Here is a 72,089-nt window from a genome sequence, read left to right as displayed (position 1 = left end):
TGGGAGCCCATTAGCTTTGCCTAGCTGAGGGTGAGTGTCAGTGAGTACAAAAATGCACTTCTTGCCAACCACTCTCCCGGCGCATTCAATCTCGGCCTCCAAACAGCCCAAGACAGGAATATCGAGCCCATTTGCTGCTGTGAGCTCGATCCAGTCTGCTGACCTCAGCTCTTGTGGCCCAAAGCACCTACGGAAATGGGACTCCATAATAGCAGTCACATTTGACCCCGTGTCCCAGAGGCAGGTGGTGTCCACTCCCCCTATCTTAAGGTGAACAGTGCGACACTTTCCGAGAGCACTCCTTTTGAGGCTCTCCTCCACCTCTGTCACAAGACACTCGGCTGCTTGGCACCCAATGGTCGGTGTGGTGGGGTGTTTCTTAGCCCCATCCTTGGAGTTTGGATTGCCAGGAAATACCACCTGGGTCGGGTGACTGGTGGTGGGCCAGTGTCGATTTGGGGAGGCATACCTATATAGAGTCACACAAACAGAGGTCTATATAAGTTAACACCTCAGACTTGTTCTCCGCAAATAATTCCTGCATTATTTTTGATTTGTGGGAGGGTTCAGGAAATCAGGGAATACCGTTTCCATGTAAAAGGGTGCATGAGTGCAACAATGCTTAGGTAGGTGGTATGTGTCAAAGTACTATCAACATGGATTGCAGGACCCAAAGTTTTCCAGTAGAACATTGACCACAGCACACTGCATTCTTTCTGAATGGTCACAAATTATGCTGAGACTATGCTGAGAGAGAGAAAACACAGTGGTGTTTGCAGTTATTTCAGCAGTGCCCAAGAACTGAAAATGAGACCCCCCTGTTGTTCTTACAGTATAAAGTGGATAATAAAAGTACAATAACACTAACAATCGTTTATTCAGGTGCATGGATTGTTTTCTCAAATGAAAATAGCCTAGCTACCAAACATAGCTTTTCTCCAGTAGTTAACTACTGATCCTGCTGATAGAAAGCTAAGGACATTAGCTTACAATTAGCTTAGAAAATGCACATTTAACCAGAAAAAGTATGACAGCGCCTTGAGTCTCTCATGTTGGCTAGTTCCGTTTACTGCAGAACTCAGTCATGTTTATGGAAAAGTAAACACTGTATCTCCTCCTCAGCATTACTACTCTATTGAGTCTATTCCCAAATAAAGATACGTAAGTGTCTGTGTGACAGTAGCTGACCGTGTCAAAGGTTTCAATCATGACATTATATTCAATTTTACAGAATCATGTTAGTAATTAAAAACAAACTTGTGAACAAAGTGACACCTTGGACCCCAATCATTGTGATAATAACTATTTAAATTGTTAGAAAGGATCTTTATAATAATTAAGAACAATTAATCGTTACAATAATAATTTATCAGCCTTTTGTTTTAGTTTGGCCGCTACCCTTTCTGCCAAGGAAAAAGGTGCACTATTAAGAGCAGGGTCAAAGCAGGGTCCTTGTATGGATCGTCACCTGAATGTCCCTTGTTGAAATAATCCCTTATGATTCCAAATTCCTCCAAATTTCTAAAGTTATGTCTTAAATATATACATAATCCCAAGCTGGTAGTAACACTGAGAATTGTGCCCAGCTGAAATTGTTGCTACTCATGTTTAAAGAATATTTCAGATATATTTTGTAAAGCAAAGGTGAACATATCTATGAGGGTTCTTAGATATGTGTTATACTCTGAAGGAAACTATGGTGGTCCTGCTGTCTGGACAATCTCAACAGTCACTGATAATGACTTATAATGTTTAAGGTTCTATCGTCGTCTTGTTGACTCAAGCTTTCTTCAGATTTGTGTGTGTGTGTGTGTGTTTTTAACCTCATATATGAAAAGCAGCAATGTAAAAATGACTCGCTTTAATATATCAGTGAAGCCCCCAACGTCATCTTCACTGTGTAAAGGGCAAGTCTCTCTCTCTTCTTCTCTCTCTGCATGTTAGTATGTGTAGATGTATGACAGTTTTGTAAGAGTGGATGCAGAAACAAGGAGAACCAGTGTGGAAACCTGTGGAAATCTTTTACAGATACTGGTATGTGAGTGTTTGTGTTGTGTTTGTGTCCTGGATAATTCTGAATAATTAAATGTCACTCACTTGTAGTGATGGTCTTTATAGAAGATTTCCCATATCAGTCTCACTTACACATACACAATAACAAGAAAACTGGAATACATGGTAAAGAAGTAGTGATTCTATGTGCAGATAGAGGAAGAGGGAGAAGAAGAAGGTCCAAGATCATCACTGTTAGAAGCTACCATTGTTGTTCCTACAATCTGCTCAGCTTTTTAGCATTGTTAAAATCTAATTGCAAAACACACACAAACACTTTTCAACCAGTCAGCATTCAGCCAAGCAGCAGATCTGCTTAGGTTGCAGAGTGTACTGTATTATTTCCATATTCATTCACTCTGAATGCCTAAACACATATGGAAATGGACAAAAACACAGCACCATATATTAGACCTCAGAGGGTTCAGAGGTTACAATTCTGACTGATGGTTGATTTGAACAATTGTAGAGCAGCATCTTAAATGGTATCCAGCTGTGCTGTGCTGGGTTGCTGCTCTGTGTTGACATGTCCTAGTACAAAACTCTCTCTCTCAGACACAGTAAGGAGAAAGAACAGCTGTGATGTGAAAATGATCGAGGCAAGAGAAAGAGAGGAGAGAAAATTATAATTTAATGTCAATAAACACACACACACAAACACAGACACACACAATTAACACTGTGCCTTCAAAGCCATCATGTTTTTATTACTGTGTGTGTGTTGAACCTGTGGATTGATATGTGGTCAAACAAAAGAGGAAGGCTTGTGGCTTGCGCTTGAATGGAGCTTAATTTACATGCTAATGTGCATGTGTGTGTATGTGTGTGTGAGTCCTGTAGATAATTATTTTAGTCTGGATCAATGTTGAAATGAGATGACACTGCTACCAAGTGATGTCACATACACACACATAGGCTTGTAAAGGACTGACATTTCTACCAAAACTTTATTGTGAAGCTGACCAGTCTTCTAGCTGTCAATCCACATGCTCTCTTGGTTTCACAAATAGTTTGTTATCTGGGTTGAGTTCTTTAAACCTGCTTTTTATATTTATGTATGTAATGTTAAAAATTAAATATGTAAACAATTCCATGAACCCAACAGGTGGAGGCAGAGGAGGACTGTCAATGGTGAAATCCCTACAAAGTTGGCACTCAGACCATCATCCTTCCAGTCCTTCTTGTACTTATTCAGTTCTGGAACCAGTTCTTGATCTGACATTCTGACTGGCAAATTTCCATGTGCTGTGGCTAACCTTAGTATTGGTTGAAGTGGAAGTCCTTTGCCAGCTCAACAAGCTTACAGCTTTGATGGAGTGCTGGAAATAAATTGATTCCAGTCTGTTTTATTTCAAAATCCCTACACCCATGCTGTTGTTTGGATAATGATGTGTTTCTCTCAGACTAACAGTGCAGCAGCTCTGCAGCTGAGAACACAATGTCAGCAACAGTGACAAAGAGCAGTGAGACTATTTAGGCAATCTTCTGTTTCTACAAAATGAAGAACCCATATATTCAACCAATGGTTTTAATCATTTAATGATACTTTAGTTAGATTACTCTCCTAGATATGATGTAGATGTTTTGTTAGCAGAAAGTTCCACAATAAGAAAATACATTGGTTTTGATATTTGAAGGTGTGCAGTGATGTGAAATAATAACTGCCCTAAAATGTCTTAAACCTAATTCAACAAGTATGTTTTGAAATTGTAAGGACTAGAAAATACAGACATTTGTGTTACCTGAAAATTCTACTTATATACAGTAACAAAGTATTCCTACTTCATTACTTCCCACCTCTGTATTAGATCCCATGTTAAATGAATCATCTATCAGTTACATTAGGATACAGTTAGCGTTTAGCATGGTAGCGTGGTAGTCAAATCAAGTTCAGTGAGTTTAATTTTGTGAGTGAAGACGTACAATTGTATGCTGGAACATCTGTAATAAAAGAGGCTTCAGTGGCGATTCTAGAGTTTGCCCAGGCTCTATGCCAAAATTCAGATAGAGCCCTTCCAATCAGTGTTCATCACATGTATTTAATGAATAATCTGAGACTAACAAGGACAACAACAGACCTATAAAAAGAACAGGTAAAACACTACCCCAGAAGTGGGAGAGGCCATATTTAATTTGATAACAATGCCCAAGACTAAGTGGCCTTTTTATGAGGTGTTAATACTGCTTATATGTTATTTTGACTTGCTAACGACACCAACAATACTCAGTCAGTCAGTCACATAATGGGAAGCAGAGCTTAACATACCAGGCTTCTCTGCTACTGAGTTAATATTAACTGTCAAAATAAAAAAGATTTTAAAAAAAAAAACAATAATGTGATGCTAGTAAAAGTTACATTGATGTTTGTCTCTCTCCCACATTTACTTTGCTAAACTAGTAACATTAACTATTAGTAGTTAATAATTGTTATCTGCTCCACTCATTACTGTCTTGCTTTTTTTCTTCTTTCTTCTTTTCACTCCCACTTCAATTTTCAGTTAAATTTTATTTATACAGCACCAAATCACAACAACAGTCACCTCAAGGTTCTTTATATTGTAAGGTAGACACTACAATAATACATAGAAATTGGTGGAGGATAGTAGTTTTCCCTGCACTTTCAAGTCGCACAATGATCACCTTGTGCTCTTGGTTACAAAAGAAGCTCCACAGTTTGGCAACTGTTGTGTAAATCCGTCCCTCTGTGGGCAGAGCGACTTTCTCCACTCTTTGGTCTGCATCGTGCAATCTGCGACTGGCTGCTTCTACCTAACACTAGCTCAAAGAGCTCTGGTCTACAAAGCACCTCAGCAACCTTTTCAATGTGAACTCCATCTAAAACATCTGAGCTATGAAGCTCAAACAATACCGTGATGATTTTTGTTGAGTGGATTTCATTGTTCCAATTACATTTGTTTAACTGGAATCATGCATTCCACTTTATATACTGTAAAAGTAAGTGGAGCCAGGTGGGACCATTTATATCAGGTCTCATGTATTGTCATTACAAACCTTTGCCAATTCACACTTTAGCACTTTTATTGTTTTGTGTTTAATGCTGCTCTGTTGCACATTTTAACTTGGATGTTTATGGCAAGGGATTCTCTTTTAGAGTCAGCTCAAAGTTTTTAGTACTTGTGTGTGATACAGTGTGATACAATTAATGCAAACAGGAACAGCAGTAAAATGACTGGTGCTGATGTCTCCCTGCATTATTCATTCTATGAAGGTTAAAACATGGCAGAACAGAAGCAGAAATAATGGTTTAACTGACAAATGAAGATTTAACTGGGAACTGCAGACGGAGAGAAATTCTAGGAGGAATGGCGCAGGATCAAGTGTTACCGTAGCAACTGAAAACCCATCACGGATTCCCATCAAAGCCCCACAATGCTCATTTACAGTCGGATCCCGTAAGGTCCTGACCCGGGCCAGCACTGCAACCATGGCAACTAGGCAGACACAGCAGATAGATAGATAGATAGATAGATAGATAGATAGATAGATAGATAGATAGATAGATAGATAGATAGATAGATAGATAGATAGACTATAACAGGTAGCAATAGCTTTATTTCAAATTCTGCAACAGTGAAAGGCAAAAGAATGCCATTTTTTCTGCAAATAGAATGCATATTTTTGCATAATTATACCAGTGTCAGTATTTTTCACTTTAAGGTTCAGCTTCCAGTTCTGACACAATCCAGATTGCCCCCTAGTGTTTTTGATTTGGTACTGCAGAAAGGAGCTGGAGTGGTTTGTGAGGTCTTAAGCCTCCTACTCATTGACAGCACTCACAAAAGTCAAAGAGGCTGTCTGCTTTTCACTATGACACTCTGTCACCATCACCACCACATACAACACATACTCTGACTCTGATTATCATGGTTACTCACTTCCAGCCTCATGCTCGTAGAAAGTACCTGTAGGCTAAAAACACCAGAATTTAAAGTGTAAAACTGATTTAGTTTGTATGCTCACACATAGAAATATATTATTATTATTATTATTATTAGATATTATTTTAGCATGCTGGTCACACAATCAAGCAAGCAAAAAAGAAAGAAATAAACAAACATCATGAACAACATTCACAGCCTTACCCTGGGGCCCGTTGCCAAGGCAACACAGTGATGGAGAGAGTGCAGGGCTGATGTCAGGGTCACCCAGAGTGTGAGGAGAGGGAGGAGGTGGGTGTGTGTGTGTGTGTGTGCGTGTGCGTGTGCGTGTGTGTGTGTGTGTGTGTGTGTGTGAGCATGAGCAGTCTTCTGAACAGGGGAGGTTTTCCTGAGCAGATCTGTCAGTACCTCTTTGGACTCTTGCCAAACACCATACCACATTGCAGATGAGAAAATACCACACACACACACACACACACACACACACACACACACACACACACACACACACATACACACTATAGGTTCAAAAACCTTGCACACTGCACTGCCACCCATTGACGAACTGCTGTAAAGGCAACTTTCTTTCTTCCTCTCTGTTAAGTCCTGCTGAGTACTGCTTGGACTGTATACTATTGGAACTACTTCTGTTATTATTACTGCGAAGGATACCAATGATAATACTGACAACCCTACTGATTCTATTGCCTGGTTTACATCCACTGATGACCCCATTATGTTGGTTATTGCTTGCAGTTATGTCAGTTTTGAAAATAAATAAATAAATACATGTTGGTAGATATTATGATAGCACAGAGCAAGATTTTCAATCAAAATTATATAAAGAGGTATAGCGTTCTGTTTAAATTTTTTGCGAAAGAGAGCTGCAAATTATGTTGCTTTGTTTCTCCAACTTGTTGTGTGTTTATTTACATTCATAGTACAGTTTGAGGGGCTGCATTCCATTTACCTTGATGTCAGAATAGCAAAGCTGGATAAGCAAGATTGAAGATGATAAGGTTATTAACTGTTACTAGGGTGAGACAGATAGTTGTGTGCAGAGTGATCTGTTCTTCATTAAAAACAGGATAACCTACAAACTAAATTTTAAGCTGTCTTGTGTCACCTAGTGAGGGTAACGAGTAAAGTTTTATGCAAGTCAAGTACAATAAATGGTGACTGGATTTAAACACTGCAATATTTAAGTTACAGTTGTATTACTTCAAAAATTCTCCTTAAAAATGATCATTTATGACTTAATAAAAACTTTAATTTAACAATAATATTTTATATTTTATTGTATTTTATGTATTTTATTACATATCAACCTTAATGTTTGAACTGCAGTAACATATATAAAATGTAATTTGTTTCCTTAATGTTTTGAGTTCTGCCACCTTTGACAGTTTACAGTGTGGAAAGGGTTACAGATCATTTATTAAAGTTGACTTATACAAAAGTTGAGCATTAATTTACAACAAAAGTGGGAAGTATAAATATGAATAGTGTTATTCAGACTTACAGGCTTAGTAGGAGATCTACAAAGAGCAGTTCTTTAATTACCAAAGTTTTTGGTATGAAATTTCAATAGCTAATGATAGTGCCTGTTTTTTCTATATACATTCTTCCTGCCTGCCAAATATCAACATGGTGCTAAAGTTACTGTGCAGCATTTCACTTTCATTTTTCGTCTTCTGCACTAAAACTGAATCCTTTTCCATATATACACCATGTGATACATTATTTGTAATAAAGAACACATCATATTCAGTGTTTTACATTCTGAGTGTAGAAAGTGAACCATTGTTTACTTTCACAGCAAGGGAAAAATTGTCCTAAAGCAAGAAGTCAGCTGCCATGCTTTGCTACATAAAGTGCTTTAGGTAAAAATGGTTTTATGGTTATAATAGATCAAAAGTGAAGTATTCAAGAAAAACTTGAACGCTTGCCTGCTTTAATTGCAATTAGATGGCCATATTTAAGGACATGCAGTCCCCCCGCAATGTTTCAACCTATCTACATAACACAAAATTGCCCAAAATGAGGCAATGCAACTATATCTTGGAGTTGTTTTGTGTTTGGAAGTTATTCCTGTCAAGCTTCTGCAGAATTTTCCTAACACATGCAAACACACACACACACACACACACACACACACACACACACACACACACACACACACACACACACACACACACACACACACACACACACACACACACAATAAAGAGAGATAAAGGGTGGACAGTTGAAGATATAGAGAGTCTGGTCTGGTTCTGTTTAAAGTATGATTACTAATATACACACACATAAAAAGACACACTAACAAAGGCACTTCCCACTAACAAAGCGGGGAGGTTTATGTAGGAGCCTTTTGAAAAGAAAAGCAAATGATCACACCCATTTTGCTTTCTTTCTGGGACATTTTTTATTCTCTCTTTCGCTCTCTTACTCTGTCTTTCATCAGTATGATAACAAGGCTGTAAGAGCTTGTTAACCTCACACACACACACCACATCTCAACCCAAAACCACAGTGGCTGAATGTGTGTCTTTGGCCCGCTCTCTTTCTGTCATCACCTGATTTAAAAATACTTAGGATGAAGTAATGTTTGCCTCCAACCATTTGTGTGTGTTTGTGTAAGAGGGAGCGGGAGAGAGGATTCCACATTAGACTATTTAACTTAGACTTACCAACCCTGCTGTGTGTGTATGTCTGTGTGTTGGTATGTGTGTGTGTGCATATGTATACATGTGTGCGTGTGTTTTCACTGGCTGCAGCTTACAATGTCAGAGTTTTGGCAACCTGGTACAAAATTTTGCTTCCTCAGCAACGCTGTAACCAGGAATATACAAACACTGCCTATACCCAAACAACATAACACTTGCTGGCACTGTTATTCTTATTGAAGTATAACAAGCATACATTTATTTTTGGCATTTATTAGAAAATAAAGGAGATACCAGCACCAGGAAGCTGATGGCTAGGCAACGCGACATCATCATTATATTATCATGGATCATGAACTTTTGTGGATAAAAATGGGATGTTAATATGGTCAAATTAAAATGTTAGGATGCATTTGTAAGGCTTTATAAGTGCTTTAAAAAGTACTTAAGTAAAAGTACTTATAGAAAAGGATAAATGCTAAAAATATGTCCTTTTAGCCAGCTGCTGAGTGGTGGCTGATAAAAAATGATGCAGTTAATATAGATAAGATCCTTTGGGGCCTAAAATGTATCTTCTTGTCAAACTTGATTGCTCAATTATTCATGCACCTGGAGTAAATGATCTTACATAGCACTTTTCTACTCCGATTGCTTCATTCACTTCATTCACCAGTGCTTTTCTCTGTATCTGAACACCTTGAGTAACATTTACACACTCACAATCAATGGATGCATCAGTTTCAGGAACTCAGGGTTCAGTATTTTAGCTAAGGATACTTTGACATGCAGGTTGAAGGGGTTGGGAAGTGAGATACCAGCCTCTTGATTGTAGATGACCCACTGAGACCCAAGTTGCCCTCCACAGTCAAGTTCATGGACTAAGAAACAAACACAAACAGACACAGAGATTTCTTGTATTATGGTATGACATACTCTTCATATATGTATAAGATGCTGTTAATTCTAATATAATCCTGTAGAGATGGGAATCAATAAGAACTGAACAATTCTGATTCCATATATTCCATATATCACTTATGATTCTTGATTCTCTTATCAGTTCTTATTGGGTTCTCAATGGCTCCTCTTTGGGAGTCACCACCATCTCTAAGCAGCATAGACATTACATTCTGCAAATTAATTGCATGCTGTGTGGTCAAATGTTTGTGGATGCCTGAGGACTTTCTCCTCTTTGTTCTGATCATTGTTAGGGTCCTTAATACTCATTAAATTACTCATTAAAAAGACCTGAAACAATACAAACCTATAGGCTACTGTCCCGCACACCAACACAAATCAATATCATAATGAGGAGATAATGAGGTCAATCAATGAATCAATCAATCAAATGCATCACAAATTTCACATAATTCATGTAAAACCTGTGATGATTAGTGTTGGTGTGTGTGGGACTGCAGCCTATAGGTTTATATTATATTACTGGTAAGACACGATGCGTTCCAGGTCATTTTATACAAAAAAAAATATAATTTATAATTTAGTATAATGCCTTACTTTATATATAACGACCCCAACACTGATCACAACAAAGATGGGAAAGACCTCCACCACCATGCAAGTAATTTGCAGAATGTAATGTAACAGGAGCCAATGAGAATCCAGTAAGAATCAATAAGAGAATCGATAAGGAATCAAATTGTAATATCGATAATGGAACTGAAATAAATTCTTAAACAGATTGTCTAACACAGTCTTTGTAACACTATGATATTTCTAGATGACATTGTGATCTGTAGTGAGAGTAGAGAGCACCTGTAGAGGTGGAGGGATGCTGTACGGAAAAGAGTAATGAAACCCAGTAGAAACAAAACAGAATACATGTGTGTGAATGAGAGGAGACAGGTGGGAAGCCAAAAATGCAAGGAGTACAAGTAGTGATGGATATATATAAATCTACATATCTCAGGTAGAGGAAAAGAGGAAGACCACCGAGAAGACTCATCGATGTATTGAAGGAGGACATGTAGAGGGTTGGTGTGACAGAAAAGGTTGAGGCAGATCATATGTTGTAGGGACCACTAAAGGGAGCAGAAGAAGATGTATATGCAACATAAATGTCACTTATTTTACATAGTATGTAGCACAAGTCAGTAATTTCACCCATGTTCTGTAATTTAAGTGAGAAACAGTACAAAGACTATTTAGTCCCCAGATACATAAAGGCAACACCATTCACCATTGAAATGACAAAAAATTTGCACTGAAATAAATCGTTCTGTATCTTGTGTCTGATCTTGGTAAGGTCAGAGGACCTCATCCACATCCACATCACCTGCAATGTTTCCCCAGCAGGCCAAGCAGCTGGGGGAAAGAAAACATCTGCAATGGTGGCTCCATCCCTGCATTCATCAGCCCTTCTCCAGAGTAGTGGCACATGGTTGTAGGGATTGTGTTTATATGCTTTCCAGCACCATGCTGAAAAGAATCCTTCTATTTAAGTTAGAAATGGGAAATATGATGGAGGGGACAGCACTACGAAATATGGGGTGTGGGCGAACGAGTCATGGAACACAGCAGCCTGGTGGAAACTTCACTCGATTAGAGTTGCACTCGATATCAGATCACGACATACCTGTTTCATCCTCAGCTGGTGTTTATGTAGTACAAGGTTGATTTTAGATTTTAGGCTAACACTGTCAAGGTTTTCAGAATGAATAGTGTTTAGTAAACTTGTAGCCTCTGCAGCCTTTCTGTTCTGTGAAAAGTAGGATGCACATTTTACTGTATAGCTGTGTCAATTTAAGACAAAACTTTATACATAATAGGGTATGTCCTGAAAACAAAGTTATGGTATGTACTGTAACTACTCTACAGAGTACTGTACAACTTTTCATATCCTTTTGATATTTTCATATTCTTTTGTCTAAATATTTAGATAACTTAGGCTACTGTGAAGCCATTCCAATTTGGCTGTACTCACCACCCAGTTTCAGTCATGGTAAGGCCAAGACTGATTACATCGTCCACCATGTATTCAGTCCACACAGTGACAGATACTCACTACACAAGATGTGTTTCCTTTTTAAAAATGGCTTGCTTTTGCCTTCCCCTTCCTGTTCCTTCACTTCCTCCTCCTCATCCTTGTCCTGGATGGCGTCCACTGCCTGCTGAGCATCCTCTTACACTAAGCATTCACTGCCCGCTAATCCTCCTCCTCTTGTTGTCTAACAATTCTATGAGTCTCTTAAGGCATCTATTATACTCTGGCACATGATTGAATTGTTCTTACAATTGAGTTTGAGCAAGTGCAACATCAGTGAAACTAATTGGTAATCAGTGAGTTGGTTTTTGAAGGCCAAGGTTTCTATACGCGAATAAAGTGTGCTAAATGATGCAATTTGTGCCTGTGTTTTGAAAAAAAAAAGTGGTCTAAAGTGGCATTTGAATGAGACCAATAGATAGATAGATAGATAGATAGATAGATAGATAGATAGATAGATAGATAGATAGATAGATAGATAGATAGATAGATAGATAGATAGATAGATAGATAGATAGATAGATAGATAGATAGATAGATAGATAGATAGATAGGAAACCAACAAAATTTGTTTGTCAGACTCATTTCCATATCATGCTTAATATGAGAGGCCACTGTCATGCTCTCAGTAGTTTTCCAGGCACTCTTTTATTGAAAGGCATCTGGTTATCCCACGGTGGACGTTAATGACTCATAGGCTTGAACTGGGTGGAGTACTGTTAACCACAAAGGCGAGCACATGTTTCTGTGTGATTGACAGATGAATGGAGGTATGAGTTTAGTTTGCCCCCTGCTTAATTTTCCCACTTCTTTTTATACATAACCCGTCATGTGCTCCATTTTCTGCATTTTCCCTCTCCTTATCCTCCATCCATTTATCTACTTCTTTCACGTATCCATCTGACTCTGAATTCTCAGATTTAAGCTAAATAAAATATTAGTTCTGTATGCGCTAATTTAGAGTCTGGGCTTGTGGAAATAAAAAGAAAAGACATATTACATAGCATTCACAGAAATTTGGAAGCTTGATTTCCAGCTTTTTGTCCCTTCCACACACACAGTAGAAATGCTAATGTTGACAGACTGTTAGAGTTATGTTAGAGATAATAGAGGCATTAATACTTCTCTAAATACTGCTCAACTCTCACTGTTCAAGCACAATGTGGCAAACCATACTGTTCATCTGATATTACTTCAGTGGCACTGTTTACACTGATGTATCAGGATAGGACAACTTTTCATGTAGCCTCTCCTGATATACAATTGGCTGAAACGTCACTATGAACCTTCCATGACCCTATTATGACTCTGCAGTGCCCTTGCCTTGATACCCTGGCCCCCTCCCCACTCCCCCTACTCCAAACACTCCTCTGGGAGTGATGATCTATTATAGCCATCACACATATTCATCTGCAGTTCCAAATGCAGCTCAAACGGGAGAAAAACCAAATGCTAATAAATTGTGTTCATTTCCTCTTTTTCATCATCTATATCCAATCTAGAGACTTTCCTACCCCGAGAATATCTAAACAGACAACCTATTTAAAGGACCTACTTGCATGTCGTTGTTTTTATATCTATAAGCTATGCTTTGTTTTAGATGGGACTTCTAGCAATTGTGCAAAAGTCCATGTGAAATGATGTCAGTTTTTGTATTACCCATACAATTAGTTTTAATATATTTCAGAGTGTTTATATTAATATTAACCAAGGTCTATTATACACATTTCCTCCTAATATGGACTTTTTGTTTTTTTCTGCTAAAAAATAGAGATGGCACGATACCACTTTTTTATGTCCGATACCGATACCGATATCATAAATTTGGATATCTGCCGATACCGATATGAATCCGATATAGTGTGTTTTTTAATCAATAAAACTATTTTTTTAATATCTTGCTGCATTTTGTATAAGTTCATACTCAAGTGTAAATAAACAACAACACTAAAGCTATTCTGTTATACCTGTATGCAAAAAATACACTGCGCCCAAAATACTTCATAGTTCAGCAATACTGATCAATCTAATAAACTTAAACCTACCTACTCCATCCTCCCTATTGTGGTATTTTGAAGAGTACTTAGCAGAAATATTAAGCAACCTAACTAACAGGGTTGCAAACTCCCAGCAAAAGAAAATGGGGAAACCCCCCACCTGATGATGCTTAATCGATGTAATCAACTTTAATTTGATGCAGGGTGAAAAAAATGCACAGAAATACATTATTTTTCAAGAATAATTAAAAAGATTCAACAGAATTGCAGACTGCACAGATGGTACTTTCCCAAAGGAAAAAGTACTATAGCTTACTAGGGTATATTAGACTTAACAGTTACAATATACAGTAATGGACTTCTATACATTTTACATCAGATTAAAACTTTGGGTGTAAGATTCAGATAATTATTTATTAAAAGCTAGATATTTTAAATGAGAATAAGAAAGAAAAGTATGTCTTTGTGCCCCCTTTTCCCTGTTAATGCCCTATCGGCCCCCCTGGCTAAACTTTGCTAGATCCGCCCCTGCACAGTTACCAGCCGTCAGCTATGTAGAAAAGGAACCTGGTGTAGAAAGTAATATTAAATAAATTCTAACAACAGCTTATCAAGGTTAAACGTGCTGCTGTTGTTCCGCCGCTGGTTTCCTCTTTCTGGTGCAAAGTGGGCCAAAAACAAAGAAGAGAGACAGACTCGCACAGAAAAGCCGATCAGCTGATCATTGATCAGAAGTAGCAGCAAGAAGGGGAGGGAGGGAGAAGAGGCAGTCGCTCCATATATCGGTTGTTAAGCTTAACATGGGAACGCTTTACAAACATTCAGAGATGAACTTACACACTTGCTTTACTTCTCTCTGGGATAACTTCCTCAGAGATGAAATGCCGGATTGCTAGCGAGGCTACAAATACACACAGCCACTCTATCACGTGAGGCATACTGCTCCGACGTGCTATGGTTATGAGCCGAGTTACGCCGTGTCGCAAGTTTTTTGAGGTGCTTTTTTGATATTTAATGGATCGATTACATTTTTGATTTCCCTCCGATATCCGATCCAGTAATTTAGGTCAGTATCGGACTGATACCGATACGTAATATCGGATCGGTCCATCTCTACTAAAAAACACATTTATATCTTGTTACAGGTTTCTATATGTCGAACTGAAGGAAGAAAGAATTTAGTTGCAAGGCTTCCTCTGATCTCTGACTTACACTATTTTGTTAGTCAAAAAGTTGATCCACAGTTTGGTTGATTAAAAATTTTTATAGGTTTATTTGTAAAGGATCAAACTCAGTTCAGGCTAATTTCCATCAGCAACCCCCTGGCAGTTCACAGTTTAACTATCCACACAGTGACAAATACTCATTATACAAAGTATACAAATAAGATATGGCATGTAATGCAAAATTATACAGGGCAGCGAGTAATTTGATCTTGAAGGGTAAATCTCAGATGACATGTTTGTTGACTGTAAAAAATAAAGTACATGCAGCTTGAAAGGCTGTGCAAATTGATACTGTAGGTACTCTGTAAGTATGATACTAAGTAAATTCAGATTAAACTGCTGCAAAAACAGCTCAAATAAATGGCTATTTCTTTGTCTTCTTCTTTATTTTGAGCAGTTCTAAATGATTACTTTTTTTAACATCATCATTAGGTTTTACCTTTACATATAATTTTTTGGCAATTTAAGTACGTAGATGATACCAGCCATATTTTGTTGCTGATAAAGGTTACACAAAAACAGAAATAACTGGAAAGCCACATTCATCGATGCTTGTTTGCATATTTAATTTCTTGAATTTTTGTTACAGAAGCTTTCCAAAACTGGTTTTCAGCTCTTGTCATCTATTATTATTTTGTTATCATTATTTATTATTATATACATTTATACAGATATAGCAATAGTATCTTTATTATGATTTTTTTACCACCACTATCTGAAATCAAATAATCTGATGTCATGATAGACTAAAACAATTCATTATCTGATGTGTCTTAGAGTAATGCACCTGTATTAATTTACATCTGTAGAACATATAAACATTTTAAGAGGTATTTCTGATAACAATGACCCATATTTTTGCCAAGAAAACAAAACTTGCAAAATGACTGGAGCATGTGATCTGAACTTGCTATGACCTGCTGACATTACCATGACCGTCTTTTGAACCCACTGTGACATGAATGTAACCCCATCTTGTCCCCACTGTGACCTTCTGATCATTTCATAGTGAGATGAAAAGCCTTATCAAAGGCTCCTTCTTGTAAGAGTTGCACTATTCCCACCCACTATAACCTGCAGTCCAATCAGACATTTGGCATCCCGTGTGACTGAATGCTCTTTGATCCAAGCCCATATCCTGCATTTCCTCCCTCTGGTCACTGCAGGAACTGCCTCCTCTGACTTGTGACCTCTGCCACACCTGGTCTATGAGCTCACAGCTTCCTTAGTCCTTTGATCATGTTCTGATGTTTCATGTGAACACACTCTCGCCTTCAGGCCAGGAAACTAGTCATCCAGGTGTCTATGAGACAGAGATACACATAACTACTGAAAGTGTATATGTCCACATGTGTCTGTTTTTTAAGTTGATCAGTGAGAAGGTAAGCATTGCAACGTTTCACTGACATTTTGGGATATTAACATAGGGAGCTAAGGTCATTGTTACTCACTCGTGATTGTGATTTGCCAGGAATTCAGACCAGACTAGAGCAACCAGTCTGCTAGTTGCACATGCAAATACATGTATGCACATGTAAGCTCCACCTGTCACCTCTCTTTAGTGTTAGAAAGGCACCAAAAAAATCGTCTCTCTCACACACAGACAATCCACACAAACCAAACACAGACACACACTCTCATAACAGCTAAAAGTGTGCATTTCCATGTATGTGCGCTGCTATTTTTAGGGGGTGTTTGTTCAGCTACAGGTACATAAATGTGGCACGTATGTGTGTATGTATTAGCCATCAGTGTGGTTTCTGTTAGACAGGATTAGCTGTTGCCATGACATTGCTACACATGGATGGATGTCTGTCATCATGACATCATCATGCAATGCTCCTCCCTTTGACACTCTAACGTAAGAAATCCAAATAAGCTGACCAATTGGATACCACCTTTTTTAAATTTAATTCAATTTATTTTATTTGTTTTACATTGTTTTCTTTTTTTATGTAATTATTCTTTTTCTTGGGTCTGTGTGTGTGTGGTGGTGGTGGTGGTGGGGGCTCCTCCTACTCCAGCCCCTCCGAGACCCTCTAGCTTATCCCAATACTGCCCCCTGGTGTCTCGTCTGTGTGAGAACACACTTCTCAACACTTTGGTTCTCTGTTCTCCTCTTTTCTCTCCATCACTCATTGTCTATTTAAATAAGGTTTCTTGTTACAATTACCTCATTTTTCCAGACCATGTTTCTGTCTTGGACCTTTTTTCTTTCTCTCCTTGTATTTTCTCTTCTTTCGACTTTTACCTTGTTATTATTTTTTTCGTTTCTTCTCCCCAACTCTCTCCACGTTAGTTCACTCATTTCCTCTGTTCTACTATCCTCACCTCTCAAAGGTCACAGGGAGGTTAGAGTTAGAAGGGTTTACTGTGTCTTCCTCTCAGCTAATGACTGATCACTTCCTATTTAGAACACAGACAAAAATGAATGGTGTGTGTGTGTGTGTGTGTGAGAGAGAGAGAGAGAGAGAGAGAGAGAGAGAGAGAGAGTAAGTGAGTGAGAGAGAGAGAGTGCAAGAACGATGTGTGTTTCCAGGAGCAGGCAGGTGTGTGTATGTATGAAAAAAAAGACAAGGCCAGAAAAGGCAAGAACATAAAAAAAGAAATCAAGTAAAACAGAGCAGAACAAAGTAGATTAGAAACATTTGTTAATATTTAGACAATAAAGGCAATAAAGAACCAAAAATAGCACAAAAAATCTATATCTAATAATTTGTGCATGTGTTTTTTCAAAGAACAGACAAAAATATAATTTTAAAAAAGTGGAAAATATTTCTTCCACTAGGAAAACAACTGAATAATATTAATATTATTATTTGTTTTTGAAATCAGTAGTTTGTTGTCAAGCTAAATCTTTATTAACCATGCTTATAGATTAAGTGAAAGTAAACATCCAGAGGCTGATAGATAAAGATGGTAATATCACAATTTTAAAAACTGTTATAAAATCTCTACTTTTCTGCAGGTATGAGAAAAAGTCTTGCGATGCATGGTTTTATTGCATGTCAGAAGCTATATAACAGGTCCTAAAATGGAGTCAAAATATTTCTTACTTTGTCTGTATGTGTCTCACATTGGATGTGATATTGCACATTCTGTTGAAAGGGGTTTCTGTTATTTTCTTCACACATCCTGCATTTTCACTGTACTGGAACTAGTCACATTAGTTATTGTGTTATTTAGATTATTTAGATTGTATTCCTTATGTTTTTCTTTCACATGACTTATTCTATTAATTTTCCCTCATTGTACTGAAACAATATTTCCAAAACTGAACGCGATGAGATAAGCTCCTATCTTCATCCCAGTGTGACTGGAAAAAATGTGGACAATATGTGTGACACGCATACATAAGGCAGGTGTATACACTCATATATGTGTGTGTGTGTGTGTGTGTGTGTGTGTGTGTGTGTGTGTGTGTGTGTGTATGTATGCGAGTGCTGTGTGGTGGTAAGAAAGCCCTGTTGCCCTCATGATGACCCAGTTGCCTGTTCAAGTTCAGTTCAGGAGTTCATAACCATAATGACCTGTGTGTGTGTGTGTGTGTGTGTGTGTGTGTGTGTGTGTGTGTGTGTGTGTGTGTGTGTGTGTTTATTGCCATAAAATGAAAGGAAGAAACAATTTTCCGATACTGACTTGAAAGGGAAACACACACACACACACACACACACACACACACAAACACATACAGAGTTTAGAGAAAGAGTGACACGTGATGTATTGTAATAGACACATGTAGGAATGATGCTGCAGCATTGGAGCCGGATTTTTTTATCAGCAAAATAAAAATAACAAGTCTTTATGCAGCTGAGGATCAAAATGAAAATACATAAATATCAGAAACACATTCAAGAAGTTGTATCCACTGAATTATTATGTAATTTAAAAAGAGTTCTTTAGTTTCAGTACACATAGGTGGTTATAGAATATTTTATAGCTATATAAAAACACAAATAATTTAAAAATGGAAACTAATTGTGCAACTAGCAGACTGGTTGCTCTAAACTAACAGATATTATTTATTTATCTAAATAAGTTTATGTACTATGAATATCACTAAGAAAATTGAGGATAGAATAGAAGAGTAATATTAGCTAGAAAATGTCATGCTATATTTTTACTGATTTTCAGTAATTATTCCAGGATATAAGGGGAATAATTCAATTTCTATTAATATTAAAATCGGTTAAAGAATGATAAAAGAGACTCTTCTAATTGTAGCATTAAATAAGTAAAACCAACTGCAGCACACTTGTTATATTAATGAAAATATTGATTAATGGTGTACGGAACAACATAAAGAAGAACATAAGCTTGATTAAAAATATAGTTAGAAAATAACAATGACAAATAAATGTTAATAAACCATTAAGTACTCTTAACAGTAAATATTTATAACTTGTTCAAATAGTAATACTTATTTTTATTTTTAGATTAGTTCTGATGGCTTAATTGTAATGAATTTTATGTGTATATAGACTAACTCACATTTTGGAATGAAAACCAGAATTATTTTATCAACCTTGAGGTAATAGTAATGTCATAGAAGGTTGGGGGGTTACCTCAGTAAGATGGAAGCTTTTAGGGATGGCAGCTGTAATAAAAAACGTGAATCTAAGTCAAGGTTAGCAAAAAGTTAGCCTTGCTTGTTATGGTAAAATTAATTAATTCATGACTGTTCTAAAAAATAATGTCATTTCTGGGGTTTTATTTACTGCATTCTTGGTTTAAGTATTTATACTATTGTATTTATAATATTCTTATGAACGAGTATTATGAGTATGATTCATTTCATTTTATGAGTCATTTCAGAGCTTTGGCTTTAGCTGCTTATTATTATTTAAAATGAAAGCTAGACAATACCAGAGTAGTTGACTGGACTTAAATACTAGCAATAAATAAGCTGTTTTAATGTTTGAGCTTGTGGATTTAATTAATAGGCTTAATTGGCTTAAATATGCAATAACAAAAGATAAAAAAAAATCCCAATTCTGCAATAACGCAGTACTGAATTTACAAATACTGCTCAGCTGATGTCTTACTGAGAGAGAGAGAGAGAGAGAGAGAGAGAGAGAGAGAGAGATGGTTAAATCCAGTCTTCAGTACAACAGTACAATGCCATAGCCTGAGCGGAGTGTGTATGTGTGTGTGCAGACAGAGTGCAGAAGAATGTGCACATGCTTGCAGAGACCTTGGTGGAGATTGGTTTTCATCTGCATGTTTTTTATGTGTGTATACAGTACACACTTTAACCACCCTGGAGGTTGCCAGTCTGGGGGCTTGTGTACTTTATTCTTATAATGAGACATGTACGTGTGTACGTGTGTGTGTGTGTATTGGTTCCATTCAGGCAGGTGACACTAAATTTGTTACCAAGTGATAGTAACAGATGGACCTCCTATTATGGTAATGTACACACAGACACACACATAGGCACAGTGAGCTGTATGGTAATGTGAACTCAGTTTCACCCGAAAATGCAGCATTTGACCCGACCGTGTACACTTCACTTCTCCTCCCTCTCTTTCATCTTCATCTTCGCCTTCTCCTCCTCTTCCTCCCCATGCCTTTGTTTCTCCTCAGATCCTGCATCCTGCATAAAATGACAAAAAATCTGATGACAAGACATCGTATTGCTTCATTTTCTTCATTTAGACTGAGAACAGAGAGAGTGGGAGCATGCTTGATATTTAAAACTGAAGACAAAGACTGAAACAGAAAGAAAGAATAAAGAGTCTCTGTCGCAGGTCAAGTTTGCCCTTTATCTTCATTGTCACAGGACCTAGTTGACAGTCATAGATGTCAATGCAGTTGCTCTCCACTGCATTATCTCTAGTAGTCTTTATTTAATATGTAAGTAAGCTTTTGTAAGTCATTTGATGGATATTTATCTTTAATACTGAACAGTGCCAATAAATTAAGGCAAATAACTTTTACTTTTATTTTTTCTTTATTAATTGTACCATGGTCATTAGTTTGTTCTTTTCTTAATCATGAAGACAGATTTCTACTTTTCATCCACTTTATTTTACATTGAAGAAAACAATGCTTAAGTCGAGCACTGTATTCCTCAGACTGAGGAATACAGTGTTAATTAAACGCTGGTATCAGATCCGTATCTGCAACTATCCAAAGACAAGGTACAGGTATTGTATCGGGACTGGAGAAAATTAAATGGATGTACCCCATGAATGGTCATTCTGTAAACTGCTAAGAGTTAGAATTAGGTTCACATCTTCCCCTTTATACAATATAAGAGATACAGCAGAAGATTTTTAAGACCAAATTCCATGTAACAGACTTTATTTTAAAGGTAACATTTTGTAGCTTCTGAAATTAAGCTTGTTTAGCTTGTGAGTAAAATTCCTCTCTACCCTAAGCAATTCACTGGTGACCTCGTGGATGTTTCAACATGAACAACTGGCAAACATTCATGTATGCAGAAATCCCTGGTTCCTATTAGAGAAAAACTGTTCCAGATTGATAAATGTCAGCGGACTGAATTGTAGTTCATAGTTAATAAAATAGCCAACCCCAAGTCCAGTATTCTCTGAAGTCTGGACTGTTTGGCCAAATTTTGCAGTGCACCATGCTGAATAAATACACTCACAGAAAAACAAAAAAGAATGAACACACTGATAGTCATGAAATACTGATTAGAAAGGAAGAAACACCATAAACTAGATTTACACTTGACACTACCAGAATCATGCTATAGGCGTGGGTTTTGATTTAATGTTTGGCATTTACATGGTGAAGCACCCAACATATATTATACATCATCATGCATGTATATAGATGGAGTTTAATTTCTCTACCATCACTGAATGGCCCTTCTTTGTTTACTTTCTTTCATGGTAGCTGTTTTCACACAGTTTTCAAAGAATCTGGTCATTTATAGCATGCAGGAGATTTTCCACATCGTGTTCTTATAGAGAGTGTTTAGTATCCACCAGGTTATTATCAACCTCTGTACTGAGGGGTAGAATTTCAGGTAAGTTAACCTCAAACCCCTATCTTTTGATTTTTCATGTATTTAGAAGGTTTTGACAGAAATATCAAAATTAATGTTACTTAAGCTGATTCATTTATATTTGAAGGTGTCATGAAAGGTTACATGAGACTAATACAATAAGGCCACACTAAAACTACAAAAAAATATCAGTCCAAACTATGAAACTACAGAAAGTACTTTCATAATGTATACTGGACATTTTTCCAGGTCCAAAATGTTAAATCTGATGTCATCCAAAGCCACTGAGACACAGTCCTACATGTGATTGTAGCTGATTTAAATTTGCCTGTTTATATTTGTCTGTTTATAAGACCCTTTGTCTCTCTCTTTGTCTCTCTTTGTCTCTATCTGTGTGTGTGTGTGTGTGTGTGTGTGTGTGTGTGTGTGTGTGTGTGTGTGTGTGTGTGTGTGTGTGTGTGTGTGTGTGTGTGTGTGTGTACTCTATTTGCTTACTAACATGCAAATTGGGAAATAGGTGGCGGATGCAAACAAACGTCTCTGCTGATTTGACTCCTCAGTACAAACAGCCACACTGCTGAAGAGAAACTTATTTGAATTGTGACAAGTTGTGCACCTGCTGGGGGCTCTAATAATAGTTTCTCTCCACATGAGGCACTAAATGTCAAAGTGTGGGAACATGAGGTGCTGACTCTTTTAAGATCTGTGTTAGAAAAGAAGCAAAAAGAAGCAAAAAGAAGCCTCAGTTTCTCCAAAGAACACTAACTGAATAAAATACTGATTTACATTCGTACATTTCCACAGATTTTCCCAACAGCTAGTCGCTTTCGATGGCCAAGCTGCTTTGCAGAAGCCGCAGTGGATCAAATCCACATGTTTGATCCTGTGTCATTATGACACCCACCTACAATTATGAAAAGATTTTTAAAATTAAGCTTAAGCTCAAAATTGAGGCAGGACCTGTCTGAAGTAAACAGAGAGGTAGGAAGCACTCCCAAAAATGCAAACACAGTTTGTGGGTGACAAAAAATACAAAGAACTTGTGATGATGAAAATCACAAATTATATTTAACTGACAATGTTTGACAATATGATTTATAACTTAAGCTTAAAAAATAAATAAGTTTTAAATATACTACTTTGCTACAAATCATAACAGGTCAAAACGCTTAGTTATTTCATTAAAGTAATAAAATCACCAGAACCAAAATAATAATAAAACAGATAGAGCTGGGTTTAAGGCTCATATAGCCACCAAAGTCCTGGTGCTGTATAAGTTTGATCATTTTATTAGATTAGATTGCACCAAAATTTTAGCCCTTGGCTAAATTTAGAAATGTTGCTTAATGTGGAAATTAATGATTAATGATTAAGATCATGGATGAGCAGTTTCACAGACCAATTTTCAACAGAGATGCAGTGACAAGAATGCTGATAAACAATGTCTTCATATTTTTTTATTTTCTTTCCGTTATTAGTTAAAATTAATAGATTAAAGATGACTGTTTTTCTGTTTTAATAAACTTTTGTTTTATTGTGAAAAGCAGATTATGAATATGTGTGCAGTTTAAATGTTTTAGTTGGTAATGAGAAATCAATTAAGAAAGTCTAAAAGTGTTTGAATGTATAGCACTATGTAAAATTCTTAAGCTGCATCTCATTTCTTTATGTTTTCATTGCAAAGTGCTAGACTTTCTTTTAACTTCTAAAAGTGGACACATTTTCAGAGGAATGGTTTTGTTTGTTGTTTGTTTATTGATAAAGTTGGTTAAGTCACTTAACAATGACTATAAATCATTTAACTACGAAAAAGGCACAGAACAGGGGCAGCACGGTGGTGAGCACTGTTACCTCACAGCAAGAAGGTCCGGAGATCAATTCCACAATCTTTCTGAGTGGAGTTTACACGTTCTCCCTGTGTTTGCGTGGGTTCTCTCCAGGTACTCTGGCTTCCTCCCAAAGTCATGCAGTTAGTGGGATTAGGTTAATTGGAAACTCTAAATTGCCCATAGGTGTGAATGGTTGTCTGTGTCTGTGTGTTAGCCCTCTGACAGACCGGCGACCTGTCCAGGGTGTACCCTGCCTCTCGCCCTAAGACAGCTGGGATAGGCTCCAACACCCCTGAAAAGGATAAGCAGAAGAGAATGGATGCAAAGGCAGAGAACATGTACATGTTGTACCAACATGTAACAATCAACCAAGAAAAGAACAAGATTGAAATTGTAGATTTAGGAACTTGGTTACCAGCAACCTATTGCAAAGCATATCATTTTTGCCAATTTATTAACTATAAAAACTGTAACGATAACCATCGGCGTAACTTTTTGCTGAACATTGGGGGGGGTCAAGATCTCTGTCTAAGTAAATAAATAAATCTGGGTAAATTCCCAGATGATTAAACATGCAACTATTTTGCTGGTAATACCTGAAATGAGTAAACAAAATCAACAGCCTATTTATGCAAGATAATTCATAATTTTTTGGGGGGGTTATATTGGTTGGGTCCGATTATTGGGGGGGTCATAAAATACGCCCCTGACGATAACACAGTTCATACCAAAATATTGACTTTGAAGCTCATTAGAATTATACAAATGTACTCTGTTTTTGCTTAATGTACTGAATTTCCCTGTATATTTGCATATTCTTCAATAGATGACCTATTTTTGATTCATAATTTTTCATTTTCCTAGCAGACTTTCGTAACTAATTGAAGTTGTGGACTAAACTACTCTTCTTTGACTACTTCTCATTGTCCAACAACAGACACTAAAGATGCTACTTTTTGAACCCTAAATTTTCTGAATAAATACATCTTATTAAAACTTTTATTTATAATTTATTCAAACTGCATATTTCTCTTTTTGGGTTGTTTTACCTCTGTACCATACAGTGAACCTCAAAAACAACAGTAGTTTGCATTTACAATTTATACTGAGCTAGCAGTCCGAAGCTCTGAGAATTTTGGTACACCTGTCTCTTGCTTTGAATAAGAGTGTATTTACAAGTGAACTGATGGACCGTGACATGCAAAACAAGACGTTTGAATTTCATCAGCATGTTAACATGGTGAGTGATTGCTAATGCCAGCTGATTTGATAGTAGTGATTTTAATGATACATGACACTTTAGTCAAAACGACATGGGGGATTTCATTCAACAACAGATAAACAAAAACAATGGAACACATGATATGTGTGTGTGTTTGGTATTGGGGGGGGGGGGGGTATAGTGACCAACAAAACAAAGAAGAGGAACTGAGAGAGAGGAGCACCAAGATCAGTCTGCTGACCTCTAGCTGACCTCTGTCCAATTGACCCTGTTTGTCACTGTGGTGATTGTTGCAGGGGTCATGCCGGTGTCAGTGAGACGTAATACTGTTGGAAATCTGTGCACATATTTCCTCACTCTCTCGTACACTTTCCTTTCTATTGTTTTAGCCTCTGAAAATGTTCACAAGCTGCAGCTTGTTACAATGTATGTGTGTGGTCTTGTGTGAGACTGGTAACAATGGACAAACTGTGAATACACAGATACCACACATCTTATCTTCTGATTTTTTGTTTCATTTTTTTCTTTATTAAGCTGTTTTTCAAACACAGATGTACACCAAAATTATTTTTTAATGCTTACACAACCGTGTTTTTTGCAGTGCTTGTTCCATTGTATCTTCTTAAATTATTTAAATCACTTAACAACAAATGTCAGCTAATGTATATGCATTTTCACAAAAAATGCCAATCAATTTTGACAAAGCTAAATATTGTCACAACCTTTTAAAACACACCTTTTTACATGTACTTGAATAGTGTTGAAAATAACATAAAGATCTGTGTGACCTCTAATTTCCTGCTTCTAAATTCAGATTAAACTGATGTTATTGTATTCTACTATAAAAATCTTAGAAACATGGTGTCTAACCAGATAATTATGCTGGACGGCATTACCTTGACCTCCAGTAACATTGTGAGGAATCTCGTTTTTGACCAGGATATGTCCCTCTACGAACATATTAGACAAATGTGTAACACTGCTTTCCTTGGTTTAGAAACACCATGTAACACAGTGATACTGAAAAACTAGTTCATGCATTTATTACTTCTAGGCTGGATTATTGTAAGTAATTATTATCAGGCTCTTCAAAAAGTTGAGAGCGTTCAGTTGAGGAGTACTGACAGGGAATGAAAAAGCATATTTCTCCCATATTGGCTCATCTTCATTGGCTCCCTGTTGAAGCCAAATCAAATTTAAAATTCATCTCTTTACATACAAGGTCTTGAATAATCGGGCCCCATCTAATCTTAAAAACCTCATAGTACAATAATCACCCCAATAGAGTACTTCTCTCTCAGACTGCAGGCTTACTTGTGGTTCCTGGGATAGTTAAAAGTAGAATAAAGGCATTTGATTTCATATCCCTCTCCCAGTTTGGAATCTGAAGACAGACACACTCTCTACAACTTCATTTTTCTTTTTCTTTTTCTTTTTTTTTTTTGATAAAGCATATACTTGTGGCTGAAAACTCCCATAGTTACATTATAATTGACCTAGCCTTCTGGGGCTTCCCATGATGCAGTGAGTGTTTCTTCTTCACTTACCTTTTTTTACTCACTTCATAGACAACTTTGCATTTAATTATTAGTTTTTAATTAATTATATTTATTAATTATTATTCATCTCTGGCTCTTTTCCAGAGTGTGTCTTTTATCCTGTCTTCATCCCCTCACTTCCAATCGGTGGTGGTAGATGGCCTGGTTCTGCCACAGGTTTCTTCCTACTAAAGGGGAGTTTTTCCTTCCCACTTTCGCCAAAGTAGGTAGTTTGTCTAATTTTGGGGGTTTTCTCTGTATTATTAGAGCATCTTTACCATACAACATAAAGCACCTTGAGACAGATGTTATTGTGATTTGGAGCTATAGAAAAACTAATGAACTGAATTGAAAAGTTGATCATTTTCAGCAGGATTAATCTCTTGTCTTATTTTCAACAATATTGCATTTGAGTTATATTTTTATATTTTTATATATATATTGTCATCATCTTCTGACAATGATTATGATTTAGATGGCAATGATAAGGAAAACTTTTGACCTGTGAAATGACCCTTTTAATGTGAGTGTGCATAGCGCCTGAAACATAAAGAGCATCGTCTAAACTACACAATATAACAGGAAGTAAAGTGAAAGAGCGACTAAAAATAAACTAACACAAACACAGCAAGAAAGAGACAGCAGGAGCACAGAAACAAAGAACAGAGCCTGAGAATCATTACAAAGACTGTGAAATGGTTTTGAATGTTTCCTCAGAAGTTTATTACTCCAGTCAATTATATACATGAGTTATGAGTAGTAAGTGATTTAATAATTACCAAAAACTTGATTTATATTCAAAAATCGATGTCTTTTTTTAAACCACTTATATAATATCTAGGGTCACAGGTGCGCTAAAGCCTATCCCAGCAGATCTAATGCTCAGTTCATTTTTGCATTTGCACCTACTGCAAATTTATAATCACCTGTTAACCTAACATGTGTGTGTGGAAGCCAGAGTAGCTGAGGAGAACCCACCTAGGCACAGCAAGAACATGCAAACTCCACGATGAAAGCCCCAGCCGACCAGTAGATCTTAAAACAAAATCTTTCTGCTGTAAGGACAAATGTGTGTATCAATCTAAGACAAACCTTACACTTTTTATGGTTCTGAACTAAACTTTGCTCAGGAAATTGTCGCATCGTAGGATCTTAAAGCAATAACACAACACTATTACCATCATAAACATCAATTAGTCCTCATAAATGGCAGTGAGCAACATCCTGCTGACACCTAACACAAGTTATTACCATCCAACGTACCCTGCTTGGCTAGGAGTGGTCGAACAGGAGACCTAATTGGATTTAATGGGCGATGGCCATGCAGACATTCAGCCACTCTCTGATGGACAGCAACATGTAAATACCAGGAGAAGCAAACTCCTGTGCTAACTACATCAATATATTGAAACACGCAAAATAAAATAAGACCATGGCAAGAACATGAATTTAAGCAGTCATAAGCTTTAATGTGACCCTTGATGTTTAATAACTTTTTTAAATAATTCTGAATGTGTGTTTTCACATGTGAGTGGTAAATTTAGGGAAGAAAAACAACAAATGAAAGAAATAACTACAATGAATCACACATAGAGAGGGGTGGAGTTGATATTAAACTCTCTCTCAGAATCTTTTCAATATTTTAGATGCCAAACCTACTTTTGTTTTTATGGAAAATGTAATTATATTATTGTGTATAGTATTATACACTAGGGAATGTGTGTATATGTGTGTCAGGGTTGGAGAAATACAGTCGAGTGAGTTACAAATAATACAACACAAATATTAACTGTAGGCCAAACTTAGTTATGCAAACAACACAAGTTTAAGGTCGTTTACCACAATCTAAAATATTAGACAATACAATTACATACTGTGCGCTGATTATGTTGCATTAAAGTACAGTATAGCTGTAATATTAACATATACCATGCTGTAAACTGGAATACGAAAATGATTTGAATGAACCAGAACACTCACACAGAGGGGGCTGTAAATTATATCGCCCTATGCACAGATGGTGTGTCTGTTTGTCTGCATGTGTGTGTTTGTATGCCCGTGTCTCCCTGATTTACAGCCTCTGACATGTTAGGAGGAGAAGGAAATTGAAGTCTAAAACCAGAAACCATCAATCCATATGCATACACGTGCACACACACACACAAACACACACATAAACATACAGACAAACACAGAGCAGCTGTTGCTCTAATTAGCTTTGCCCTGCTGAACACACTAATCACCATTACCTGGCTCTGTCTGCTAATTCAAAGATCAATTTAATTTTATGGATTCTTTATTGGAAATATAATTCACAGAATATACCACCTCTGTGCTCTGATTGACAGATTTTAGCACCTGTTAGTGGATTACAAATTTCCATGGATTCAATTATATATTTGTCAGTTTTGATTTGTCTCTAATTTTCAAGAGAGGGACTCTTAGTGTTTCATTAAAGTTTATATGAAATTTGATATGACAAACCTGTGAAGCTGGATTTGATAAAGTTTGGAATTTATGTTTTTTGTTTGTTTTTTGTTTTTGTTTTTTTCAGTACTGTATCAGTCCTAAAAATAATGGAGTCAGTCTTTTTAAAAAAGACTAAGGACTGAAATGAAATGGTATGAACTGGTACTGGTAATACTACCAATATAGTTAAGAATATGTAAAGCAGTTCTTGATCTATCAACCACAAATTCCACTTTGTGGGCCAACTGCTATAGACACCCATGGCATAATTCAACAAATTTGAACAACGGAAACTGCATTTCAGCGTTATAATTTTTATAAATATCATGCTTCAGCAGTGTAGAATTCTATATAAAGTTTGGAAATTGATTTTTTTTAATAACAAGAGCCTTCTTTTAAGGTCCACTTTGAAAGACAGCAAAATTTTTATGGACATATAATATATAATATAAATATAAACCAGCCCTTTATAATGCATCATGTACTGGACCAATTTCCAGGGCTGAAACATGATGATATTAAAGCTACAGTTCTTCTAAGGTTAGTAAATTTAAAAAAAAAACATACAACTTCAACAAAAACATATTGGCAGGGTCCTAGCAAGCAAGGTATACGTGGAGCACTATAACCAAGTGACTGGCATAGTATACAGGGAGATCAGTGACAAGTATGTTCTAGAACTCCCAACGTCAAAATGGAGATGCTCCCTAGGGTGGTTGAGAATAACCGAGCCAAGACCTTGTGGGACTTCCGGGTACAGACAGATATACTGGTGATGTTGACACAGTAGTGGTGGATGATCAGAGGAAGAAGGCCGTAGTGATAGATGTAGCTATATCAAGTGATAGAAATATCAAGAAGAAGGAATATGTGAACCTTACAAATATTCAGGGTTGAGAGAGGAGCTGGAGAAGATCCATATGGTGAACGCAACAGTGGCAATCAGAGCAGTTGTCTCTGTCCAGAAGAACTGTGCAGGACCCTTAATCTCCCAGGTCTATGCTAAAGGCCTCCAGTAAAGACCAGCTGCAGGTGAGTGGGGATGTCTAGATAAGCAGTTGTGCTGACATGGGTTTTTGTTTTGATAGCTACCTGATTGCATTACATATTGTTACATATTCCTTAAGACATTATTGATCATTTTCTTTTTCTATATATTTTAATATATTATTTTTCTGTTTATTTAATTTTTATTATTTTTTACGCAGCAACTTTTCAGACTTATCTGAGAAACTATTATTTATAGATAATTTATTTATTAACTCCTTGACCTAAATAAGATGTGGTTGGATGTTACTGTCATGAGTTGTGATCATGTGGTCAATCACGGGTGACTTAAGATGACACTGCCCTGTGTTTATTGTCTGATGAAGAGCAGGTGTGCTAGAAGCATCACACACTACTTGCAATAAATAAGGTAAAATGGAGTTCTGCACTCTGCGAACTGTTAGACCCTTTTCAAGAACATTATGATGTCACAGCAATATCTTTCAAAAATGGGGTGATATAAAATATCAGTCATTTTATTTTATTGGAGATTAGTGTAACATTTTGTAAAATAGTGCGAACTCTGTGTTCAAATTTGGATTAGTACATCCTATCTAGGTGAAGGTTTCTGCCAGATTTTTAAACTGCCTGCACCAGTCCAACCCCCTTATTTGACAATAAAAAGCTACCGTCTGTATGTCCTGTGTCACATTTGCAACTGCACACAATCTGATTGTGATAGTTGCCACTGGGACAGTTTGATTAATCAGAAGTATCTAACTTGTGTGGTTCAAAGCTTTGAGCATGGTGCAAAAGTTCTGGCTCTGTCAAAGTAACATTAAATTTATTAATACAAGGATAGGTCAGAGTTCAGCAGAAATGTTGTCTGCACATAGTGCAGGTTGACTTAACAGACATATTTCAAATTTATACAGTGGAGCAGTTTGCACGCATCCTTTGTATGAATCCTGAGTTTCACCTGAGCCCCAGAGTTTTCCAGAAAACAGCTTTTTCAACCTGCATAACCACACACAATCCTCTGGAATTACTATCTTAGAATGTCTGTCATTATTGAAATTAAATAGCTTTATTTATGTTTATAAATTACCATTGTTTTAGTACTCAGCAACATTTTCACTCATGTTGGCGAATTTTTATGATTCCAGCTTTTTTTTTTATCTCGTAGTAAATCTTAACTTTGGTATCATATGAATTTAAAGTGATCCTGACCTTTAGCCCACAAATTGAATTATTTTAATGTTGAAACAAAAGTCCACCTAGATGGCCACTAAACAGGAGAAAACTTGTATAAATAAAAGGACAGTGAACTTCTACCAAGCTTCCTCTAACATTTATGCAAATTGAATTGAACAGAGCAGGACAGGCCCCACAGATTTGCTGCAATGAATCTCATGAGATCACTTTAAGTAACCACACTTTGGGAGCAGCGCCCAGTGGCTAAACTGCAAAAACTGGTTGCTGCTTGAGCTATATACATGCAGGTTCACATTTGAGCACAATGTTGTAAAATGCTGTTCAGCTATAGCAATCGGTTTGGGGATACCTAGAACACATAGAAGGAGAAAGCATCTCTTTTATGAAAAAGCCAAAAAGGTCAGTTGATTTAACGACCAATGATTCACTGTATTAATCGTTGCCAGTATTATACTGATTTTTTGAGCTGTATACTCTGTCCGCTCCTGGGTCAGCATCTACTTTTTCATCATTAGCTTTTAGGCTACACTGCTTTCCCTTTTTTCTTGCTCCTCCTGCCAAAAGTCAGCATCAAAGTAGCCAGAAAAACAATTTGCTGCTGTAAATCTTTGCAGGACCAAGCATTTCAGTAGTAAAGCTTTGGAAGAACAGTGTTTTTCTAGGCCACGACCATAACTTGAAGTCATATCCATGGCCAGGTTTCAGAAAACTGTTCTCAGGGTTACAGATAATGAGGTCATGTCGTTTGGTCATATGTAGTGCTATAAACTTTCTAGGAAAAGGCCAACCACAGAGAAAGCAAGAGAGGGTTAAAAAGAAGAAAAAAAAACAAGAGTTGAAAAGTTCAACTCGCTCCTCTTAGGCAATAAGCAACTGGTACTGACACACATTCTTTATCATATCGTTGTCCGCTCTTTCTCTCTGTATTCATTTTCATCTGAGCTTGACCTTTTTTAACTTTACCCTTAAATTCCTTCAATTATCTCTTTCTCTCTCCTTCTTTCTTTGTGGAAAACACATCCTTTGTTTCTTCAATCTGTGCAGCAGGCAGCATATTGAAAGGAGCTGGATCCTATTAAATACACATCACCTTCACTGTGTGTGTGTGTGTGTGTGTGTGTGTGTGTGTGTGTGTGTGTGTGTGTGTGTGTGTGTGTGTGTGTGTGTGTGTGTGTGTGTGTGTTGTCATGTTGTTGTCATACATACTATGTATTTATAGCACATACACATCTGTGTGTGTGTGTCTGGTTGTGTGTGTCATGTGTTTGTGTTTGCTGCAGAGCAATGATGCATTCAGAGGCTGGTTCATCACGAGGTCAGACACACACACACACACACTAAATGGCTACAGAGAGAGATGTATGGCAGTCTGAGGCTCCCTGCTGCTTTGATAGGAAAATATATGGTGCTGAAGTAACCATGGTAACACACACACGCGCGTGCACGCACACATGCAGAAATGCACACTTATTCATGCATTCATTCACATAAATGCTGATTTTCATAAAACTCTGATTTATTTTAAATGGTTTAAGACTGTGAATTAACACACACACACATTCAATCACATGTTTTTTCTTTACACACACAACATGTCTGATACTATAATCAGAAATAATAATCAGTGAATTTATATGAAATTTTTTTGTCTGGCATAAAGCTCATGTATTTTCTGTTCAGTGGTGTTAATTTAAACGGCTAATCTTGTGCTAACGGTGTTGTGAGTGTGTACAGTAGAAGCTCTAGTAATGGGGTGGTATATCTGCAGGCCAGAGGAGATAAAATTCTCTCCTTGATGTATAATGTATATAGTATCTGTATAACAAGGTCTACTGGCATACATTCATGCATATTTGATTTTCAATAAAATGCAATCATCTATCAATTCAAAATAGTTATAACACATGTGTGTGTGTTACTAAATCTCTTATGTACATGGTATTATCAGTCTCTATAGTTTTATTTTATATATTTCATTTATAAATTAGGTCATTTGACTTATAATAAACCATAATAATGATAATAATAATGCCTGAAGGTGTGCTTGGACAACAAACTACATATACTATATACTATAACACAATTTTATACATAAAGTACATGTATGTAAAATAATATATGGAACAGCAAAATATCCAGGAACTTTTTTTATCATTAATGCTTGTGTGTAATTAGTAGATATTTTTTCCATTTACCCCTTTCAACAAAACTGTACTTGTAATTTTTAATCTCACCCCTTGAAATATGGATTGTACAATATTTTGTATACATTTATAACAATGCATATCTTTACTTTTGTTTCTTCTTTTTGTTTGTAGCATGAGTCTGTGGAGTGCGGTCCCCCCACTTCCTATGAACGTACAGGCAGTAGATATAAATAATGTATATATGAAGATGTTGCAGACAAGGAAAAAGAGGAGAAAAAACAGATCACAGCAGACTCGAATCAGCAAAGTATATGGTGTGATCAATAAAACAGAGAGAAAAGGAAACAGAAGAATCAAGAGAGATGAGCTGGAAATAAAAAAGAGGATGAATGTGAAAACAAGGTGATGAATTACCTTCAGAAGAGGGCAGTAAAAGAGGAGAATGAGAAAGGGAGATCTGAAATGGCAAAAAGTATTTACGAGGAAAAAATTATGCAAGAGAAAGATGAATACATTTTAATACAAAATATAAACATGAAAAAACTGTTATATGGTTTCATTTTGATTTTAACCTGGGCAGTATATTTATAAAAATCTATCAACTGGCACCTTGCAGTCTTATTATAATATTATTGTATTTTATAACATATTATTATGATTATTATTGTTCTATTATTATTATTCAAATACATATGAAATAATGATACTATTATGATAAAATAGCAGTTGCAACAGCAGGCAAGCTGTAGTGCAAAAGCTTATTACACATAACTAAAATAAAACTTAAAACTGAAGGTGTGATTTGTAAATTGTATGATTCAAACAACATAAACCAATTTAAAAAAAAAAAAAAAAAGAATTTTCACTTTGTCACTGTCGTAAAAAGTGGCAGGACACAGTTAAACTTAGTTGGTGATGGTAAATGTACCAGTCAGTTTCTCACAAAGGACCTCCTGGTAGCTTTACTTTAAGATTTATTTTTCTGCTCTCTGTGCGAATTAAACTTACCAGTTGCTGGCTGTGACACTTTATTAATCAGACAAGTACAGAACTTGCATGTCTCGTTCTTACCAAGAAAGCAAAGTTAGCCAACAAGTTATATGTCATTACTGAGAAGATAGTAATGACATACATTTTACAATTAAATGTATATTTTGGTACGTTGCACCACATCGCTACGTCAGTTCTATGGCAATAGATTAATATATGTTTGTGTGGGATTTTTTGACATTTGACAGTGAATACCAAGCTCAGCTATTTCAACCAACCATACATTGACTTGTACATATCCCAGCTTCTTTGCTCTCTACTAGCATGTAACCTCTGTCTGACCTTTGCTCTGTGGATGACTGCAGACCAGCATTGACCTCAGGTCGACCTCTGACCCCAACTCCCTCATGACTGTAATCTCTGTACAGCTCCGTGTGTTTGTGTATACAAAGCACACATAGACTTCTACTGATTTCTACTGCAGCCGTATTAAGTAAAACTCTACTGAACTCTACCAATCCAACCTAGAGTATCATGTGTCCCAAAACGCAGCACATTTCCTGTCCAACATCTGCACCCCATAAACACCCCGACGTGTGTGTGTGTCTCAAGTCTTTGATTGTGTGAGTGTGTATACACAGGTCTCACTGTGGATTACTCTCAATATATCATCCTGTGTGTAAGTGTGTGTGTGTGTGTGTGTGTGTGTGTGTGTGTGTGTGTGTGTGTGTGTGTGTGTGTGTGTGTGTGTGTGTGTGTGTGTGTGTGTGTTCTCCTAGTGAATGAATATGACACTTTTTCTGTATTCCTCATCTATAGTCTCGGACAAACACTTGGCGATGACAGGAATATCCAAGCCACTCTTCTTCTGTATTTTCACAGAGTGTGTGTGTGTGTGTGTGTGTGTGTGTGTGTGTGTGTGTGTGTGTGTGTGTGTGTGTGTGTGTGTGTGTGTGTGTGTGTGTGTGTGTGCAGCCGTTCACTCATCCTCTCCTTCCACATTCCTGCTGAGCAGAGCAGAGGTCACTGCCAGGACAAGTCAGTGTGTGTGCATGTGGGGCCTCCTGTGTCCAGGATGAAGGATGGAGGGAGGGAGGTGAAGGAGAGGTGAGAGGGTGACATGGAAGAGGTCAGCCTGGAGTCAAATACAAACACCTCCTCTCACTGTCTATTCTTCCTCATCCCCCTCCTTTTTCTTCTGTCTTTTTCTCCTCTTTTCCTTCACTCTTTCCTCTTTTTTTCTATAAGCTCCCTTTAGCTTTGTCAAATCTATTTCATTTCATTGCTCCTCTTCCTCCTCTGCCAGCTTTTTGGAACATACAACACACTGTCTGAAGGCTATTTTTAGCTGCAGGAAGTTTAGAAGAGACATATTTGCTCGAATGGATCTAATCTGATGATCTGGTTGTGTTTCTTTCACAAAAACACACACTCATGTACACATACACATATGCCCATGGAGCACCGACCCAGAATGTGACCCTGACCAGTAATGGATAAAAAATGAGAGTGACCTCTGACCTTCTCCTCCTGTCTCTCTTCCTTCCTTCTCTTCTTTTTCCCTTCCCTCCTCCCTCTACAGCAGACCCCATTTCCTCACTTCTTTTAGTCGCCCTTCATCCTTCTCATCTTTTAAAAATGGCTTTTTTCTTCTAGGCGTCTTACGCTTGTTCCCTCTTTAATCTGTATTTATTTTGAAATGATTAAAGTTTTATTTTGTTTTATTTTACTTATGAAGGTCCTTTCTACATGTTTATAAACACACAGAAGGATTCTTTCAGTATACTGGATTGTCAAAGGAGTTTTCAGAGATATTTGTAATAAGTAAGTAAGTAAGTAAAGTTTATTTATTAAGTCCTTTTCATAGACAGGTAGTCACAAAGCGCTGCACACAGAGATTAAAATAAACAGTACAATAAATAGCAAAATGCACAATATATACAATATAGAGTTTAAATGTAAATTAAAAAAATAAAAATGTAAAAAAGCATTGGTCAACAGAAAGCTTGTTTAAACAGTAAAGTTTTTAACTGTTTTTTAAAGGATTCCACAGAGTCAACCAAACGTAGTTGTAGAGGTAGACTGTTCCACAGCCTTGGTGCCACAGACTGAAAGGCTCTGTCCCCTTTCGTCTTCAGACGTGTTCTGGGAGCAACCAACAAACTCTGAGTCTGTGAGCGGAGACGGCGAGCAGTAGTGTATTTTGTGAGAAGCTTGGATAAATAATCTGGGGCTTGGCCATTTAGTGCTCTGTACGTTAAAACAATAATTTTAAAACGAATTCTAAAATCTATTGGGAGCCAATGTAAAGAACATAAAATAGGAGTGATGTGAGCTCACTTGCTAGAGCGAGTTAGTAGTCTGACTGCTGCGTTTTGTATAGCTTGGAGGCGAGAAAGAGATGATTTATCCAAGCTGGTAAACAGGGAATTATAATAATCTAAACGCGATGACACAAATGCATGGACAATTTTTTCCAGTTCAGCTAAGGAGACCATATGTCGCAGTTTAGAAATATTCCTTAAATGAAAGAAACAGGAACGAGACAGAGATTTTACGTGTGAGTCAAGGCCCAAAGAAGAGTCAAATATTACTCCAAGATTTCGAATATTTGGCTTAGCAGAAGAACAGAAAGGGGCAAGAACCTGACTGATTTTAGAATATAGATCAGGAGGAGCTATGATCATGGTCTCTGTCTTGTTCATGTTTAAAACAAGGTAATTGTTAGAAAGCCAATCAGAGATTTGAGTTAAAGCCTGGACTAGGATGGACAGCCTATCCAGCTGATGAGGCTTAAAGGACATATACAGCTGAATGTCATCGGCATAGAAATGATAAGACAGGTCACTAAAAGACTGAATAATGCCAGCTAAAGGAAGCATATAAAAAGAAAATAATAATGGACCCAAAACTGAACCCTGTGGAACCCCCCAGGTTAGGGCAGCAGTGTTAGAGGAGAACCTATCAGTCCTAACAGAAAAGGTCCTGTCTGATAAGTAGGAAGAAAACCAGTCTAAGGCGGTGCCAGATATACCAGCCAAAACCTTCAGCCTGTTGAGTAGAATTTTGTGGTCGATGGTATCGAAGGCTGCGCTAAGATCTAGCAAAATGATCACGGAACAATTTCCTGAATCAGATGCCATTAGTAGATCATTATAGACCCTTAAGAGAGCGGTCTCCGTAGAGTGCTGCTTTTGAAAGCCAGACTGAAAAGGGTCAAAAATCTGCAATCGGCATAATAAGGACCTGAACTGATTTTCTACAATTTTTTCTAGTAATTTACTTATAAATGGCAATCTTGAAATAGGACGATAACTAGATTCTGGGATCTAGATTCTGTTTTTTTAACAGAGGGGTTACCTCAGCATGTTTAAAATAGGACGGAACACAGCCTTGCCTCAGTGAATTGTTGATAATGGATAGTAGTGTGGGACCAATGCTGGTGAGAGTCCCAGACAGGACAGAGGGAGGTAATATATCTAAGGAGCATGATGAGGATTTCATTTTACCTATTACTGCAATTAAGTCATTGAGTGTGATTGGAGAAAAAGAAGCAAATGACCCGGGACAACAAGGGGCATCTTCATAAGGGGAGGCACTTGAGGAGATTTTGGATCTCAAGTCCATCACCTTATTTACAAAATAATTGAGGAAAGTGCTACAGTCTTCGTCAGAAAGTAACACAGCATGCTGAGTTGGAGGAGAAACAATACTATTGATAGTATCAAATAGAATTCTTGGGTTATTTTTATGATGATTTATGAGATTATTGAAGTAAGAGGATCTGGCCTCTTTAACTGACTCATTAAATAAGTGAAGAAGTTCTTTGAAGTGTTCCAGATGGACAACCAGCCCAGTGGACTTCCAGAGACACTCTGCTTTTCGACAGGAGCGTCGAAGACCACGGGTTTGATTATTTAACCATGGTGTGCAGGAACTAACAGTGCAATGACTAGTTTTGAAAGGAGCAACCTGATTAAGAATGGCAAGACAGTGTTCATTAAAAGAGTTAATAAGGATGTCAACCTTGTCAGAAGAAGGTTTAAAATTAAAAAGAGAAGAAAACTTTAAAATGACAGAGTCATCAATAAAGCGCCTGCGCCTAATAAAGCTTTGGGGAAGAGACTCTGAATTGAACAATGCATTAAAAAAAGACTGACTTATGGTCGCTAAAAGAAACATCATTTAAGTTCATGTGGTCAAGGGAAACACCACAGGTGAAGACCAAGTCCAGAGCATGCCCAGCTGTGTGAGTAGGATCTGATACATGTTGAACAAAATTGAAAGAGTCCATAATGCTCAGGAACTCCTTAGTGGTACTATTTGATGAGTCCTCTGTATGAATGTTGAAGTCACCAACAATGATGACCTTGCCCATTTTAATCGTGGAAGTTAAAAAATTCTTGTAGGTCTGACAGAAAAGATGCAGCAGACCCAGGTGGACGATAAATTAAAATGCAGTATATGGGCTGTTCTCGCCCAATTTTTATCATAATCATCTGAAAAGAGTTGTAACAGCTTGAGGAGATCATCTGGCATAAGAATGTCTTTTTGAAAATTACCGCTGTTCCACCCCCTCGTCCAGATATCCGAGGTGCACAGAGAAATGAACAGTCAGCGGGACACAGCTCTAAAAGATGTGAGACATCATTCTCACGCTGCCACGTCTCAGAGATAAACATGTGCAGGTATGACAAAAAGATTTTGATAATAGTCCCTCTATTGTCAGTTTTTAGTTGCTGGTATACATATATTATGCTACATTTGTAAAAAAAAAAATATATATATATATAAATATTATGCAACAACATTATTTAGTCTATAATATTTCTAAATGAATTCCTTGTGTCTGTAGACCTACATTGTTAACAGGCTTCCATGGAACCTATAACAGCTCTATAGGGCAGAGTACACCTGGACAGGTTGCCAGTCACAGAACTTGTGCTTGTGCTCACATTCATGCAGGCCCATTACATCTTCAGTCCATAAATGTATTTGGACTTTGGACTAGCTAGATTACCCAGAGGGAACCCATGCAAGCACAGAGAGTACATGCAGGCTGCACACAGAAAGGTCTCAGGTAGCCAGTGGAATCTAACCCAGGACCTTCTTGTTGTGAGGTGACAATGCAAACCACTGCAGCAAATATCAAGCTAAACCATAGATCCACAGTTCAGTTCAGTTCACGCTTGCAGCAAATCCAAGAAACAACTATGAGTCAGGACACAGGTAACACAATGTCACAGAGGCACTACCATTAGTCAAACACTCTGAAATCAGACAGGAGGTGATGGGCAATTACAAGAGATGACAAGAAGATGATAACTAAATGAAGAAATAATTCCTCCACAGTGTACAGTCCTTCATTCCATAAAGTACTGTGTGAATGTGTAAGCTGACCCAACCACAGAAACGTAAAGCATTAGTGGTTTTCACCTGACTTTAGTCAGTTAACCATAGCTCAGAAGGTGGCATGGCTACTTTTTGACACTCACTAGTAACATGGGCACTGAGGTGAAGAAGGTGAACCTGAAAGGCTTTCATTTATTAGTTAAATACATTTACAAGTAACTGAAATGGTTGGCCCTTTGCTTTCAATCCAGTGGGCGCTGAAAGCAAAGTCATGTGATCATGTCCAAGCATGGCCAGCTAGTAGGAGACCCTGAACATGAAGAGATCAGGAACAACTCAGGTTCATCTTAGAATATGATTTACCTTTCTCATCTTTCTGCCACTGTCATCCTCCTCAAGAAAAAAATGTGTACATGGATGGAAAAATTTCATTGGTCAGGTTTTCACCTTTGTACACTATATTTCGAAACCAAGTGAAGGTTAAGGATCACCCATACACAAACAGTTGAGTTTCACTCTCTGTCTATCTCTGTGCCCTTCTTTCCTCATCATTTAGATGGAGTCTGTCTGCTGCTCTGCTTCATTACGCACTCATCAATATTTCAGAGACCCTCTCACACATTCATCACAGGATGAGAACTCGTTAAGGTGGAAACTCCTCCTCTTTATCATTCTCCCTCTCCACAATACCCTCTAATTAAAGTTTTCTGCCTCCCTCTCTCTTTGTCTTTGTCGCTCTGTCTTCTGTCTCACACTTGAATGTTTTGCCTGAGTGGTAAATTAAAAGTTTGGGCATAGCATGCAGTTGTGAACACAGGAGGCACAATGTCTGTGCTTGTCTTTTCAACATGCAGAGAGTGAGTGAGCTAGCAGCAGGGCCACCTGTTGTTGGACAGCTGAACTGCAGCTTATGTTGGATTTTTCCTCCCTCCTTAGTAGCCTTCAGCTGAACCACAGGTGCATCTACTAGGAGGCTGAGGGATACCACTGGCCACCATCAAGATTTTTTCTCAATGCGTTGGCTCAATTTTTAAATATTTCACATCTGGACATCTGGGTAAATAACAAAGTACAACTGTCTACAATTTTAACAAATCTTAGCCAATTACAGTTTAAGTCAAAATATGATAGAACTCTAACTTTTTCACCTTTGGACATGAAACTGAAGTCTCTAGTCACTGGATGTCTTCTTAACAATGTAATGTAACCAGCTAGTTGGCCTTTACTCTAAGGCCATGTGTAACTACAGCCAATATTTGTAATGTTTATTGGCTTTCAGTGCAGATAAGCAACCTTGTTCAGACCTTCACTGATAGTGCTGACACACAAAAATTGGACTTATGGATGAGGAACACTTAGCTGCCCCATTCAGATCGATTATCTTCAGATTATAAGTGGTGGTGCAGTGCAGCTGCAGATCTGGAGCCAGGTTGAAATGAGCTTATTGGGATTCCAGGGAGGGTCCAATGATCCAATCCAGTGCACCAGAGTGAGGTAGCAGGCTGAAAAGTCAAGGTCAGAGGTCATAAGGTAAAGAAGTAAAAAGGTTCAGACAGTCAGAAGGCAGTGAGAGAGAAGAAGAGGGCAAAACAGTTGATGAGGCAGTTTTATACAGTTCACTATATTGTATTAACTTTTGACGGGCTTTAAAACAGGCTTATTGGAAATTAGATTTCCTGGAATTAAATGTTTAAACATAAAACCCTTAGGTTAAATTTATTTTTTGAATGTTTTCAGAATCAGAATCAGAATCAGATTACTTTATTGATCCCTAGGGGAAATTATTTTGGCTACAGTGCTCCAGTACAAACAGTAACAAAGACAGACAATACAAGTAAGAAATAGCACAATATATACAATATATACATACACATATATATGTATATACAGTGGAACCCCAACTTACGAAATTAATCCGTTCCCGAGGGTCTTTCGTAAGTTGAAAATTTTTGTAAGTCGAAGCACCCATCCCGCCTTTTGAGTGAGGCGATGCTGAACGATAGGCTATAGGCTAATTGCTAACTAGAACAACAATACGTCGTTCAAGTGGAACAGCGAAGCGCAAGTACGGAAGCCAAGGGGTTGTCACATAATTCGGAAGGCACTGTGAGCAATGTAGGCTCAGCCAATCAGAGCCAGCGGATTTTGTTACACGGGCATTTTGCCGTAACACGGGCAGAAATATTGCCGTTCAGTGGCTTCGTAACTTGAATTTTTCGTGACATGGGGTATTCGTAAGTCGGGGTTCCACTGTATATATACATAAGTCACTTATTGATAAATATCTGAATAAGAAAGAAGAGCATGTGCAAAAAGGGTGTAGCTATTGCATTATACAGTGTGTTAAGTGGATGAGTTGTACAGGGAGATGGACACTGGCAGAAATTATTTCCTGTGTCGTTCAGTGGTGCTTTTTGGTAATCTCAGTCTCTCACTGAATGTGCTCCTGTGACTGACCAGCATGTCATGGAGTGGGTGGGAGGAATTATCCAACATTGTCTTTATCTTGGACAACATTCGCCTCTCCGACACCACCTTTTGTGTGTTTATTGCATGTTATTAGATGTTGTTGTTAGATGGATTTTCTTGAGGTCCTCCCACTTCTTCCAACAATCCTAAGACATTCAATAGGGCAGGACCTGTTACCCTGGCAACCAGGAAAAATGACCCTTTTAATCATAGACTGTGTATAAAAGTATCCCCCATGAGTTTCTGGACTCCTGGTTTTAAAGCTTTTTTAAAACTTGGACCCCTGCTATATACGTTTTTTTGTTTTTTTTGTTTTTTAATTCCACAAAAAGACAAAAGTGCAATGGTAAAGTGGAAATTGCATTTAGGACAGAAAGACCTGATTATGCTGCTAACACATTTTCAGTTCTTTGCAAGCATCTGCACAGACAGCATGCTAACGCTAAGTTTAAAGCTGGGTGAATGCTGACCTCAGCTGTGTTCATCTTTCAGAAACAGAATTACTGTGTAGCTTTAAAGTATCTTGGTGCTGTTGGCTTTGTGTTCTACTAAGAGAGTGTTTGTGAAACACTAAAAGAGACATAATATTTGTGTCCTCATTAGGATAGGGATTTGTGTTAGTGAGTAGGACTGTAGCCTATAGGTTTATATTATTAAGTGGTAAAAGGACTGGTTTATAGCGTTTTTCAACTCTACCTAAGCACTCAAAGCGCTTTACTTGTTTGCTTAGCTTCCAAGATCAGTCAAGATCGGGCACACTCAGATTGGCGTGGCTCTAAGTTAATTAGACAATGAGTTTTAGGTCATTTTACAGAGTAACGTGAAAGTAATCTAATGGGAAAAGTGTTCTGTGTAATATGTGTAATAATTACTGTTTGTGAGTAATGATCCCCTCACAACAAAGGGGAAATATACCTCCAACATGCCAAACATTTGACTCACAACACACAGTTAATGTCGAAAAAATGTAATGTCTTTGGTATGCTGCTTAGAGATGGTGACACTCAGAGCTAAGCCAATGAGAACCCAAGCGATAACGATTTGGAATTGCCAAATCCTTATCAATTCCAATCCCTACGCTATTTTTTTGAAGTCAGAAATGGCCACATATGGATAAAAGGGTGGAGAGTTCATTTTATTTAACTGTATGCAATCTCAGTTCCCAAGTCACATGGGTTAATTCCACAGACAGATAATGTCTCCTAACTGGCGGTAACACAATAAAAAAAATAATAGATTTTCTCTTATTAAAAGTAAAGCACACATTTATTAGCTGGTCAGTAACACAGCAGGTAATTCCATGAAAAATCCTTGAAAAAAAAAGATCATTTCAGTGGCTGGAGTTAACTACAGCTTCTGATCAAAGCAATCAGACCCCTAATTTTAACCCTTAGGATCACCAAACAAGTGATTTCTGTAGCGGTTGACTTGTGTTTTAAACTACACTGTTCCATAAAATAGTAATGTCAAAGTATCTTACTGTATATTTTACAGTTTTGTACTGTTTTTCTAGAATATCATTAAATTTACATAAGTAGACTGTGATTTTACATGTCAAAGGTAAAATAACATAACATCACAATTTACTTGTTCTTTAAATATATTTTTTTGTACATATGCATATTTAGATTGTAAAAATACATTCAGAAATGTATCATAATTTCACAAATATTTGTCTGTTATGTGAGAGAATGATCTGTTATATTCAAATGTAATACTATGGAAAAATATATAAAATGATCAAAAAATAATGAGAATAATCAATAAATAAAGGAGTATTTGAATTATAATTTTGCTGAAAATTCCATGTCATCTAGGTCTGATTCAATAATTCAGAGGTAATAAGTGAAAATATTATTAATAGGAATAAAAACTAAAAAAACACATAAAACATTGCACGGCCACGCTGTGCTAATTATATATTTTAAAAAATAAATGTAGAGGTAGGAATTGCAATTATTATAAATCTCAAAGTATTCACAACATTTCTGAACAGAAATAGGCCTCTGCACCTGGGGTGAGGGTGTGGCCATGAAAACAATGCGACATGCCATTGGATGTTGGGACACATAATAACATGACGCTAAGCATCGGCCAATGAATGTGAACTAACAACCACAAGGTCGCGGGTATGGCTGCACTGTAGGAAAAAATCCTAATATAAAAGTATTTTACTGTGCATTTTACAGTTTTGTTCTGTTCTTCTAGAATATCATTAAAGTTACGTAAATAGACTGTGACTTCACATTTCAAATGTCAATTAACGTTAAATCACTGTAATGTAATAAAACATAATTTTCATGATTATTAAATGTATCTGTCTGTACATATGCATATTTACATTGTTAAAATACATGCACAAATGTATCATGATTTCACAAATATCTGTCCGTTATTTGAAAGATTGAACTGTTGAATTCAAATGTAATGCTATGGAAAAGTATATAACATGATTCCTATAAGCTTGTGTTACATCACATAAGTATTATTATCATTGCTATTTAGGGCGATCGTGGCTCAAGAGTTGGCAGTTCGCCTTGTAACCAGAAGGTTGCCGGTTCAAGCCCCGGCTTGGACACTCTCGGTCATTGTGTCCTTGGTCAAGACTCTTCACCTACCACCTACTGGTGAGGGGCCGATGGTGCGATATGGCAGCCTCGCCTCTGTCCCATGGCATGCAATCCATTATTATTTAAACCAACTGTTAACTGTATATTTCTGTACATTTACGTATTATGATTCATATTGCCACATTCATTGACCTTGTTTATAGATAATTTCATTGTTTGATCACGTTAAAATGTTCCTAATTCAATGTCTAAAAGCACTTGGAAAAGGCAGAATCCCATGTAAAAATAGCGCAACAAACTCTATTTTCATTACTGAAAATAACTGTATTTTTATGAGAAAGTTATTTTCTGTTATTTTATGGTAGTATTTTGGCGCCCCAGCTGCCGGAATATTACTGTTTTTTTAAGATGTTTTTTTAACAGTGTAGCTTTAAGCAATGTTGGGGTTGTTACTAGAGGAAAATAATGTATCACACATTACTCGTTAGTTTTCTTTACAAGTAATGCAGTATATTACTCAATTACAGTAATTAAGCAACATAAGCAATTTTTTACACTACTCATCACATTACTTTCTGGTTACTCTGTAAAATAACCTGAAACATGCCAGCACAGATCAATATCCTACTAAATAACCCAAATTATAGGCAAGGAGGACAAAACTAATGTGAACGCTTTGTGTAAAAATACAAAAACTTGCAAAACAAGAAGCTTCCAAATTCACACTTCCTATGCACACAGACAAACTCCATAAACATACACACTCAGAAATATTTACAAGTTTGCTTTATTTTTTTTAAGTGAGTCAACTAAACTTCTTTCCTCTCTCATTCTGTTTAATTGTTTAATTGTTTCATTATTATGGTAGTTTAATTGAGAACACAAACATATATAGAGAGAGAGTGTCATGGTCTCCGTGCCTGCCCGGCCGGCCCCACAAGGCTACATGTTCTGTTTTGGTTCTCTCTCTCTCTCTCCCTCTCTGCCTGGGCGGAGCTCACTGCGGGCTCCCGCCCTTGGCCCACACACCTGTCATCAATCACCAGTCATCACCAACCACAACCTGGGACTACGTCAAGTAGACTAGTACACTACTTTCCAGGGCGCACTGTGGAACACTTTATTATATGTTATGTGTAGGTCGTGTCTTGTTATATCCTGTATGTTACCTAAATGTTGTGCATCTGCACTTTATTGTTGTCTATGTCTACGCATGGGACAGTGTGAAACATAATTTCAATTCCTTTGTATGGCAAGTACATCTGAAGAAATTGACAAATAAAACTGACTTTGACTTTGATCACCAGGAGCACTACTTCAGGCTGGGACACAGATCCTCTCATCGCTGGATGATTGTGCTTAACACGTTAGTGACCCTCTCAGCTCTTGTGACGTTAGCTTGTGTGAGATTAGTGACTTGGAGTAACTTGCCTTTTCCCTGTGTGTTAGTTTTCCTCCCTGGACCTGTGACCTCCCCGCTGTGTGGTTGTGTGTGAGTTGGAGTAAGAGGAGGGGACGAGTGCGCAAGCGTTTTCCCCTGGATCTTCCCTGGGACCCTTCTCCTACCCGGATTTCCCCCACTGTACATATTCTGCACTTGGTGTTGTAAATAAACTCTGTGTTGGAACTGACTACCCGCTCTGCGCTTGAGTCCCTGCACCATTTGTGACAGAGATATATATATATATATATATATGAGTGTAAGCACATACAGGGTAAAGCTGAATGGAACAGACTGATTAGAAGACCAGTTCAGTACATTGAAATATTTTTCAAACTATCTTTATTTAAATCTGAGAATAGCTGACTTGAATTTCTGTGATTAAAAGCTTTTATTTTGCAGCCTTATCCTGAAATAGCATGATTTTCCCTGATAACTATACTATTACTGAAAAACCTGTGACCAAAACACTAATGGTGAGCCTTCAAAATCTTTTATTTACAGTCTATGGTCTGAAAGAAACCAAGGCACTGTTTACCATCCCAGTGGTAAAACACTGTTGAGACAACATCATGGCAATAAAAATTGTACTTATATAGCACATTTCATTACATGAAAACTCAATGTGCTTAACAAAGAAAATGAAGAAGCATTAAAAAATAAGTGTTGAGCACTTTGGGTGCTCAGTCAGAGTAGAAAAGCACCACATGAGTACCGAGGGGGGCTGTAGCTTAAGAACTAGAGCAGGTCAACTACCAATCAGAAGGCTGGTGGTTGGATCCCTGGCTGCTCCCGTGTGCATGCCAAATATCCTCGAGCAAGATACTAACCCCAAATTGCTCTCCAGTGAATCCCTTGGAGTAAATGTGTGTGAATGTTAGATAGAAAGCACTTAAACACAGAAAAAAAAGTGCTTGTGTGACGGGGTGACTGAGGCCAGTTGCTCAAGTAGAGTAAAAAAGCGCTATAGAGGAACCAGTCCGTTAACCATTTGTGTTAATTTGTGTGCTTTTTGTTTGTTTGTTTTTTTTCAGGTGAAGTGACAGGAAGACTGGTCAGATGAGATAAAACTGAGTAACTTGAATTTTAAAAAACACACATCTGGAGAAAGATTAAAGTCCCAATTCAACTGAAGAAGATGAAGAGAATTAACAGAAAGGTTGATATTTGAAGAGGTTTGTAGAGCTTCTGAATGTGCTGTAGTTGCTATCTGTTTCTTTGCCATGTTTAGTTCTCCATGAAGCAATACAAGTGTTTATCTGCTTAATATTTATGATTTATCAAACCATTCAGTGAGCCTTCACGGTATCCAGATGAGGACATTGTCAGCCTGAAAGAAGACAGACAAAGCCAATCACATTTAAGAAATCTGTGTCGATTTGCAATGGCTCTTCTCTTTAGTGAGACATGTAGACTTAAGGCCACATTGTAGGGGTCAAGGGTACTTGCCATAGAGTTGTTAAAAAAAAAAAAAAACAGTAAAAAAATTAAGCGAACATTTTGCAATTTCCCCCTAAAAACTCTTCCATCTGGGTACGTCAAAACCCAAAATTAACTTTCCCGAAATCTTGGTGGATGTTAAGAGAATAAGAATCCAGGTTGGGCTGAGTGTGAGAAATGCAACAACAATGCGAGTGAGGTAATGACACGAGTGTTTTAGCTAAATAATCATCAGATTAAATGCTTTAGTAAGCCAGCCTTTCAATATTTTCATCCTAGCAAAAAACATATTACCATCACAGTCATAAAAGTGTCAGAATCTCCATTTTAGGTTCTGAATTAAGCAACTCTCTTTAGAACTCTCATTTTCATCTGAATAGTAGCAGTCAACTCAGCAAGTTAATTGAAAAAGTAATTGCTCCATACTGATTTTGATGTTTGTTGTAAAACTGTCTTAAATATGCAGTTCATAGGTACAAGATTTAGGCTAAAGCTTCATGTCTTCTCTAGTTTTTAAACACTACTAAAGGGAAACTTTAATCAACCTGAAACAAATTCAGATTATTATCATTTTTTAGGTTATTTAAGGGCCCATGTTCAGCTAAAATATGCCATAAGAATAAAATATTAACTAGAAACAATCAGAGGACAAAGACGAGGTCCAGTTAATCTGTTACAGCTTGATAGTATCTTTAAAACAGAGTCCCTCATGAATTCTTGGAGACAAAGATGGGGGGAAAAGTCATTATTGTTGATTTTACAGTTTTTTTAAAACGAGAACTAAAAACTACTTATGTCCTTTTTTATAACTTCCACAGTAAATCAACACATTAAGCAAAAAAGGTGAAGGAGACAATTAGCAAGACATGTCATTCCATAGAGACAGACAGGAGGCTGGAAGCTAATTACTGCTAACATTACTGCTTTTTAAATGTAGCAGAAGCTGCGAGTGCTCACTAACCTTTAATGGCCTCAGCAGAAATTCAAAGTGTCCTGTTTGAGTGTGAAAGAAAGCAGAGAGAGGAGATTTTTAACAAGATGGAGAAAGATCGAGATAGATGTAATTATTGTGGCTGTTATTGCCTTTTAAAAGCACATTATGCCAAGTGTGATCAACTAAGTGTACACTTTTACTGCAGCCACTGTTGTGGTGTGTGTTTATGTGTATGAATTTTTGAGTTTTATATGATACAGTACCTGCCTGCTCCCTACTTATCCAGTCACTTTTCTAATCAGTGCCTGTCTTCTTGAGTGAAAATGTCACCCAGTAATCTGCTTGTGTTCTGTGTTGCCTCGGGCAGGAGCTCTGTAGACACATAAGCCATGGAAACAGACTAACAGTGAAAAAGTGGGAACACATTTCAAAATTCTTTTTTGATTGTGTGTCATGAACTCGCTGTGTGGAGGTCAGATGAGGACCCAAACGCAAAACTCACGGAGACAGGAACTGAACTCAAAATCACTGCTTTATTGCAGGCCTTACAACGAAACAGAACTAAACTGGGAATGCTAACAGAAGACCGAGGGAACACGGAGAGACACACAGGTTCGGGGAGGAGACATTGACGAAGCGACACTGAACTGAGAGAGACATGCACATAAATACACAGAGGGTTAACGAGGGAAGTGGGGACACACGGGGAACACAGCTGACACAGATAATCGTAACAAGACATGGCAGGAGAAACGCGACACTGACGGGAGACTGTCAAAGCAAAACAGGAAGTACAGAGGTGCAGACAGGAGGAGAGAGAGACAGGAGAGCACAGGGAAAGCACAGGCATAGCGGGCTGGGGAGACATGGAATGAAACACAAGGAAACGAGGGCTCACAGATACACAGAGAAGCACACAGGGGGTAACCAAAATAAGGGACATCTTAACAGGGCAACCTAGAAACCAAGGCATAAATAAAGAACAAAACCCAAAACACGAAAACTAAGAATGCTGGGCCAGCATGGCCCAGGACCATGACATTGTGAAGCTTCCTGATTAAATAAACTGACCTGGAAATATCTAAGGAGGTACACATTAAGAACAAAAGCTCTACTGTTTTCTTTTCTATCTCTCCATCAAACTCTGTGACACGAAAGTAAATGCAGACCATATATTCTCATTGAGGCTTGGAGTTGGACTACATCCTATGCTCATTTGTATTCTCTCAAACTTTTTTTTGTTTTGTTTTTTTTGCCTGTCCCGTTTGGATCTTTAGCCATCAGAATTGTTGTCTGAAGACCAAGAAAGATGCCAAGCGGATTTACTTTACCAAGTGGATCATCATGGCCTTGCCATATTGGTCCATTTGATTGACCTTTATTATAATTATGTATTTATTTGATTTGATTTTCGGTTGTTACAGACGGGACAGACATGACTGGGGGATAGGACAGGGAGAAAGAATGAAAGAAAGAGAGGGAGAGAAAGAAAAATAGAGGGTAGAAGAGATGGTGAGAAAGGGGGGAAGAGAGAAAAAAAGAATTAAAAAGAAAAACAAACAAAACACCTGGATCACCTGTATGGAAATAAAAAAAAAACAGAAGAGAAAACAAACATAAAAAGAGCAACATAATACATACAACACCATCACAATAAACTAGCTAACAGTAGATAACAGTAGATACTAAATATTACATGTTATATTCAAATATAATATTCAAAAGGTTTCTCCATGTAACGATCTGGTAGGGAGTGTGGGGAGCCATAGCCCCGTCCCCCAGGGGATGAAGCAGGAATGGAGGAGATCCAGGCCCCAGACATCCAGAGGCCCCAGAGTACGAGGACCCAAGGAGAACCACCAAAGGGGCAACCGTGCCACCCTCCTGGGAAGAGCTGAGGAGAGCCCCAAACGAGAGGTCACCCAGCAGCCACGGAGCAGAGGTATTCTCTCAAACTTACTTGAAACAAACTTATAAGAATAAATAATTGTGGGCATTTAAGCTTGTGTCCTCTGCTGATTTAAGCCTTGTCCTGTGTATTGTAACTTTTTTTTCAGCATTTAGTTTCCTTTTGGGCAAGGATGATTCTCCTTTTTTACTCTTTTCATCAGTTCTCCACATTTCCTCGGTTTCCCTAAGAAACAGGTGTAAATTTTGTCTGTAATGAGCCACGTAGATGTTGCATGCCTTGAGACAGCATCTTCTACATCTACATACAAATAACAGCATCAGTGCACCTGTTGTCTGTATTCTGTGAGGTCCCAAAGTTTCTGGGAAACATTTCTGTGTTCCACTGATGTGTCCAGGGTCTTTTTTAAAGAATGGTTCAAACTGATAGCTAGTTGGATGGAATCCAGAGTTGCCCAAGTCAGTTTTCCAAATGGAATAGGACTATTTCCAGCTAATGTGTTAACCTGCCAGTCATCAGGTTCACTTAATCTGCTGATCTGGAGATCTCCAGAAGTGTAACCACATTTTTCTACCATGTAGTCCACAACTACTAAAGTAGTAGCAGGTCAACAGGTCACCCAAGCGAGAGATTACAAAGGTGCATCCAGTTGCCTTCTCTTACAGCTTTTCATACTTTTTTTCATGTAGACAGACCTGTTAATGATAAAGAAAGTCATTACTATTTGTCCATGGAAATATGTCTCTTTGCTTTAGTAAGACAAGTGAAGCCAAGTATCACAAAGAGAAATCAAAGAACTCCAACTCTGCTGATCTAATGCTAATAAACTATGTTGTGATTTGTCGCTTTTGGAATTTTTTTCTCCCAAGTCATGGCATTCAGGGAACCAACAAATAAACAAATAAAAATAAGGGGGAAAAAACTACATATTAATTGATACACATCACAAACTATTTATATCACTCGGGGTTTTTTTTTTTCAGAAACAAGGATAAGAATTACGCTTAGACTTCAGCAAAAAAAGACAGAAAGACAACATAATCCACAAAAACAAACAAGTCACTGTATCTTCTATCCCTTTTTCAACTTATAACCCTGTTACTGATTCATCTATCTGTTTCTTACACAGTTTCTCTCTCGCTCCAAATGCAAATGGAGTAGCATGAGTTTATTTGTAGCCACGGTAACAACAACATCATCGTTAAGGGTCGCCACTGAGACGTTGGAGCTATAATGGCCAACAGCAGTCTGTCGTCGTGTGCTCACACACACACATATGTTGGATGAAAGCAGTGTGTAGTCCTTTCATTCAAATCCACTTTGCATTGATTTTGCAGTTTGAATATAAATGCAACAACTCTGTCTCTACCTTCATGGCTCCATCTAAATCAATCACACAAACACATTGTGTTTTGGACAAGTGGCTTGCCTGAGTGACGCCAGACATTTATGTGGACACACACACACACTCAAACACACACACACTTACGGAGTGACGCCAGGCTGGTAGCAGTGTATTGGGTCAGTATTGAACCCAAACACTAAGTACCCTCACTATGTCTCTTTACAAAGTGTATTCTTTATGTATATGTGTGGGCATGTATACATGTACTATACATTCAGTTTTAGTGTACCTATTGTCTGGGTCAGTTTTCCCATCTCATAGATGATATTAAAATTTTAGATTGTAATAGTATTACAATGTTTCTGATAGCACTGCTTGTCCAACTGTGTGGCAGAAGTATGCTGTGCCTCTACTCTTTTTTTTTGTTTTGTTTTGTTTTTTTTTTTGTTCATTTCAGGCACAACAAAATACATATATTAAACATAAAGTGCACAAAAACAAAAAACAAAATTTACCTGAAAAGGAGTGGGACGAAGAAAACTTATTAAATCCCACCCCTATACTCACTCATCAACAAAAAACAATAGCTTCCCACAGCTACGCCCATCATTGCAAACCAAACAACACATCAACAGCCCCGGGCAGCTCAACGGCAGCTCGCAAACTGAATACAAAATATATTAATTATAAATTGCGTTACCACAGGTAACAGGCAATAATAATTACATAGTAACAAACACATCTACACACACATGTACATATATGTACATACATACACTTTTTTTTTTTTTTTTTTTTTGGAATCCATACCAGCAATGGTAAGAGAACAGACATTACAGAGCACACCAAAACCATCATTGAGTAGACTGTGACCAGACCAACTGTTTGTAGAGGAATTTAAATTTATGAATATTTTTGCATTGTTTCAGTTGTAAATCCTAACCCTGGGCAATCACGGGACATAAAAAAGGTACACGAAAAGATAACACTCTTTTCTAAAACCAACCCTAGGTTAGGTAGGGTTAGAAGGTTAGAATTAGAGTGGAAGGGTTAGATTAGAGTCATCATCAGTGAATCCAGCCCTAACCATAGGGACAGAATATGTAATGAGCTTTTTATTAGTGTTCATTAGTGTAGCGTCACACAGTCATATTAAAGGGCTAAAGAAAAACAGCTTATTTATTTGTGATTATTTATTGCAGGACTGATGTATTAGACTACAGTACTCTAAGTTACGGGTACCTAATTTGAGGGTTGATCAAAAAATTCAAGGAAGTGGCCCATAAAGATCAGCTTATATGATTTGCTTGATCATTTTATTAAAATGTTCAAAGCTTTTTATTAACGTGCTCACTTTTACTCAGCCTATGACTTACAGGGGCCCTAGAAAACAGTAAAGAGTCATATGTTGTGTCATATGTCATATGTTGGTTGTTGCTGTGGTTTCTCTGCAGTTTTTTTCCTTCTTTGCAAATTCGGTCTGTTTTTTTCTATGTCTTTCTCTCCCTCTACTTCTGTTCTCCCCCCAACTTCACCCCCCCAATATCATAATAATTTATAATTATTTATCATAATTATAAAAATTATGATAAATAATGTTTAAGCAGCAATTTTTTTAAATTTTTTTTTAGAAATGAGAATTTAACTTTATTTCATTCCAAAACGTTAACATATATTGAATTTGTATTTGTATTTTGTGTAAGGTACCAATCAATGTAAAAAAAAAAAAATCTAATAAAGTTAGCAAAGTGATATCTTTATTCAAGGGCCCTCATATCCCTTGCGGCACCCTGATCATAGAACCGTGGTTAGCTACTTTCAATTCTATCATTAAATCTAAATTAATAATTATCTGTCCAAAATCAAAAAAAGTTTGTTGTTTAATTAAGATAGGCTTATACATCGGTGCTGTTCCTTTTGTGTTCTACTTTTAAATTTTGTCCTTTTAAATATATTTTTGTAAGTTTTACAGTTTTTCCTAATGATAAAGGCAGTCACAATGGCCGTTACAACACCAAAGTAGTTAAGTAATAGATACAAAATTAAATGACAGAAAAGTTTCCTCTATTTACTATAGAAATGTATGTTTTTACAATGGGTCCACAAAACTGTTATTTTCTTTGAATGAACTGAAGTCTTCTACTTTATAATTACAGAACAGTCTTCGCATTGAACTACCAGAACCTTTCACGTTATTATGTACATTTATTTGTTAGAATTTATGCCAAAAGAGTCGTGCTGGCAGATACCTTTTTTAATATAGCTGCATTTCTTTATGAGGGAGAAAAACAAAGTAAAATAAATTTGACATCTCTGCACTAAGACATCTGCTTTTCAGTTTCTCTGGTAATTATATTTATTTTAAACCCATTTTTTGTTTAACTAAAATAAAAACTCATTTTTGTCTAACTTAAATAACTAAAATTACCATCTCATTTAGCAAAGTGCTGCGGGATTGCTTGGGAAATATAAGGTGCCTTACCCATTACTATGAACGTTCAGAATGGAGAATGAGTGATGGATTGGTACCAGAACTGCAGTGATGTGGACACTGCACCAGTCTGTTGTTGTGAAGAGCTCTGGGTAGTTACTGAAAGAACGATTGCAGATACAACCAAATTGAGTTTTCACTGAAAGGTTGTTGGCCTCTACTTTAGAGATGAGGATAAAGAGTTCAGTCATTTCAAAAGAGCTCAGATCTGACAAAGGTGCATCCTGGGGGCCTCTTGGGTTCCAGTTGGGCATGGATGACTGTAGCTCAGGAGGTAGAGTAGGTCATCTGCTATTTAGAAGGTTAGTGGTTTGATCCCAGGCTGCATGCCGAATATCCTTGGGCAACTCACTCTTAGTTGCTCTCTGACACATTCATTCCAGTTTGAATCTGTGTGAATCTTAGAAAAAGGTACTTAGGCATAGGAAAAAGTGATAGTATGAACAGGTGAATTAGCCATGTTTTTTAAAGGCTTTAAGTGCTCATGTAGTGTAGTAAACCGCTATATAGGAACCAGTTCATTAACCATTTAAAGTGTCATGGAGGAGGAGGCCCCATACCAAACACAAGACTTGTTGGAGAGAGGTAGGTCTGTGCTTCTCTGGTTAGCCTGCTGCACTTGCGACCAGATGAATAGAAGAAAATGGATGGATAGAGTTACAAATCTAACAAATGCTTTAATTTAACAAAGCTAACAAAGTTAGCTAGCCAGTGTTTACTCATAACAGAGCCACCCAATTGTCTAAATTTGGTTAGGTTTGTTTAAAAAAGAATATCAAACACTCTACAAACCAATCAGTGACGATCTATGTGGTTGACATGAAAACGGTTTGGCTGTTTCTCTTAAGTTAGAAACATCTATACATGATTACATGTATCTGCTAGTTTATTGCACTTATACTTGACCATTACTTATTCAGCTGTTTTACATCCATTAATTATTCAACTTCAACTTCATTAATTACTGGATTGTTAAATGGGGTGTTTTTTAATGTCTCCTATTCCCAAGTTATTCCAGGGTCATCACATCAATTCAAAACAGTGTTATAAACCTCTTTGTCTAAAATTGTTAAACTTTAATTACATAAAAACGTCCTACAACATTTTTTAAATGGATTATTACGACCGATTAGTTTGAAAATGAATAATTGATCTTGTTCACATTAACAGAAGTTCACCTTGCAAAATAACTGTAATATAGGTAGTATACTTTATAATGAGATAAAACTTCAAAGATCACAAAATAATACAATAGAACTGCACATTTCACTGCAATTAAAGACATTGTGCAGGTGACCTCACTGTGAACTTAAGCTGCACACTGATGGAGTGATAGAAGGAGTAAAAGAGAGTGAAACCGACTTAGACTGCAGGACGCCAGTGTCTCCATTCTTCTCACACACTCTGTCTACTGCATGTGCATCTGTGAGAGTGCGTAGCTGGGTAGATTAAGAGGGTCAGAGGTCAGACATTATCAGACACACTCCTCCTATGTACAGTATATAACTCCTCACCTCCTGAGATTTTTACTTGTCCTCTTTTCCCTTATAACTTTGAATGGCTTCTTTCCATATCTGTATCATCGTCCTTTTCATGTGTCTGTCCTTTGGTAAATTTTTTATCCAAAAGCAGCATAAAAGCTGAAGAAAATCAAGAAAGTCTCAAAAGGATAATGAATAAGAAGTCCTATTATTAATTAATGCTTCAGTGTTAAATATGATCAGTTGATCTCTATTAATCAGCTATGTACCACAGGCCTTCAAGCTGGCAGTAGTTAAATCATTACTTAAAAAGCCATCACTTGACCCAGCTGTCTCAGCGAATTATAGGCTAATCTCCAAACTTCCTTTTATTTCAAAAAGAGTAGTTGTGAAAAAGATAACTAATCTTCTGCAGAGAAATGGTTTATTTGAAGAGTTTCAGTCAGGTTTCAGAGCTCATCGCAGTACAGAAGCAGTTTCAGTGAAGGATACAAATGATCTTCTTATGGCCTCTGACATGGGACTCATCTCTGTGATTGTCTTCCTAGACCTCAGTGCAGCATTTTATACTGTTGACCATAATATTTTATTACAGCAATTAGAGCATGCTGCAGGTATTAAGGGTCCTGCACTGCAGTGGTTTGAATCATATCTTCCAATAGACTCCAATTTGCTCATATAAATAGAGAGTCCTCTTAATGCACTATGGTTATTTATGGAGTTCCACAGGGTTCTGTACTTGGACCAGTTCTGTTATACGTGCTTCCCTTAGACAGTATCAGTAGAAGGTTTAGCATTGTCACTGCTCTGCAGCTGATGTCCAACTTTATCTATCCATGAAGCCAGATGACACAAACCAATTTGGGTTTTCTTTTGTGCTTTGCTGCTTCTAAAGTTCAGATAGAACTGAAGTTTTTGTTCTCGGCACTAAAAATCATAGAAATGTGTCTAACCAGATGCTTACTTTGGATGGCATTACCTTGGCCTACAGTAACACTATGAGGAATCTTGGAGTCATTTTTGAAAAGAATACGTTCTTCAGTGTGCATATAGGACTGCTTTTTTTCCATTTACACAATATTTCTAAAATTATAAATATCCTGTCTCAGAGTGATGCTGAAAAACTGGTTCATGCATTTATTACTTCCAGGGTGGACTACTGTAATTCATTATTATGAGGAAGTCCTTCAGCTGATCCAAAATGCTGCAGCAAGAATATTTACAGGCCAGAAAGAGGGAACATATTTCTCCTATAATATTCTCTTTATTGGCCTTCTCTTAAATCCACAATTAAATTTAAAATGTTTCTTATCACATACAAGATCTTGAGTAATCAGGTGGACTGTCGTAATGACCTTATAGTACCGTATCACCCAATTAGAGCCAACACGTTCTCATCCCAAAATGTAACATACCCACGCTATGTGACAAATCATCAATATGTTAAGCTTTCAAAAACATGAGAACCATTTGGAATGAATCTAGACATCTAAATTTCTTTTATTTTCTCATCATTAATCGCTTTGGAAAAATCTAATATGATTAAGGCTTTGTTTAAGGTTAAGGATAAGGATAAGGTTAGGGTTAGGGTTAGCATTAAAGTTAGGGTTAGGGTTGGAATACACGGCTGGAACGTGTGTTACCGCCGGGAGTGTCATTCTATTGGGTTATATCCACAATCCAGCGCGTATCATAGGGACACCGAAGGCTACCTTTTGTGTTACTATGACATGCCTCAGGATGTGACAAATCATCAGTATGTTACGCGTTGGTAATGAGAATGATCTGATTAGAGCACTTCACTCTGAGATTGCAGGCTTACATGTGGTTTCAGCTTCAAGGGCCCTCTTCTGTGGAACCAGCTCCCAGTTTGGATTTGGAAGACAGACAGATTATTCTCAAAACTTTCCTTGTTGATAAAGCATATAGTTAGGGCTTTATCAGGTGTCCCTGAATCCTCCCATAGTTACTCTGCACTAGGTCTAGGCTGATGGGTGCTTCCTAAGATTGTCTCTTTTTCACTCACTATGTGTTTATATGCAACTCTGCAGTTAATCATTATTTATTATTCATCTCTGGCTCTCTGACCGTAAGCAACCAGCATGTGTCGCAAATCAGCTAATGTGGTTGTGTTTGTCACGGGGTGTGGCACTAACAAGCTGATACCACAAGTTTTCAATGGGCTTGAGGTCAGAACTACAGTCAGCCCATTTCATCCCCTCCACTGCCAAAATCTGAAGGTAGTCTCTGATAAACACTACTCTGTGGGGGTGAGCGTTTTTGTCTTGGAAGATAGAGTCCGGTCCCAGAGTATGTAGATATAGGATTGGTTGCTGGTTGCAGAATCATATCAATAACTCTCCATTGACATTGCCTCCAATGATGATAACCATTGGCTGTATGAAGTCTGTTTCGGATTGCCTGGGTAAAGAGCCATCAGCCATGTTGTCTTGCAAACCTTGACTTCAAATCTGTAAACAATTCAGTTTTTTTCTGGTGTTGTCTTCTTGGGACTCCCACTTCACAGCCCCTTTATATGGAACTTCAGTTTAGAGATGGTACCAGGGCATAATGCTGCAACTTGGTTTTACAAAACACCCGCTAGAAGTTGAAGTCCTATGAAACTATGGTGTTATTTATTTAAATAATGCCATATGAAACAAGCTTAGATCAAAATTTCAGTTTACATAATATAATGGGTACTAAGTATCTGCCAAGCCAAGCCATCCTGTTTAGTAAGCGTCATGTATAACTGTACATGTGTAATATACAGACCTACATATGTGCTAAAAAGTAGCAGACAAATCAAATGCTAGAATTTTACTCATCATTTGTGAAGCACAAACATTATCACCATGTTGTTGTGATTTGGCGCTATATAAATAAAATTGGATTGAATTGAATTGAATGTTATGCTACCAAAGGTACATAATATTATGTTCCAAATGCATTAACGAGGTCATGAAATCCAAATAAGAGAGAGACCCAGCAGACAGGTGTCCAAAACTGCCAGTCAGCAAACCTTTTGACAACAGTGGCCACATCCCACTAACACTATACAAACAGATTATTTTGTTTGTTTAAGTGTTTGTTATTTAGTTGTTGTAATGAAATTAAACAGTCCATATCCATTTCCTCTCTTCTCTTTAAACTTGTTGTTCTAAAATATCTTAGCTTTTTCCATCTTCAAACAGCTAAAATTCGGACATAAATATGACAACAAAATGCTTAAAACTGTTACAGATTCTGGAGGGTCAGCAGCATATGATTTCTAAATTAAAAATATAAGCCAAAGTCCTCAGTCCTGCAAAGGAAGACAGGATCTAACACTGGAGCACCTGAAATATTTACAAAAATATCTACAAGAATCAAGTGTCAATTGCAAGACAATAAACTGCCTTAATCCAGAATTTAAAAAAAGGAAAGGACCAGTGAGCTTTTAAAACGAACTACAAAAAAAGTATCAGGCATTTACTATTATGAGCCCATATCGGTGAATTCCTTCTAGCTATTATTTATTTAATCACATTCTATAGTAGCTTGTTATTGTAAAAGAATGCATTCGTGTGCCTGTGCATGTGTGTGTGTTTATAGCTCTCAGCCATACTCACATTAAAAACACATACAATTTTACATCTCTTCAAATATTTTGGGATCCCTTAAAGGTCCCTAAGGTACAGGCTGCCAGGGACATCCAGAAATACACCCGCTTGAAACACCCTAAAATATTGAGGCTTAGTTTTTAATGGAGCGTACAGCACTGTATATGATAGAGAGAGAGTGGAGGGATCAATCTGGTGATTTTACGATGGAGGACTATAAATGTGTCAGCTGTAAATTGTTTTGGAGATGCTCCCGATCTCAAAGGCAGCTACAGGAGAGATAAATCTACACACACACACACACACACACACACACACACACACACACACACACACACAAATGTACACCCAAATACAAACAGAAACTATGATGACCTTTTACCTTCCTTGGAAATCCTGTTATTTTTAATTTTTGTTCACTTAGGATCTATTTCCATAGACAAAGACTTTTGCTCTGGAACTGTCCATGACTTTTTTAAGAGCATACTTCTCTCAAGCACTTTCTTTCTAGTTTACATGAACATTTCCTCTGTTGTTAAATAGGTGGCTTGTCAGTCAGAATGGGATCAGTTTCTCCCCTGCCCTGTTTGAGGTTTTAGGTATGTATTTTACTACCACCCATTCTTAATTTTGATTAGGTAGCTAGAGATAAGTGACATATACTGTATGAAGGCAGTGAAAAAAATAGTTTTTACTTCTAGAGGTGGAATGCTATATCCATGTACAAAGCACATGTACATTTGTGGTTTGTACCTTACAGAGACTTAAACCCCCCATGACGAATTTGTACCTTAATTTAATAGTATGAAAGTTGATATGTTATCTAATTTGTTTTTGTATTCTTCTGAACATAGTGTACTGAATTTTGTTGCTTAAACTCTAGACGAAACAGTCTGGATATGAACCATTTACTCATTAGTAAGATATTAAGCTTTTTAATCTTTTAAAGGGCGCACTATCTTGAGATTCAATAATTAGCCCTAAGAGACAGATTTGTGTCGACTGTAGCTGGTGCAGGTATGGACCTTTAGTGTACGCCTGTGTGTGTGATATTGAATATCTGCTGAAATAATCTGAAGCAATTACCTGATTTTAACTCCAAGAGCTCCAAGAGTAGCAGTACTTTCTTTTTCTCCACTGCTATTCATCAATGCAAGTAATATAATGGTGGTGGCTGGTGTAATTGTCCCAGGGTAAAAAGTGACAAGTATACATTTATTCAAAATTGCTCAAATGTCTGTCAACTCTCATCAACCTGGAAAAAAAATGCCAAGCACTGAATAGATTCCCTTTTATGCTGAAATTTAAAGCTGTGTTACCGGAACTTTGGATGTAGTTAGGAATTAAAACAAAATGCAGACATCATTTATTAAGATCAAAAATATACACATTCTTTTTATACCACATGGCTCAGATTATTCAGATTATGTTTGAATAACAAATTAAAGTTTGAAATTTAAAAATACTATGAAAGGAGACTTTTTTTGGTTATTTTCCTGCACAAGTAACAAAATAAAAAAATGTTTTTGTTTACAACTGGGGTCTTCAACTGTAGAAGACCCCAGTTGTAGAGTATGTCTCTTACTTGGGTAAACCTGAGTTTCCTCTCTTAGGAGCTGAAAATAGTGGTCAACCTCACACATGTCAACGTGTAGATGAATATGCAGGATGATTAGGTCAGGTTTCAAGTTAATCCACCTTAAGTGCCATTCCAGGTGGTTATTGTGCTTGCCTTCAGCAAACATATACTGTGCAATTGGCACCAGGTTTGCAACAAGCCTGTCATGCTACAAAAAATGGCCTACAGCTAGATTTTTAAAGTTAAGCGACATCTAGTGGTCATATGAATGTGTGTGTAAAGTGTGACGAAAACTGTTCTGTCATAATGGAAAAATACCGCCTCATGGCAGTTAGTGAAATACAACATTTTAGGAAGAAAGGGAATATCTTTTGAAAGAAAGGTGTTTATCCCTTCAAAATTTAGAACTGGAGAAATGAAACAAAGGACAATGGAAGCTGTTGTTGTGACTGAACATATTACTTTCACTCTTCACGGTGGTAAATTAGACTGACAGAGACTCTGTAATGACAGAGACTGAGTTTCATTACATGAAGGTATAACAAGAATACAGCTCACGTGTAACAAATGAGATTCAGGCTGGTGGGTGTAGACCCAAAGTCAGAAGGTTTGATGACCACAGGAAAAATATAAAATTAAATTAAGCTAATTGAAAATGAGGTTTCATGGAAACTTAACAATAGTTTACAGATCCTACTCTGCCGATCTTTCTTAAACTAAAATTCAGCTTTGATAAATTTGGTTATGACTGTGGGGTGTGGGACATGAATTTCTTATGGCTTCCGAAGTGAGGCATAGCAAAAAAGACTGAGAAAGAATCACTAATGTCAGTTTTAAGGGATTGATAGTAGTTAATTTGGTCAATACGACTGCTTTAAAAGTTGCTTGTGTTCTCCATACGTTATTGTACCAGATCAGGTGTTTGTTGTTCATTTGCCTATACTGAATGCCAGTTATAGTTTTTTTCTTTTCTGATCTTATATTTGCAACCAAAATTAGATGCTATTCTCCTAAAATTAAAATGATACAAAGCATTTCTAATGTATTATAGGTCCAAAAACACTAGAAAGGGGTCATTTTAGCCAATTGGTAGGTGGTTGCTAGGCAATATGATGATGCCATAATATCTGAAATAGATAAAAACCTATAAGGATCTAATATGCACCTACTGTATGTGCCAGTTTTTTGATGGTTTTTTTGTTTTTTTGTTTGTTTGTTTTTTGCTTGTTTTTTGTTGACAGAAATTTGCATTATAGCTACATTACAAATGCTCTACAATGTACTTGGAAATGATATGAGATACAAATAATTTTATAAAAATTACTGATTACTACTGAAGATACAGAAGACAGTATTTCAGTACTGGTAGCTATATTTACAACTAGAATTTGAAAATGAATTTGTTCTGGAACCACACATTAGTTTTGATGTATTTACTGGCAACAAATTGCCCATAGAAAAACATATTTTTTCTCCTGGTTGGAGTCAAATGTAGGAAATGGAGTCAAGTTTTGGAGATTGTTGCACTGTAAATGTGACCAGGAAAGCTCCTAGATTGCATCTACTGATCTACAATAATGTTAAGAACTCATTACTGCACTGCTGATTTAATCACTGCTACTGCCACCATAGAATTAGCAGTGGACAACAACATGGGATGGTAGGATGATGTAATGCTTCTCCTGACCTGTTCTGTAACATATCTAGCACTCCTGAATTTGAATTTAGATAGATAGATAGATAGATAGATAGATAGATAGATAGATAGATAGATAGATAGATAGATAGATAGATAGATAGATAGATAGATAGATAGATAGATAGATAGATAGATAGATAGATAGATAGATAGATAGATAGATATTGTAGGTGCAGGTGAAAGGGTTATGATCGTGTGAGAGTGAAAGCAACCACAATGACCGCAGTGTACATGGGTGATGCCAGAGTGCCTCCAAGTGGCCATACAGGAAGCTGTATGACTTTACTATATTACTACCACTTCTAACACGTTTATACTGCACTACTAATAATAATATCAAGAATCATAATAATAGTGAATCTGTATGATATTTAATGAATTTACTAGACACACTTATCATTTTGTCTTTTTTGTCTTGATTAGAAATATTTTATCCAGATTTATGTTACATTGACCTTTTATCTGGTTAATGTTATTGATATAACAATTTTAGGGAAAATTTTTACTGTTGATATTAAAAGTTATCCAACTCAGTTTTCTGTGTGTAACATAATTTACATTCTGCATTTCTATTGTACACATTTGTTTAAATTTGATAGTGGTATTACACATTATGATCTACAAACATATTGTCATATATATAGCTTTACATTTTGTGCTAATATGTAGCTATCTATATTTATTATAAATCAAAAAAATGGTTACATGGTAATATTCAGTGATATAAGGGTTTTTTTCACAGGTTCGTTAAAAGTAATATGTGGAGTGGAGTGGCAAATTATTATTTTTTCTGAAAGAGTAGAGGAGGAAAAAGTAAAACGTAAGAAAAAAAAGTCAAATTAGCCAGTTACCTACATAAACATATTATTTTATATTATTTAGAGTAATGGCAATTGCTAATGGCGCTTTTAACTGTTTTTAACATAATATATTTATTTATTTAACACATTTATTGCAATACAGTTCTGCTTTTTATCACATTTCTGTAAAATTATTTGTATGCAGTTCAAGCATGAAATAATGCAAAATTACAAAAATGCTTTATAATAATTACCAATTGAAATACCAGTATGCCTACTGTTATTTTTAGCTTCATTTATTTGGATATTTAAACATTAAACATTTTGGAATATAATTATAACACTATTAATATATGTAATATTTCTGTAATCACAATATTGAGTCCCTTGAGATTATGAATTTAGGTCCCTATGATTTTTTTTTATATATAAATAGTACTTTTTCATTTTAGATTATATATATTTTATATCATATGTGTTTATTCTATAATGTATTAGTATGAATCAGTGTAAATCATGAAAAAAAGAAAAAAAAAGTCCTGTCCTAAAAAGAAATACTTGTTATAAAGAACTCATTTTGGAAAAAAACTATATATGACATACAGAAATATAATGTCACAAAAAATGTATAAATATACTAAGTAATACAATCACACAGTCAAAGAAAAACTGCATTGAAAGAGCATGCTAATGTGATTTTCCACACTGGGATCTCCACGGTGCTGCTGGAACTCAGCTTTGTCTTGTCTCTTTTTGTAAAACTTTGGAACCTTGCCTTATTTCTCCTGGGTGTATAATTTTCATTCTTGTATTTATTCACCTACATCTACTAACACCATTTTGAAAGCCTATAGTCAGAGGTTCTTCTCTTCAATACAGCATATTAGTAATAAGACCTGGATGTAATATTGTACTGACAGCAGTGGCAAGCAGTATGAATAAGAGATTCTTGTGAATTTAATATTCACACCATAATATTATTATTATTATTGTTGTTGTCTGTACTATATTTCTTCCTTTCTACATTTTAATTGGTGCAGGTTGCAAGCATTACTTTGACTTTAGCTCCAAACGAAACATGTGTTTGACATGTGTATATTTGTAAGATTGTTTTGTGTGAACTAGGTTAAACTAGGCTAGGTTTGTGTTGTCATACTTCTACTGTGGTTTACTTGTATGTTTTACATAACTGTTCAGCTCCTGATTTGGTCAAATGACAAACATAACAAGCAACAAAATAACTCATAAGATGAGGCTGTAGTTCAGTGGTTTGCGATGTTACAAACCTCACACATTAAATACTGCAATCAGTATACCTTGAGTCTTTGGTAAGAACCCACAAGATGGACAAAAATTTCGTACATGTAAAAACGTTTTGAGACCTTTTGATCACATATAGAACCCAAGACCTATATATTGGCCCCGATAGATTTGACACATTTCTCATATAATGAACTGACATGATAAATATATTTATATTTTTTACTAAAGCTCAATTAATGCCATATTTATAACTTGTTGTCTCAAAACTAAAGATAGTCAGATAGTCAATAACAAAGACAGTCAGTTATTTAAAGAACAGGGATTCTGAGACAAGTTCCAGACACTCAGTCAGTGTAAGTCACTCAGCTTTAATACAGGTTAAATTCCTTGTCAAACATTTCCTCTGTAGAACATCTCTGCAAAAGCTTAAAGCTTTCATTTTCTCACCACGTAGTGTTTCCTTTTTTCACATTTCCATATCTATCCCATCAGAAAAGAGGAGGAAAGCCATCCATTAGTGGACAAGTTGTAATTGTCATGAGGCTTACTGTACAGAGAGATGGGCCTTTTGGAAATAAAAGAAAATCCTGCTTAATTAATGGTGACATTAATCATGGTTTAGCCCAACTGGCTAAGAGGTGCTTCATTCCCTGTCTGATTTATGGTCAGGACATGAGAGAGGGACGGAAGTTAAAGTGATGACACAGTAAGAGAAGGAGACTAAGAGAAAGTAATGAGGGATATTAATAGGAATTACAGTTGTTGCCTTTAGAAAGTTATATATTTTTTTGTTGTTTTGGGGTTTTTGAATCAATAAAAACAAAAAATGCTGTCATGGTTTATCAAATAGATTTAACAATTTTTAAACATCCATTGGCTCTCAAGTTACCATGTAATAATTTCAGTGCAATAATTTATGTTTTGGGGTTTTTTATCACACCGGGGCTTGTGTTTTTAAGTAATATGAAGACTTCAAAATGTCCAACAGCCTAGGCTTATTGCAGCATAACTAAGGGGGGATTCAGGGTCACCAGATCCAGTCCTAACTATATGCTTTATTGAAAAGGAAAGTTTGAGGTCTAACCTTAAAAGTAGAGAGCGTGTCTGTCTCCCAATTCCAAACTTTAACAGGGAGCCAATAAAGAGAAGCCAGTATGGGAGAATTATGCTCTTTCTTATTAGTCCCTGTTAGCACTCTTACTGTAGCATTTTTCAAGGAGTTTTGAGGACATCCTGATAGTAAAGAATTACAAAAGTCCAGCCTAGAAGTAATAAATACATGAACTAGTTCTTCAGCATGGCTCTGAGACAGGAGGTTTCTAATTTTAGAGAAAAATGGAAGAAAGCAATCCAAGATTTTTTTGCACATTGAAGGACATATCCTTTTCAAAAACAACTCCAAAATTCCTCACGGTGTTACTAGCAGCCAAGGTATGCCATTCAGAGTAAGCATCTGGTTAGACACCATATTTCTAAGAATTGTAAGACCGCAAGATTTTGAAGTTTTATTTGAATTTAGAAGCAGAAAATTAGCGGTCATCCAGGTCTTTTTCACTTTAAGAGATTCCTGCAACTAATTGGTGTGTGTGATCTGGCTTCATGGATATATAAAGTTGGGTATCATCCGTATAGCAGTGAAAATGTATGTCAGGCCTTGTAATGATACTACCAAAAGAAAGCATGTATAATATAAATAGAATTGGTCCTAGCAACCCTGTGGAACTCCATAATTAACCTTAGTGCTTCATTAGTCTCCTTAAACTCTCTATTTACTTAAAGAAGTTGGAGTCTATTGGACAAATATGATTCAAGCCACTGCACAGCAGTACCTTTAAGACTTACTGCATGCTCTAATTGCTGTAATAAAATATTATGGTCAGCAGTATAAAATGCTGCACTGAGGTCTAGGAGGACAAGCACAGAGATGAGTCCACTGTCAGAGGCCATAAGAAGATCATTTGTAACCTTCACTAAAGCTGTACTAGTGTAGTGAGTTCTGAAACCTGACTCTTCAAATAAACCATCCCTCTGAAGATGATCAGAAAGCTGTTTGACAAGTACTCTTTCAAGAATTTTTGAGATAAAAAAGAAGGTTGGAGATTGTAATTAGCTAAGACAGCTGGGTCAAGTGACGGCTTTTTAAGTATTGGTTTAAATACTACCAGCTTGAAGGCCTGAGGTAGATAGCCCATGAATAGAGAGGTTGATCACGTCTAAGACTGAAGCATGGTATTGAAAGCAGCTGTACATAATGTTGTGGTTATGTGTGAATAATTAATTGATTCATAACCACAACATAATTCATCTCATCTATTTTATTGGTGAAGAAATTCATGAAGTAATTATCGGTTAAGGTTAAACGAAGGCTTGATTTTTGTCAGCTTGGAGTGCTGTTCAGCAACTTAGAGTTGTTTTGATTTTCTGCAGTCAGTGATGAATATTAAGATGTTCTATGTTTTTGGGAGGCTTTTTTCAAGCAACAAACTGTTTTTCCAGGCTAAGTGAAGAGCTTCTAAATTAGTGAGACGCCATTTCCTCTCAATGCTCAATCTTCCTGCTCAATCATCCAGGTAAGTAAATCCCCAAAGTTTGATTATGTTCTGCTTTTTCAGTGGGAGAAACATTTCGTCACTCATCCAAGTGACTTCTTCAGTCTTAGCTGACTGCAGGTTTCCCCAATCTTATAAACAGCACATTTGCATAATGACTGAAACTAGCACCACTGAAGGAACAATGGGCTGTGAGGTCAGTTCCTTGATCATTAATATGCAAATTCTCATGACCATTGATCAACAACCATTGATCAAAGCTCATTGATCAAAGACCACTGATCAATGACCATGAGTACCATTCACAGAGAGTTGGGGAATGGCTGTATTCACAGCACTGTAAGATGGCGAACGATGTACCCTCATATTGTAGATACATACTAAAGACATCAGATATATGAAGCAAGATATATGGAATTACATTACAAAGAAAAACACTGATAAATAACTCTAAATATATTTTAGATTTTAGATTCTTCAAAGTAGCCCCCTTTGCTTTGTTGACAGTGCTGCAAACCCTTGGCTTTCTCTCAATGAGCTTCATGATGTAGTCACCTGAAATGGTTTCACTTCACAGGTGTGCTGTGTCAGGGTTCATTTGTGGAATTTCTTGCCTTCTTAATTCGGTTGGGACCATCAGTTGTGTTGTGTAGAAGTCAGGTTGGTGCACAGCTGACAGACCTATTTGACAACTGTTAGAATTCATATTATGGCAAAAACCATTAGCTAAGTAAAGAGAAACAACAGTCCATCACTACTGCTGAAGGTCTGTGGGTCCGGAACACTGCTAACTTTGAATGTGTCCCCAAGTGCAGTCGCAAAAACCATCAAGCACTATGATGAAACTGGCTCACATGGGGACCACCCCAGGAAAGTAAGACCAGGAGTCACCTCTGTTGCTGATGATAAATTCATCCCACTCACCAGCCTCAGAAATCTCAAGTTAACAGCACCTTAGATTAGAGCCCAGATAAATGCCACACAGAGTTCCAGTAGCAGACACATCTCTACATCAACTGGTCAGAGGACACTGTGTGAATCAGGCCTTTATGGTCAAATAGCTGCTAAGAAACCACGACTAAGGAAAAGCAACAAGCAGAAGAGATTTGTTTGGGCCAAGAAACACAAAGGAATGGACATTAGACCAGTGGAAATCGGTGCTTTTTGGTTCCACCCGCCATCTCTTCATGTCATGCCTTAAGGAAACATTGCAGACATTGGGGACAGCTAAGAGTACCTGGGAATTCCACAGGCAAATGAAGAGGCCACTACCAGCAAATATGGAGGAAAAACAAGATCTGGGAAACCAGTACCTCCACCCTGCTGGTGATCAGGTACCTTGCTTGGATAATAAGCTGGCAAAAGGAGACGATAGAAGCCATAGATATCAAGAAAAGGAAGCTCCTTACCATGCATGGAGGGTTTCATCAGTCCAGCACCCTTTGAATGTACACTAAGCAGAAGGAAGAAGGCCAAAGACTAATGAGTGTCAGAACCACTATCCAGGATGAAACAATAAATATCCATGAGTAAGATGGCCATCAGGAAGATGGCTACAACTGGTCATGTGCTCAGTGAATACCTCAGGCAGCACAAACCTAAGAAAGAAGAGGCGCAAGGAAGGAAAGTACCAAAAATACCAGAATAGGGAGGATGGTGTAGGTTTAAGTTTATTAGATTGATCAGTATTGCTGAACTATGAAATATTTTGGGTGCAGTGTATTTTTTGCATACAGGTATAACAGAATAGCTTTAGTGTTTTGTTTTGTTTTTAAACTTGAGTATGAACTTATACAAAATGCAGCAAGATATTAAAAAAAAACAGTTTTATTGATTAAAAAACACACTATATCGGATTCATATCGGTATCGGCCAATATCCAAATTTATGATATCGGTATTGGTATCGGACATAAAAAAGTGGTATCGTGCCATCTCTAATATAGTATCTTGTATTATTGTATTTTATACTCAAATTTGGCCTGTAAGTACTTAAAAGACTCATTAAGTCATATGAAGATGAAAATAAAGCCTTGTGATCTTCTTCTAATAAAAGTCATTATGTGACCTTTTTATATGTGTGTGGTTCAGGTGCAGTCTGTAGTCTGAACTGATGTGTATTTGAAAGACAGGCACAAGAGACAGACATGTTTGTGGTAGGAAGAAAATCAAATTACATAAAGACATTTACACACATACACACACACACACACACACACACACATGCAGACTTAGCAGATGTCAGTTGTAGCTCCCATCCCGCAGGCAGAGATGAAGTGCTGTTTCTGTGGATGCATGAATGTGTATGACCATTTGTCTCCCTCCAGCTAGTGAGCAAGCCGTCCAAAACACAACCTGCTGTTTGGACAATACACCCTGATGGCAGGCTGTAAAAGTGTGTGTGTGTGTGTGTGTGTGTGTTTAATTGTCTCTGAGTTTGAGGTTTACAAAAACCCAGCTCTGTGGCCAACCCACGGTGGCCACAGACTCTAAGGAGCCACTAATCTAAATCTGAATCTCTTAATTTAACACAACTATGATGATTTAAAAAAGAAGCTTTATTGAGTTTATTGTGAATGACAAATACACAGTTGTGAGGAGAAAAAACTGAGAAAAAACATTACTATGTAATTGAGTTAAAAAGAGATCATGATGGAATCATAAAGAGTCATGATATTTATGTGATTGAGCTAATGATAAATCCTGTAGAAGTAAAATAGCACAAACTGAATGAAACATGAAGGAAAATATACTGATATTTAACTGAATATTCATATGTGATGGAGTTAATGATAAATCACGTTAAAGTACAAGATAGAAAAAATTTTTAAATTTAGTTTTAAATCATGTTGAAATAAGGGAGGGAGAGAAAGGATAAAAAACTGGGTGACTGGGTGTCAAAATAGGTGAGGCCAAGTGTCATCTCAAAAGATGTGAAATCAAGAAAGATAAAAAAGAGGAACCAGGTGTAAAGATTTTCTGCAAAAGAGATAGGTTGTTCATGCCTTTGTCTCCTGCGAGTACGGAGAATTGGATCTAAGTTGGGCTGCAGCAATCTATTATTTTAGTAATAGAGTAATCTAATCTATCTAACTCAAAGAATACCATTCCTGCAGTCAAGCATGGAGGAAGAAACATTATGCTATGTGTTGTTTTTCTGCTAAAGGTACAGGATGACTTTGCTGCATTGAGAGGTCAATTGACAAGGCCATGTATTATAAAATCTTGTGCGAGAACCCTCTTACCTGAGCCAGAGCCCCGAAGACGGGTTCTCGATGGGTGTTTCATCATGACTATAACCAAAAACATACAGCCAGTCATTAAAGGAGTGGCTAAAGAAGAGTCAGACTTAGGTCATGGAGAATCCTACCCAGTATCAAGACCTCAATACTATTTTTTTAAAGAGCTTTCTTTCTAACGTTGTTATTCCAATAAATGTATCAGAGAACAACTTGGGGTTCAGTATGTTACCCAAAGATACTTGGCCTGCACTGTAGCAGCCAGTAACTGAGCCACAAACCCAAACAAAAGCATAAATGAGTACAAGTATATAAAATAAGTATGTAAAAACAAAGATACAGTAAATAAACAATCTTTCATAACTTTATATTGGATTATATATTGTAATCTCTGCTGTCATACAGTCTCCCAAAACACATGGCACTGTCTCAAGGCATAGCATTTGAGAACCACTGTTCTAGTCACATCTACAGGATTACAAAATCTAACTTTCCTTGAGCACCATAAATATTCTATATTGAGTTTACTCACAAACTAATAAAATGACAATTTTAGAATGACATTTATAACAGGTGGAATGATGAATCACTTATGAAGTAACTGTGTATTTTTTTCTAACAATTGTTATTCATTGCACACTCATCTTTCAGCGCCTGGATATACTTAATATTCCTCTACCATTACTAGTGTTCAATAAACCTTTTAATTCTTTTATTCATTTCTGATTGGACAAAACAGAACCAGCCTATGTTTTAGATTACAACTTCTCTCTTTCTTTTTACATTTGTCCTTGTTTTTTCTACCTCTCCTTCTTTCTGGTAATAAATAGTCTCTGCTGGTACCTTTGTCACTGTTATCTCTCCACTTCATCCACTACTCAGTGGGACCTCAGTCACTCATTGCTCTCTCTCTCTTGTTTCCCTTCCATGTAGTTTTGTTTGTTCATGAAGTCCTCCTCAGACATAACCTCAGTCTTAACCTTGCTATCATCTGTATTATTTTTTTGGCATTCTTTCAGTTTTTTCCTTTTCTTCCATATTTTAATCTCCTTTAAACTTACGATTTTTGACCACTGCTTTTTTTTTAAATTTGTATTTGTGCCTTACTTTCCTATTACCCTTTCTGTATTTCTTACTCATTTGTCAATTCTCTGCTCTTCTACCCATCCTTTCCTTGCCCATGTTAATGTCAGCTCAGAGGTGCAGTCTGGAACAGATAGCATCTCTATTGAATCTCCCTCCAAAGTGGCCTTGTCACACTTTTCTCTTTTATTCTCTCCTTTAATTGCATTTTTGTGTGTTTTCTTTGGCTTATGTTCTGTCTCCTGTATCCCCATCTTGTCTGAGTTCCACACCCTGTCACTATAAAACTGTCATGATGCTCATAGGGTGGCAGGGTGGGCCTCTCTTATTTCCTTTACCCCCTAAAAACACACACTCAAATGACTAGAAAAATACTTTAGCCAACAGAAAACTAAACCAAGCATCAGGCCACCCAGAAAAGTTCAGCTTCACATTTAAATGTTTCTGTAATGTTAACAAGCAGCAAAAAGGACTGTAGCGTAGTGTAACAACAGCTTGGTAGAAAGTTTGAAGGAGCATTCTTCAAGGTATTAATATAAAATGGATATTACAAGCAAAGCAGCATGGTAGTCAAGACTGTTTCCTCTCACCATGAAGTTCCTGGGCCCATCTGGCCAGGGCCTTTCT

General features: G+C 37.0%; 1 long non-coding RNA gene across 1 annotated transcript; it reads left to right on the top strand.

Moving 5' to 3' along the window:
- The first annotated feature begins 45,933 nt into the window (after window positions 1–45,933).
- Window positions 45,934–46,239, top strand: LOC120439743. The gene is made up of 2 exons (XR_005612716.1): window positions 45,934–45,974; window positions 46,058–46,239. It is a non-coding gene; the product is annotated as an uncharacterized LOC120439743 (long non-coding RNA).
- The last annotated feature ends 25,850 nt before the right edge of the window (window positions 46,240–72,089 follow it).

The sequence above is a fragment of the Oreochromis aureus genome, linkage group 4 (genome assembly GCF_013358895.1).
Source record: "Oreochromis aureus strain Israel breed Guangdong linkage group 4, ZZ_aureus, whole genome shotgun sequence".
NCBI lineage: Eukaryota > Metazoa > Chordata > Actinopteri > Cichliformes > Cichlidae > Oreochromis > Oreochromis aureus.
Note: the sequence above shows the minus strand (reverse complement) of the source record. Positions and strands in the feature narration are given on the sequence as shown.